Source organism: Setaria viridis, chromosome 3 (genome assembly GCF_005286985.2).
Source record: "Setaria viridis chromosome 3, Setaria_viridis_v4.0, whole genome shotgun sequence".
Classification (NCBI taxonomy): domain Eukaryota; kingdom Viridiplantae; phylum Streptophyta; class Magnoliopsida; order Poales; family Poaceae; genus Setaria; species Setaria viridis.
Genome location: NC_048265.2, coordinates 48,372,481 through 48,433,428, shown reverse-complemented (window position 1 = coordinate 48,433,428; position 60,948 = coordinate 48,372,481). Strand labels below are relative to the sequence as shown.

General features: G+C 45.7%; 6 protein-coding genes and 1 long non-coding RNA gene across 14 annotated transcripts in view; 4 read left to right on the top strand and 3 right to left on the bottom strand.

Moving 5' to 3' along the window:
• Nucleotides 1-11,978: 11,978 nt before the first annotated feature.
• Nucleotides 11,979-17,839, top strand: LOC117850714 (protein YABBY 6). 2 transcript variants are annotated; one of them, XM_034732575.2, is made up of 6 exons: nt 11,979-12,491; nt 15,725-15,850; nt 16,487-16,619; nt 16,774-16,822; nt 16,988-17,063; nt 17,467-17,839. In XM_034732575.2, exons 1-6 carry the CDS (start codon nt 12,420-12,422, stop codon nt 17,584-17,586), a joined length of 576 nt encoding a protein of 191 aa, XP_034588466.1. In that variant the 5' UTR covers nt 11,979-12,419; the 3' UTR covers nt 17,587-17,839. The 2 variants fall into 2 exon arrangements, with proteins under 2 accessions (XP_034588466.1, XP_034588464.1); XM_034732573.2 differs by having other exon boundaries at nt 11,992-12,491; nt 16,472-16,619.
• A 5,040-nt stretch (nt 17,840-22,879) lies between these two features.
• LOC117849385 (uncharacterized) lies at nt 22,880-24,073 on the bottom strand. Its single transcript, XM_072292907.1, has one exon. It carries the CDS (start codon nt 24,067-24,069, stop codon nt 23,260-23,262), a length of 810 nt encoding a protein of 269 aa, XP_072149008.1. The 5' UTR covers nt 24,070-24,073; the 3' UTR covers nt 22,880-23,259.
• On the top strand, nt 24,019-30,022 carry LOC117847296 (probable serine/threonine protein kinase IRE). 4 transcript variants are annotated; one of them, XM_034728481.2, is made up of 14 exons: nt 24,022-24,393; nt 24,662-24,725; nt 24,811-26,522; nt 26,609-27,107; nt 27,253-27,345; nt 27,433-27,637; nt 27,757-27,842; nt 28,298-28,386; nt 28,490-28,541; nt 28,632-28,688; nt 28,794-28,970; nt 29,100-29,177; nt 29,401-29,525; nt 29,603-30,022. In XM_034728481.2, exons 2-13 carry the CDS (start codon nt 24,720-24,722, stop codon nt 29,479-29,481), a joined length of 3,135 nt encoding a protein of 1,044 aa, XP_034584372.1. In that variant the 5' UTR covers nt 24,022-24,393; nt 24,662-24,719; the 3' UTR covers nt 29,482-29,525; nt 29,603-30,022. The 4 variants fall into 4 exon arrangements, with proteins under 4 accessions (XP_034584373.1, XP_034584372.1, XP_034584369.1 ...); XM_034728478.2 differs by having other exon boundaries at nt 24,662-26,522; XM_034728480.2 differs by having other exon boundaries at nt 24,022-24,725.
• A 2,647-nt stretch (nt 30,023-32,669) lies between these two features.
• On the bottom strand, nt 32,670-33,808 carry LOC117850912 (uncharacterized). Its single transcript, XM_034732799.2, has one exon. It carries the CDS (start codon nt 33,417-33,419, stop codon nt 32,958-32,960), a length of 462 nt encoding a protein of 153 aa, XP_034588690.1. The 5' UTR covers nt 33,420-33,808; the 3' UTR covers nt 32,670-32,957.
• Nucleotides 33,809-36,520: 2,712 nt separating this feature from the next.
• LOC117846836 (uncharacterized) lies at nt 36,521-40,577 on the bottom strand. Of its 4 annotated transcripts, XR_011897924.1 has the most exons (5): nt 40,335-40,571; nt 40,225-40,274; nt 39,385-39,831; nt 37,401-37,501; nt 36,521-36,930 (listed from the first exon to the last, which is right to left on the bottom strand). It is a non-coding gene; the product is annotated as an uncharacterized lncRNA (long non-coding RNA). The 4 variants fall into 4 exon arrangements; XR_011897923.1 differs by having other exon boundaries at nt 37,401-39,831; nt 40,335-40,577; XR_011897922.1 differs by having other exon boundaries at nt 36,521-37,501; nt 40,335-40,570.
• A 10,062-nt stretch (nt 40,578-50,639) lies between these two features.
• LOC117850014 (uncharacterized) lies at nt 50,640-56,461 on the top strand. Its single transcript, XM_034731785.2, has 15 exons — nt 50,640-50,796; nt 51,359-51,541; nt 52,247-52,320; nt 52,395-52,512; nt 52,623-52,705; nt 52,792-52,957; nt 53,031-53,230; nt 53,458-53,669; nt 53,750-53,845; nt 54,222-54,340; nt 54,833-54,934; nt 55,025-55,134; nt 55,220-55,307; nt 55,625-55,824; nt 55,908-56,461. Exons 2-15 carry the CDS (start codon nt 51,440-51,442, stop codon nt 56,113-56,115), a joined length of 1,878 nt encoding a protein of 625 aa, XP_034587676.1. The 5' UTR covers nt 50,640-50,796; nt 51,359-51,439; the 3' UTR covers nt 56,116-56,461.
• Nucleotides 56,462-57,213: 752 nt separating this feature from the next.
• The window catches only part of LOC117849384 (protein AMEIOTIC 1 homolog), a 4,904-nt gene continuing 1,169 nt past the window's right edge, over nt 57,214-60,948 (top strand). The window contains exons 1-6 of the mRNA XM_034730919.2: nt 57,214-59,029; nt 59,194-59,257; nt 60,194-60,253; nt 60,383-60,445; nt 60,626-60,709; nt 60,879-60,948. The exon at nt 60,879-60,948 is cut by the window's right edge and continues 518 nt beyond it. Of these exons, the coding sequence (XP_034586810.1) occupies nt 57,546-59,029; nt 59,194-59,257; nt 60,194-60,253; nt 60,383-60,445; nt 60,626-60,709; nt 60,879-60,948 (1,825 nt within the window). The 5' untranslated portion in view covers nt 57,214-57,545. The remainder of the gene's footprint in view (nt 59,030-59,193; nt 59,258-60,193; nt 60,254-60,382; nt 60,446-60,625; nt 60,710-60,878) is intronic.

The window sequence follows — 60,948 nt, the reverse complement described above, 5'->3', positions numbered from 1 at the left end:
CTAGTAGATGATACTTCGTACCCTTGTACGGGGCAAGATACCCAGTACGGTTTGCGTATCCAGAGTCGACAAGATAAAACTTCCCTGCACATCAAAAGTACTCGTGTTACATATATGCAGAAACATTCGTACTACGTGAAGAATTGTAGCATAGAAGAAGTAAGTACCTTCAGGGGGGTGTGGAAATTTATCGCCATACTTGTTCAATGCATCTTTGAAGACTCTCATGGAGGTGGTCCGGGTCCCGGCGACAGAGGAGGAGACGGAGACGGCGGGGATGGCGGAGAAGGCGACGGAGGAGGAGATGGAGACGGCAGAGACGGTGGCGGCGGCAACGGAGACGGTGGTGGCGGCAACGGTGGCGGTGGCGGACAGGAGGCTGCATTCTTCCCTCGGCCACTGCCGCTGGTACGATGCGTCATGTGCCACCACCCTACTGCAATTTACACCGGTTGTTGCAGTAAGGTGTTCTGCTTCGAATGCGTCTGCGGCTGCCTACAACCCGCTCGCCAGAATCTACCTATGTCAGCGCTCTATGGAACTAGCTTAGCCGCCCTTCAAATTCACCAGCATTTCTTCGTGCCTGCCTTGCCATGGATGCTCATTAGAGGAGTCCGCTTGGGATTTAGGATCATCTACTACTACGCTAGAACCTATCAGCTGTTCGGCAACTATCAGATTCTGAAAGTGCGGATCGACAACTTCAAGGTTCAGAATATTGAGGGGTCGACCAGAATTCAGGAGGTGACGAGTCAGACAGTGCTGTTGCCACGGGCTAACATCTTAGCGCCTTAGCTGTGAGATGAGAGCAAATTCTTCTATTTCGCTTGTGTCGTGATGTTTGTTGAGCAGTTTGTGTTTCCTGTGTGTGAACTCTGATGCCTTTGTGCTGGAGGTGGTGTGTCGTTGCCCATGTCATGCGTGTACACCGTTGTTCACCTATTATGACTTGTGACAGTTTGCTGTGATGTTAAATTGATCTCGCTGTTGAAACATCATTATTATTTTTTTCACCTGTGTGGCTGTGGTAAACCGTGCATATCAAGCCAGTTATACTGTAATGGTTTAGCTGGGTTTTTACTGTTACAAGTTACTGAGAAAAATCAATGATGTGTGCTGATGTGCTTACTTGTATTGCACTGCAATGGGCATGGCCGCATGGGAAGCTTGCTTGAGTCCAAAATAAAACTTGAATCATGTTTGGATCCTATAAAACTTGAATCAACAAAGATCTAAGCAAATAGAGTGGAATGGAGTTTGCTAAACAGTAAAAATATCAACAAACGTTGGCTAAAAATTCTGAAATACCAAGGATCTAGGTTCAGTTTTTGTATTTATTCTGGCCTAAGTTGTATGAATGTCAAATGTTTTCTGAAGTGAAATACGTGTTTTCGATCCAATTATTGCTGCACTTGGAAGTTGTTATGTTTTCCTTTTGTTATGGTAAAAATCACAACAATAAAAAGTGTTTACCTTGCTGTTGCAGTGCAAAGGGACATACAGCTTGCAAGGCGTATCGGGGGAAGGTTTTGGTGAATGGTGATAGACTAATCATATGTTTTTGTGGACCCTACTGCCTGATGTAGGACATGAAATATGTGTGGTTGGCCTTAGTATCTTGGAGTGTAATGTAGATGTATCTTAAGTGCCTGTTTTCTTCCACCTTGCTAAACTTTAGATGCTAAAGTTTAGCAACTTTGAGCTGCTAAACTGCAAAACACTCTTGCTAAAACTTGCTAAAGTTGCAAACCTGTTTTCTTCCCTTTGCTAAAAGGAATTCAATGAGAAGAATAAAGACATGTTTGCCCCTAATGAATGATACCCTTATTTTCTCTCTCATCCCACTTTTCTCCCTCCTCCCTGGATCCCTCCCTCCTTCCTGGTTGAACTCCAGCTCCTTGGCACCAGGTCCTTGGCGCCATTTCTCCCTGGCGCCATGCACCATTCCTTCCTGGCCCATTCCTTCCTGGTACTCATTGCGCCATTTCTACGTTGCGCCAAGCAATAAAATGGAATGCCACGGTGCTGGCAGCCATTTTTTTTATTGAAGCCAAAAATTGTTGTGCAGCCCAAAAATTACATTATTACAAAAAAAAAAGGATCCTATGTCCTATTGAACAATCCATCGGCTATCCAATCCCGAAACTGGTTCATGCTTTGATCTTCATCTCCATGTTGGGTAGCGCCTTCATTTGCTTCAGATGATGCTCCTTCCGAAGGTGTAGCATAGTTTTCCTCACGATCCGCACTCTCAAAATCAACATCACCAATAGCACTCTCTCTAATGAAATTATGAATTGCCATGCAAGCAATAATTATTTGACTTTGCTTTGCCATTGGATAAGCTGGTAAATCGCGCAAAATACGCCATTTGTTCTTCAAAACTCCAAATGACCTCTCGATGACATTTCTTAATGATGAATGTGCATAATTGAAATGCTCCTTTTTACCTCTTGGAATTTGTCCGGCTCGAAATTCTAGTAGATGATACTTCGTACCCTTGTACGGGGCAAGATACCCAGTACGGTTTGCGTATCCAGAGTCGACAAGATAAAACTTCCCTGCACATCAAAAGTACTCGTGTTACATATATGCAGAAACATTCGTACTACGTGAAGAATTGTAGCATAGAAGAAGTAAGTACCTTCAGGGGGGTGTGGAAATTTATCGCCATACTTGTTCAATGCATCTTTGAAGACTCTCATGTCATGAACCGATCCAGGTCATCCCGCAACGACGAAAGTAAATGTCATGTCGAAGTCACATATGGCTAACACATTCTGGCTAGTGTACCCATGTCGTCCCGTATGTTGGACATCCTTATCTGCTGGCACAACAACAGGCACGTGTGTCCCATCTATAGCTCCAATGAAATTGTCAAAGTATGGAGAGAACCGTGGTGATCTCAACTTCGGATGCACAGTACTAAATGTTGTGTCAACTGGTCTAATGATATCCCCTGCTAGCTTGCAAATACTGTGCAATACTTTATCGAACTTCCTACTACATGTGCAAGTTGACCTAACAAAACGGTCTTCGGCTTGCCTCATGCTTTGGGGGGCACCACACATCCATAGGAATAAAGCTAAAGACTCTACTGATGTCATTCTCCTTGTAGACTTTAATCCATAAGACTGTACAAGGAGATTATGAAGCCTATCAAATACATCCCTATTCATCCTGAACATGTTGTAACAAGATGATCTATTTCCTAAAGTTTTGATAACCCATTCATATCCTGATTCTGTAGGAACCCTATATTGTGATCTGTTCAAGTGCGTGTGATAATAGTACATACCGAGGAAAGCACCAACGACAACAAGTTCTCTTCTTATCCTTTTCCTCTTCAGAAACCAGTCATCAACATAATCAAATAAGTCAACCTGTACAGAGAATCAAATAGTCCACACATCAGCCATGAAATAGTTCTCAACAAGGCAGGAAATCACATCTCACATGACAATCAAATAGTCCACACAACATCTAAATTTTCCACACATGACAGAAACATAGTTCACACAAATTTATTAAAAGTTCTAACATGACTAGCAACACAACATGACAGCTACTTGTTGTTGCCTACAATTCATGACCGGCCAAAGGTCTTCCCACACTTAGTTTGCAACCATTTCAACCTTGCTTCCTTTGTCTTAAATGTGCCAAAAGCTACTCTGTTAAGTCTAATGGTAAACAACTCCATAGCAACAAAGTACTCTTCTGACTCTTCTGATGCTCCACACTCCTGTGCCAAAAGAAGGCTTGCTTTGAACTCATCTTCTTCTTTGTCCTGAGAATGCCTTCTAAATTCCAACTCCAGCTCCTTTTGCTTCAGTTGTTGTTGCAGTTCCATTTCCCTCTGCTTCAACTGCAACTCCATCTTTACCCTCATGGTATTGTTATCTTCAGAGCTGCTAGCTTGCATAGTGTCTATGAGGCCCTTGAACATGCGGAAAAAAGGACTTTTACTCTTCTTTGGAGGGCTTGTTGCTGTATCATTTGTACTGGTACTCCTTTTTCGGCTGCCATTACTCAAAGGGCTCTCTTCAGGGTACTCCTCCTCATCCACCTACAAGTCATCTTCTTTAGGGAACTCCTCCTTATCTTCATCCACATCTCCTGGTATGGTCGATGTTGATCCATCAACAACATTTTTGTGGTACATCTCATACAGCAGCTCAAGATAGTGAGGTAGGTACTTGCTAAATTTACGGCATTCTGGGGACTGCAATCCAATGACACAGGAATTCAGAAACTATATGTACTCTAGGCACAAAACAAAAAGAAAACAGCACAAACAAAAAAACAATCTACCTTGCTATTTTCTTTCCACCAGTCTTTATCAGCTGAAATTGCTCCATTATTTTTCCTATCTAAATCTGATTGTTTCATCGCCAAAGAGTAAAATTCATATAATTTCTTGCATTGATCCCACCTATTTCTAAATTGCTTGGGTTCATGCCTGAGGTTAGTCCTCTCCGTGAATTTGGCAGCTATTTCCTTGAAACCTCTAGAATTGACCACCCCACCTGTTGCATTGCCTATACGGATTTGTTCCACAACTAATTCACAAAAAATTCCTATATTTACTTCGCTCCAGTTTGCTTTGTCAAAATTGTTCTACCAGAAAATGGAAAACATAAATAGACAAACAAAACAGAGAAATGCACACTACACAGTGAGGACAGGACGCTTACATAACGATCGTCCCCAGTTTCCTCATCCAATTCTTCAACATCCTCTGTGTTCATGGATGAAGAAAAGGCGGCAGGGGCTGGGCCTTGTCTCAACCTCCCCCGAAGATGTTGCCGAATAGGAGGACTTGCATCTGAAATGTAAGATGAGCAACAATCAGAACCAGCAAGCTTGCAAATCATCAACAACAACCACCAATTCAGTAGCTTGTACCTGAAGGTGGTGAAAGTGAAGCAGTACCTCGCCTTCCCCGGCCACGGGGGCCACCACGTGCGGTGGCACCCCTTCCCCGGCCGATTGGCACACCACCATCGGTCTGACGGGGAGGTTGAAACGAGCCGAGACGACCACCATTGCCGTGTCCTCTTCCAGACTCTAGAATGTCGGTGTACTCATCGAGGTAGGGGAATGCCTCATCCTGGGAGTTCAGGTCAAGATCCTGCATGTTAACCCTCCCAACCGAGAGAGATGGAGCCGCCCGAGCGCGCGACGGGCCTTGGGACAGGAACTCCAACTCGTCTGGATCGGGTATGGCAGCAGGATTAGGGAACGAAGGGGCCGCCGAGGATGAAGCACCCTGCGATAACCAATCACGGTATCCGGCCATTGCTCGGAGCGGTTGCGGTGGGGATGGGGTAAGGGGAGTTGGCGGTGGCGATAGGGATTTACCAAGGGGATGTTGGCGGCTACGGTGGGGATGGGGATGGAGCAGGGGGATGTTGGCGGCTGCGGTGGGAGGGGGGCAAGGGGAGGTGGCGAATGCGGTGGGTAGGGGCGGCGAGTATGGCGGATCCGGGAGTTGCGGCGGCGAGGATGGCGGATCCGGGGTGGGAATGGGGGGAGGGGGACGATGGGATGGCGGATCCGGGGTGGGAGTGGGGGGAGGGGAAAGATGGGGCGGCCTCCAGGAGGGGGCGGCGGCGGCGGGGCTGGACTCCAAGAGCCGGTGGCGGCGGGGCTACACTCCAGGAGCCGGCGGCGGTCGATGCTGTGGGCGGCGGCGGTGGATGCGTCGCGGCTAGGGCGGCGGCGGGGCTGGACCCCAGGAGCCGGCGGCGGTCGATGCGTGGCGGCGGCGGCGGATGCGTGGCGGCGGCGGGGGTAGATGCATCGCGGCGGAGGCGGTCGGTGCGCGGCAGGGACGGGGAGTGGATGCGAAGAGCAGAGGAGAGGAGGGCGTGCGCTGGCGAGTGCGGGAGGGGTATGCGGGTGGGGTGCGTGCGGGAGTGCGGGAGTGCCAGACAATAATGAGGGGTATAAGGTGTCCAGCCCACCTTTTAGCAAGTTTTAGCAACCCAAAACTTGCTAAAGTTCTAAACTTTAGCAACTCAACTTTAGCAAGTTTTAGCAAGAGTGTTTTGCAGTTTAGCAGCTCAAAGTTGCTAAACTTTAGCATCTAAAGTTTAGCAAGGTGGAAGAAAACAGGTACTAAGATGATTTTTTTTGCCATATATGTCTCTTTGTAATAGTATATTGTTATTAGTTACAAAGTCATAATAATAGGAACTTACATTCAAATATATATGAATCTAGTGGTACCATTTGTGGATCACTAAATTCATGCATAGTTATTAGGCCAAACAACATTGAAAGTTTGGATTTCAATATGCATGTCCCAATAACCGGCCGATATTTATTTGTTGTTCTATCCTTTCTTGATCTTTTCTTTTTTTTAATATAATCGGCAACTCTTCCGTCCGGTTTGTTTTAAAAAAATTCAATACCCATGCAAGTCTTACATTTATGTAATGTACTAAGCTGGGAGGGTTATGTACATATGCTCTCGGCTTAAATCTATTGCAAATGTGGGCACAAATGACTACAAAAGCCACTATGCTATAGTGGTAGCTAGTTGCAGGTGCATGTATAATAAATAGTCCTGATCTTATCATATTATGCTAGGGAAATCCATGCAGCAGTTGCATACAAATGAAATGAGTTAGGGTGAGTTCCCACAGTGCAAGAACTGAGCCTTGCTCATCATTTGGTGTTCCCTTTTGGTGGCTTTGCTAGTGTTGAAAATGAAAAGAACAGGTATAATACTGGCCACTACCAAATACTGGCCACTACCATGAGCCCGCCAAATTATAGAGGCAATATGATGTTCACCTTTTTCTAGGAAACATGAGGTATTGATCAATGATTTTAACTTAAGCATGCAGGAGAACTCTCAACTTGAGTTTTTTTTCAACCTTTTAATTTTTGAACTTGAAAACCAGACTATGAGCTTCAAAAATGAAACCCCTGTGATGGGTTTAGTGTTAGTGTGGTCAGGAGAGGATGGGGTTGTGGTGGGAGTGGTGGTGGGGGATAGAAATGTGGCCCCCGGAGCTGGTAATTAATAAGGTGTGTAGCTCATGATTAGGGATTCATGATCTACTTCCTCCGTCCCGCAAAAAGTGTCCCTTTAGTTCTGTTCTAAGTCAAACCATCTTATGTTTGACCAAGTTTATATAAAAATGTATCGGTGGTTTTGATGTCTAGCAAGTTTCATTAGATTCGATATGAAATATATTTTCATAGCATACCTATTTATTATTATAAATATTGATACTTTTTATTGTAAACTTGGTCAAATTTAAAACAGTTTGTCAAATTTAAAGGGACAATCTTTGTGAGATAGAGGGAGTTGATAAAAAGGAGGACAGCAGTGGGCGTGGACCACATTAGACCCTGCCCGAGGAGTTCGACAAAATCTCCATCTAACATGGAGATGAGAGCTGGGCATCCAGAGAAAATGTGTGGGACCCATGTGACAGAGAGATCATTTACGCTCTCTCCTTTCCCACGCACACCCCCTCTATCTCTCTCTCTCCAACCGCACCAAGCGGCGTGCTCGTAGAGAGCCGAGACCCAGCAGTACTAGTGTGGGGAGAGCACGAAAACCCTGACTGCGAGCAGCACTATCGCGCCCTTCCGCCGCGAAATCCACATCACCGCCATCTAATAAACTCGGCAGCGGCCGCGCCGCTTTCGCTCACGCGCCCAACAGGCCGCCTCATCCTGCCACCGCTACGCTCACTGGAGCTAGCAGCCAAGCTCACTGAAAACCATCTCAACGAGCACGTTCGACTTGCTGGTGAGCCCAGCGGCGGACGAGCATGATGGCAGGGTGTGGCGGTGGCCATACCTTAACCATTTTTGCTGCGATCGAGTATCAGGTCTTGTCATTTTTCCTATGCTGTGCACCAGCCATCGTGGTTCAGAACTTGGACTTAGCTTGGAACACGGGAGGTGCAGGGGGTGCGTGGGGTCAGGAGTCACGGCATCGAGCGAGTTCGTGAGAGGTGAGACAAGTAGCGTTGGTCGGAGGACGCATCCGCCGAGCAACGCATGTGCCCCGCAGGGTGCACGGTCGCCCGGCGATTGGATTTAAATCGTACAATATTCATATATAATTTTGCCATACCTTAATTCTATTTCGTCCTCCGCCACTGGGTGAGCCCACTCATTTAGGGGAACACGCTAGTAACTGATCGATTATTACTCACTAGCGCGGATCTTTTCATCGATTCTCTCTCCTTCACCTCAGCAAAAATCCGAGTCAGCTGGCGATATTGTCCCTGTTGAGGGTGACCTTAGGAGCATATGTTCTAAGTGCTGATAAATAAAATTTCAAAAAAATTTAACATTAATTTTTTTTGTGCGTTGAGTGTAACGAAACATGTGTATCCATATTGTAATTTCTCTATTTAACAAATGTTTATATTTATATACGTGGATTTTCCGTGTGTGAAATAAGCACACAGATTATAGAACTTTGTCCTTGTCGTAGTTGAGATGATGTTCAAGGGAACTAGGGACAATATATCTTTCTTTCACACTGATCTCTTGTGAGCTTGGAAACTGAATGACGCAAAAAGCTGAAGAGATCAAAGTTAATTCATAAGTAACCAATCAAGTAATCAACTGAAATGTAATAGATGCATCAATTTGAGTGACCTTGTAGCCTCTCGTGGCGTCAAGATCACTTAACTGCATTGCAAATAGACATGACCTTATTAGTGAGCATGCAGACAAGGAAGTCCCATTGGTGTGAAACTAACCACTTCTATCTGTTTGTACGATGAGAGCAATTAATGTTAGCCTTAGCTTGCACGATTAAATTTAGAGAGACGGCTCATGTAAAAGTAATTTAGAGTAGTGGACTTCAATTCATTTACCAACTTTTTTAGCTAACTAACAAACTGCGTGTGCGTGTGCGTGTCTGCAATATGTTACAAAGTTACCAACGCAATCGTGTAGGATATATGACTAGTTTGCGGTGAATATCGATGCCGTCTTGGAGCAGAAGAACAGATCGATGATCTAACAACAAGTGCACCACTCATCACATTAAAGTACATGATAATTTCTAACATCAAAGGAATGTAGCACACTACAGTTGTAGAAAAATTTTGTCAAGAAAATGGCAGCTGTAGGATATGTAGGCTAGTTATCAATCTAGCAGCTTAATGCTTCTGATTTGTCAAATCCAAGGTCTGGACTGGACAGGAGCCGTGGTCCATAGGTCTTGCACATGACAAGAGGTTCGATAGGGTTGCATGAACGTCTTGTGAAGATCACTTGCCATATTTGGGGACGGGAGGCATCAAAGTCTTCCTTGGGTGTTCCTTCTTGCCAACAAACTTTCCTATTCCAGCTCCAGAGGACAAGAGATTCGTTACGACTGTGACATTGCATCTGCGTAACTCTCAGGGAGTCTTGATCAAGATTGTCATCCACAACATCGCGCTTAAACCGCAACCACACAAGTCTTGCATTGACAAAGGCAAGACAGAGGTGCACCCATTCTCTTTGTACGATATACCGAAGCATTTATTTTCGCCGGCTCAACCTCCCCCCACATAGGTTCAGCAAGAAGTTATTTTTACTAGCTAGTCTGTGAAACAATTATCAGCTACATTCGATTTCCCTACCAACAGCTATATATGGCACTGATACATTTTTTGAATTATAATAACATTTTTGTGGCAGTTATAGAATAATTCATCAACAAAATAATTGCCTATAAATTCGCCGATAATCGTACTGACAAGATGATGCATGGCACAACATGAAAAAAGAACTCTGAGAAGGTACTTACATATACTACAACCGTTGTCACTATGAATATAGCTGGCAGGAAATATTTAAAATAATATAGTAGTTCAACATTCTTATTAACTTATTTCTCTTACATAATATAATTATTAATTAAAGGAAAAAGTCCAATTTACTGCCTTAAAGTATGGACTAGGTACTAAACCGCACATAATTAAAATCGGTTTTGCTGACTTGGCCGGTTTTCCTTCTAGGTTTGCTGACGAGGGATGACATGTCGGTTTTTGCCCACGCACTATCATGTAACTGGGGATGTACCGAAGGTGCTTATTCTTGCCTTTGTCCAGTCAATTTGGTCCACCATGTATCTGGGAACTTGCGGAGGGTGCCTTTTCTTGTCTTTGCCTAAATTTTGTAGCATCCCTAGCATCAGGTTGTAGCGTTCTGGTGTGTCTACAAAGACACAGCATGCGGCGGCAGGGCACGGCCGGGTGCCGCACAGGGCACAGCTTGGTGTCGCTCAGGGACACGGATGCCGGGAGCTCATCGCAGCAGGGCCAGGTGCCGCTCAGTGGGCGGGAGCTGCTGGGAACAAGGCATGCCGCCACCGCCGGTGAATCTTGACCGAGCGACGGCGAGGGTATACGAACGAACTGTTGGAAGTATATCCCAATTCAGATTTGAAGGGAAGGGGCATTCTAGACCTGAACTTTATTATGCCACGTGGGGCAGCTGACATGTCATGCCCACTCAGCAAAATTCGGAGGAAAACCGGCCAAGTCAGCAAAACCGATTTTAATTATGTGTTAAAAGTGTGTTTTGATCCGGTTTAACAAAAGTAGGGGTCATTTGGACATAGCTCATACTTCAGGGTAGTAAATTGGATTTTTTTTCCTTAATTAAAAATGAATTGCTGCTGTGCATATTATTCATCAACTTGCAGTACCGGATCCATGAAGTTATGGCATCGACCAAGTGCAGCAGGGGAGCGAGGGCCCACCTGGGAGAGGCAGAAAGGGACTTCAATCTACACCATGTGGTGGTGCCTGCAGTCGTCAACGTACCACCGGCATGGGCAGTGATCCAATGGATGGATACGGATCATGTGCACATCTTAGCCTACCCTAGCTGATCGACCATCAGTTGGGCACAGACACTACACAAAAAGCCATGTAGAGAGGCCAAGAAAAGAGGAGCACAAAAGATAATGTAGCTAGGAATGATAAATGTTTGCCACGTTTGTGGAATGTTGTACGCGCACGAGATATACTATTTATGTGGAACGGTAACTTAAGAAATCCCATGAATTACACGGGAAATGGTAGCGCAGAGCGTACCTGAGGTGTAATATAAATCCATTCGTCTCTCGAAACGTATCATAATTAGACAAGCAACTAAAGGGGATACAAATAATTAATTCTTTCATGCAGTTCCAAGTCTTATAAAACAGAAAAGTTGCTTGCCTCCATAATTAATTTAAGACCAGCAGCAGTTAGTTATATAGCCAAACAAGCTAATGTCACGTTACATTGATAGGTCACCCACTTGTCCTCCCCTTTTACCCCAAACAGTCTTATCTGTCCTTACATTTGACACGTATGTATCCAACCCTTCAGCCATTCAGTACCATATGTACCCGGCCTACTATTTCCCATTCTATTTTGTTAATTTTTATTTTTATAAAACATCCCAAAAAGCTATCACTGGCAACATAATAAGAGTGGGACAAAAACCAATAGGCATAAAAAGCTATCTTACATATTTTTTTATTATGCATGATTCCTTGATCTAACTAATACATAAGCAATAAGCATAAAAAGCTATCTTACATATTTTTTTATTATGCATGATTCCTTGATCTAACTAATACATAAGCAAGAGAAATCAATATTATGCAAGGCTGCCGAGAATTCTGCATATGACTGGTTGATTTTGTTTCTTTTTAATATAAGTTTTATTGTAAATCAAACTATATGTGAGGTCCTATTTTTTATATCTATCTTTATTTGTTAATGCAGCCTGCGAGAAACCGGTACTGCAGACTGTAGCAGTGAAAATTTAGCGAATGCATGCATGAACAATTTAGTGACTGCATGCGTGCAGATCTTTTTGCAGATGGACAATTTATGAGGGCGTGCAGGATACTGATGATGTATACATGTTTGTAGGATAGGCATTGCATGATAGGAGGGTATCTCCCACCCACTCATTGTGGCAATCATGACATTTCTCAGCTCAGCTCAGCTCATCCCCTCTCCTCCCTCCTCTCTCTCTCTCTACTCCTGCATATTGCTGCTTCCACACACATGAGCCACCACAACAAATAAAACCACTGCTGCCTACTCTGTTGCTTTGCTTGCCCCCACACGCCCTCTCTTTCTCTCCTCTCTCTTGAGTCTTTCTCTCCTCTCACTTTCTCAACGCGAAAAGAAAAGAGGAAAGCAGCGGGATAGCTCAATCTCTCCTTCCTCACCCTCTCTCTCTCTCTCTAAGCACACATACATACTCGAGATATATATATCGGTAGGATGTGCAAACCTAGCCTGCTGCCTCTTCCTAGCTGAAAACTTTACCTGTTCGTCTTCCTCCTCCTCTTCTTCCTCGTTGCTGCTTGCTGGGAGAGTACTGTTCTTCACAAGGCGAAGCGAGGCGGCGGCGGCGGCGGCGGCAACCGATCAGAAGGAATGTCGGCCCATATCGCGCCGGCGGATCATGTGTGCTATGTGCACTGCAACTTCTGCAACACAGTTCTCGCGGTAAGATCTATGTATACATGCTGCCTGCATATGATCTCTCTCGTAGTTAACTCTTTCCCTCTTTAGCTCTCTCTTTCCCTTTCTCTGTCTATGTAAATCTGCTTTCAAGACAGAGATTAATTGGTGAAGTGACTGCACTGGGAGAGTACCACACAATTAATTATTGACTGGTTCTTCTTGATTTGCGACACTTTTTGGTTTGATTTTCCGTGATTCTTTTTGGTCAATTGGTTGGAGAAGAGTCTCAACAAGAACAAAAGGAGAGAGAATCATACCTCAGATGGCTCGATCTCCTGCTGCATGCCGCATGCCTGCTTCTTCAATTCCTTCAAATTTCGTTCCTAATTTTCTCTTTGAAACTCCCAATTTTGTGGTTTCTTTGTTTGACGCCAGGTGAACGCATACGCATCGATTAAAATCCTCCAAAAGTTTTCTAGATTTATTTTGGGTGCTCTGTACATGATATTTTGTGGGATACAGCAAAAATTATGCATTTCCCATGTGTTGCACCCTCTTGAATGTTGATATTAATAGCCTGAAACTAGTGGAGAACAGTGTTCCACTATACAGAAATCAAAGCAACTGTAGTACTGTGTATACATGCATGTACAAGATTGAATTTTACTTGCATATGCAAAATCTTCCAAAAATAATTATACACTGCTACTTGTGCATAACTGCACACATCATGTAGCTAGACAGGTTATAAATAAGAATCAAACTGTTTAGTTTCTTGTTGGTTAATTCATTCCTTTCTTTTCAAGTTCTTAAATTTTAATGAAATTTTTTCAAATTTATTTCTGATATCCCTTTTGTTACGTATACAATTCCTTTGTCTAGTTGTACACGTATACAATTTGAATTGCCCACAATTAGTAACATGGAATGATAAAAATCATTAGTATTATGTAGCTACTTCTGAAGTTAATCAAGTATCCCTGCAACTCCAGCGATGCTTTTGATTTATTTCCTGCACAAACTTAAACGGAGAAATAATACTTGAATCGACCTAACCTTGCTGCCAATTCATCTTCCATGCATATATCTGTTGAATCAGCTAGCCAATTTTCAAGAACTATGATTAAGGTGCTGTACATGCATATATGCCGTCTCTCTACCCCCTCCACCCCCGCCCGCAGCTCTCCTTTTGCAGTGAAACTAATATCCCTTTTGGTTGATTATTTTTTTCTTGATCTCTAGTTTATCAAAGTTTAGGTAGACACAAAGCAAGACTACACTGTGCCCTATACATGATATTTGAGCGAAATAAGAAAGATAGCCTCAGAGTTTTGATTATTAAGCATACAATGAGGAATTGTGCATATAGTACTACCACTGTACAAATTAAAAGAACGAAAGGAAATTAAATAGAGTAATATAGAGAGGATTTTTTTTCTAGATCATGCTGCTTCACGCGTCCATGTATATAAATGTATCTTGAGGTGCAATTATACTGGTACGTATGGATCAATGTTACTCCACTTGATTTGTTGCTAATAATGTATTGCCATTTGTATCGACCTAGCTAACTTTCCACAGAGGCCAAGGTTTGAGTTGATCAAATAATCATTTATACCTTCAGTAACCTATTTGTGCTTAAGATCATGCATGCATCAAGTTACGAAAGTTGATAATATGCCATGAACGTACCATATATATAACTCATTTTTTGCCTTCATGATTCATCGATTTATGCTGAATTGGCATGAACAAAGTAATATGGTGACACTTCAGCAGTATGTGCAGTGGTTCCCTGAACAATCAGAGCTTAGTCTATAATCAGATATGATCGCTAGCTAGTTTGTACATGAGGTACTAGGAATACACCTTTGCATGCTTCATTAGCTTCATAATAATGTGCAGTGAAGTACTCGGGGGTTTCAAAAAAAAGAAATACACCAAGTTTAATTTGGCAATATCTCTTGGGAGCAATGAGAGATGATGGGTGCCCGGTAATCGTCAGAGCTAGCCCTTGAGGATGTCTAATATGTCTAGCTTGGGTTTAAATTGGACTTGCCATCTTGTCACTAATTAATAAGATGAACTGAATTCAACTAAAAGCTAATTAATGTTCAGCTTATAAACTGAATTCAACCGACGCTAAGTGTGCTAGGGCGTGGCTTGCTGGAAGATCGATTTATCGTCAGAAAATTCTGCGAAAAGATATCCTAATCAAAAGTTAACTAGTAAGCTAACTATTCCCCGGAAAATAAAACAGCTGTCAGCTAATTAGCTATCGTACTGAAATTATTACAAGCTTATATTAATATAAAGTTGCTTTTGACAAGATAAAAGTAAATAAGTTTCTAAACCAGATCAAGCAGCACCTTGTACTGTATGTGTAGCTGATCCAACTAGCAACTGCATGTGAGTTTGCGTGAAGTGGTTTTGCATGAAGTGTCACTATCTTTGCTTCTTTCCTCCATTGCCTTCACTATTTTGTTATCATTTCTGTGGCCAATGAGCATGCTTAATGTGTTTCCTTGCATTATTCAGTGCTATCTAGTACATCATATCACTCACCCTCTCACTCTCTTAGCTTGTGTCTCTGATCAGGCGCACACACAGCAGCATGGCAGCAATCCATCCATCTTGGCCTTTTGTGTGTGTACATGTGCATGGGCTAACACACCTACATACACAATCATTGGTACGGGTCGTCCATGGCCATTTGTTTATTCATTCTTTTGGGAGTGAGTGCCCAGAAAGATGGTGAATAGATAATATCAAACTGAGCCATGATTTCAACCTGGACTACAAGATTGTGTTTGAGATACTACCAAGAGAGAAAAGCATTGCAAACAAGAGAACAAAAGTGATCAGCATGCTGGGTGTTAGAAAAGTGAGAACCCATCAGCAGGCAGCAGCAATAGCAACAAGCTCTGATAAAAGTCATGTATTGGACCAGCAGCATGCAGCTTGATGCTGCTGCAGCTGGTTAAAGTGACAACAACAAAAGTAGGGATAGAAAAGCTACCTGCTGGTGTGAATCTCACTTCAGTCCTTTTCGATCTACCTTGATATTTGATTTTTCTCATCTGTTTCCCTTTGGTGGTCATGCACACGCTCTTTCTTCTCTGGATGCTGGGACTTGCATTGTTACTGTTCAATAGAATACTCTCTCTCTCTCTCTCTCTCTCTCTCTCTCTCTCTCTCTCTCTCTCTCTCTCTCTCTCTCTCTCTCTCTCTCTCTCTCTCTCTCTCTCATGCTGATATATGTACCGTGATTGCAGGTGAGTGTCCCGGGGAATAGCATGCTCAACATCGTGACAGTCCGGTGTGGACACTGCACAAATCTATTGTCAGTGAACCTGAGAGCACTGATGCACTCACTCCCAGAACAAGACCATCAGCTCCAGGTAATACATTTGCACGAATTTGTCAGGACAGTTTGGACACCCACACACATATACTGAAAACATTACTTAATTGTTTTTATTTTCCTGCATTTACACCCAGTGGCATTGAGTGAAAACTTTGCGGTGAAGTACAGCAACAGTTGCAATGTCTCTGTACAGAACAGTGTCTGAAAGATCAGCTTGATATAGAGGGGTCCTATGCGTGTGGGACGGTTGTCCACGGGCGATTGAGAGAAACAGGGATTAACCCTGCATTAATCCATGTTGCCGTCCGCGCTCACAGCGTGGCAATACTGGCCAAACAAAACTCTCTAATTGGCCTGCCATAGCTGTTGGCTGCTAGCAGAACGAAACGCTACGCATGCACAGGTCACTTCGATGTCTTTTCTGAACAGAGAGCTACACGTACGTACAAATGAAAATGTACGAACACTGCTACGTTTAGTACATTTTGTCTAGCTTAGAGAAGAGAATTTTACAGCTAGCATCAGGCTCTTTCCAATTTTACGGTAAGTTGGCCTCATTATTGTGGCAACATAAGAACCTAATTAGCTAGAATTTCTTAAACTTTGCCCCAAGTACTATTTATACTATTTTGAGATTAACTTGTGTTAAATTCAGTTGTTCGATTCCCAGGAGAACATCAAGCATGGCATCAACGGCAATCATTTGGAGTTCGGTTCTTCATCCTCAAAGTTCCGTCTGCCTATGATGTACTCGCCACAAAACGAACACCACCTGCTGCAGGAACAGACGCTAAATGCTCGTCGTAAGTTGCATTTCTTGATTTGGACTGAGCATGTAAAACGTTAGCAAGTACTTATAAATATATATGGACATACTTGTTAGTTTACAGCTGCATGCAATCATGATGGGTCAATCATTTTTGATTTTTTTTTTCAAATCGTTTCTTGAAACAACAGCTCCAGAGAAGAGGCAACGGGTTCCATCGGCGTACAACAGATTCATCAAGTGAGTTGAACTTTAGTTTCATTCAATTCATCGATCTTGCAAGTTATATAAATAAGAAACTTGCATTATTGTATATTTTTAAATTTGTCTATGGAGAGACGACCACATGCTACATAGCTTTAAGTTCGATTGTATTAAGCATTGTACGCATTAATAATCACGCAGGGAAGAGATCCGTAGGATCAAAGCGAACAACCCCGACATTAGCCACAGGGAAGCCTTCAGCACAGCAGCCAAGAACGTAAGTGCATTTTGTGTAATGTATCCATTCGTAAATACTCCTCTCATCTCATTCTAGCTCTAAAATTTTCTTTTCTAAGCATATCTCACACTAGTCACAGAAGAACTTGTTATTATGTTAAGTATTGTAATGGAATCTAGGCTTACGCAAGTTTGGAACGTCCTGTCCTATGGCATGCATGGTTCTGACTTTTGAGAAAAAAATTTACTTGTCTCACCTTATATGTCCGCATAAACCCTCTTTAGTTGAGCACCTCAATTTCATCCTTTCTTTTTTATATAAGCATGCATATTTACGTGTGTACCATCGGTCAAGTACTGAATTTATAAGTGTCACTTGAGAAAATTCAATAAAAGTATGAAAGTAAATTAACTAACATTAATCCTTTTACATGTTTTTGCAGTGGGCACATTATCCAAATATCCATTTTGGGCTCAGCTCCGGCCGAGAGGGTGGCAAGAAGCTTGTAGATGAGGCTGTCTCAGTCACTCCGCCGCCTAAGAAGATCCAAGGTCTCTACTGATAGATGTGTGTGCTCATCAACTGGAAGCAAGAATCAACACCACAGATTAAAATATATTGTGAGTAAAGAATTAAGAGGAAAAAGGGGAAATTAAGTTACTGCTTATTAAAGGGTGAAAAACTTGTGAAGAGGTGTAAGTATATAGTAGCGACGAGTGATAAATGGTGGGAAGTGAAACATACAATCACATGAATTGCTATTAGGCACTCGGTTGAACTGAGACGACTTAATAAATCATTTGACCATATTATTATTTTGTGCGACCTTCGTTTCAAACTCTCTCTTTCTCTCTCTTGATATAGAGAGATTCTCATAAAAAATGAACTGATTGTTCAATGTAGCCCATATTTTAGGTTTTAGCTCATGTTTATGGAACTATGTACTGAAAATTCAGTCATTTTCTGTGTATTGACAGCACTCACACATTATTAAGTACTATATGCAGGCAAAAATTCTATAGTACTTTACTATTTTTTTCGTAGCACTTAGTGCTATTTGTCGCCTTCTTTTTCAAGCACATAAGTGCTGTGTCAGATTTTTTATAGAACAAAAGCCAATATGCATGAAAAAGTTTTACATGATACTTCTAAAAAAGGTTTTAAACAATACACACCCGCGCGCACCAATTTGTGGCTGGTTGATTAGAAGGGACTAGACACGCACTAGCAAGCTATCACGTCTAGCTGCATTCCTTTCTTCTGCCAGCTGATGGTTAATAAACATGGCAGGAATGCTGTTCATGTACGTCCATCAGCTAGCTGTTGTGTTAGCCAATACTGAAATCAAAATTGTGTTTATTTGTTCATCAAAGACCAAGACATTTTTTTTTTGGCAAAAAGAATGAGAGAAGGTACTATACATATACCAAACCTTTCGCAAACGAGGAGATCTGGTGATTTTGGTAGGCTTAAAAATTATGTACGCTCTCGCATATGGCTGTCCATCGATGACCAAGATGCGTCGTTAACTAGGATGAAGAAGCAAGCAGTAATCCTCCTACGGCCTATCATTTCATCTGCTACAAATTTTAGTGGATGACTGGACCACGTACAGATAGCACGCGTGCCTTCGTGCGTCCATCTGACGTGTGGGCTAGCTGCTAGCTTCTGAAGTCTGAATGGGCAGAGCGCACCATCCTGAAGCAGCTAGTGTGCGTGGCAAGTTGGTCCCAGCTAGACCTACTGCAGCGCAGTGTTCAAATTATTCCCGGAGTGATTAAGAGATTCAATCCCACATTTTCAGTGCATGTGGATTATCGATCAGTAAAGCATGCATGCATCCTGCTTTTTTGTTCATACAGAAATAGAAAGAGGAGGTGACACCAGTCGTAGTGAGTGTCCAAGTGGCGATCGATCAAAATGTTCAGTATCCAGCTAGTCACTATCTCACTGACTCCATTATATTGCCAAGGTTGCTCTCGGTTCTCCATGCAAGAACCAGACTGTCAGAAGTGTAGTACCTGCAATAACAAATAAGGGCAGGCTTTGGTTCATCAGGTATTCAGGTTCAGTGCTGCTCCTGATAAGGTTAATTCCGGCCAGGGCCGGGCAGCACATGGCATTAACGCCGGGGCATCTCCGGCCAGCCGGACGGCCGGCCGGGGCCCCTGCAGGAAAACTTCGTGGGCTTCCGCGCGCGGCCCCCGGGCGGCGATCGACGACACATGCTGGCGGCCGGAATTCTGAAGAAGATGCCATGTCTCAGAGGCTGCGAGCAGGTCTCGAATTAAAATGCCCGGGCTGTTGCAGAACGCAGACTTGCATGCAGCAGCTGCAGGAGATAGGTAGCCAGCGCAGTGAATTTGCACCGGTATAGTTGTCGAATTCGGAGCATGCAGGAGAGATGGGTCGTCGGTAACTCGGTACTAGTGATATCACGTGCATGCATTCAAGAACGTTGCAATGCATGGACTTGGTTTGTACGGCATGTTACTAATAGGATTTTACTACCATGTACTCACTCATCCATCCCAAGCTACAAGTTGTTTCAATTTTTATCCAAAGTGAAACGGATTTAACTTTAATTATAAGAGATCAGGAGGCTCTAATCGATGGCATGCCGCGCATGGAGATGATGACTGCCTTCAGGGTCATCTCTATTGCAGCAATGGGATTATTACTAATGATGAACAGTATTTTCCATTGTATTAGCAAGATTTTATAGGGGTCGGCTGACCCCGATGAAACCACCTAGCTCCGCCTCTGACTGCCTTGCGTTTCACATGAAATGGATGCAAGGTTTATGGATTGGTGTTTAATTTTTTTTTATTTGCAGACTTGATCGTGCGAGTATAGCTTTTGTGCTATTACTCGTAATAATTAAGGTCTGGTTCCTCTTCTATAGAAGAGGGTGAAGCCAGATGCTTTTTTCATTATCTAAAAAATATAACTTTAATTAAACTTTTAGAAAAATAGAGTAACATCCATAATATCAAACAAATGCATAATAAAAAAAGGCGTACTAGTTTGATGTTGTGTATTTTCCTATAAATTTGATGGAGACTAAAAAAATTTAACCTTGAACAAAGGTAAGATTTATAATTTGAAACGAGGAGAATACTACTATGTAATGTATTAAGAGAGTAGCTAGCTACACCCCAGAACTAAAACTAACAATACGGCCTGCCGCGCTGCAGAGTGTTGGAAAGCTTTACGTCGAATCCGAAGAATGATGAGCGACGTGACGCTTCGTGCGATCGAGACGCCCGACTTTTTTGTTTTTTAGCCCTTTTTGCGAAAGATTCTCACAAATAGGCCCCTGGCAGAACCAATTCCAAAAATGGACCCTTAGCTTGGCGCCATCCACGCTGGCGCCAAGCTATAACGTCTTGGCGCCAGCCATCCTGACGCCAAGGTCTATACATAGCTGCTGACGCGGAATCCGACGTGGCGGGGGCTTGGCGCCATGGATCTTGGCGCCAAGCTTGGCGCCGTAGGTCTTGGCGCCGAGCTATCTACACCGCCCTTCCACGCATTTCGAACTAAATAAGTATAATTATTCCGAGAAGTATGCAACAAACCAAGCTGTGGTTCAACTGGTTAGGAGGAGGGCTTCTTATCTTGGAGACTAGAGTTCAAATCCCACTATTGCACCATTTTTTCTACATTTTATTTTTTTCTCTGTTCTACAGGTAAACATGCACCAGTTCAACACTGGGGTCAAGCTCGGCGCCAGCATCCTTCCACATTTTTTTTTTTGAGAGACGAGATAAAATGGGGCTTTTTTAGCTTTTGACCGCCATGCGAAACGTGTACAACAGAGAAAAAAATAAAACAGAGAAAAAAAAGTACAATAGTAGGATTCGAACTCAGGTCTCCAGGATAAGAAGCCCACCTCTTAACCAATTGAACCACAACTTAGTTTGTTGCAAACTTCTCGGAATAATTATACTTGTTCAGTTCGAAACGCGCGGAGGTACGGGGTAGATAGCTCGGCGCCAAGATCTACGGCGCCAAGCTTGGCGCCAAGATCCATGGCGTCAAGCCCCCACCACGTCGGATTCCGCGTCAGCAGCTATGTATAGACCTTGGCGCCAGGATGGCTGGCGCCGAGACGTTATAGCTTGGCGCCAGCGTGGATGGCGCCAAGCGTGGATGGCGCCAAGCTAAGGGTCTATTTTTGGAATTGGTTCTGCCAGGGACCTATTTGTGAGAATCTTTCAAAAAAGGGCTAAAAAAATAAAAAAGTCGGTCGAGACGCGATCGATCGATCGATGGGCATGCATGATGGCCGGAGGTGACGGCCACGGACGTAGTACGTGCATGCAGGCCGGTGGCCGGACGCATGCTGCTGCAGCAGCCACGTCTGTCGCGCGTGAAGAAGGCCGGCGGCACGCATGATGAGATGACGCGGCCGGCCGGCGCGCTCAGACCATGGCAGAGCGTCTTGTCAGTGTGTGCGCGGCGGCTCTGGGCTCTGCTGGCTGCACTGACATGAAAATCAGATCAGTGCAAAATGGCCTCTCCTGTACGTGTAATTGTTCATCATAAAAAAAGAGGTTTGAATGTAATAAAAAAAAAGGTGTGGCCCGAACAACCCTAGGGCCCAAGTTCACGGAACCACACACAACGGGGCCTAACGACAAGGCGCGCGCACTCCTTTTTCTCCACCAGGAGGGGCCGGCCGACCCGCCTCAGAAACGGGCCAGCTTGCTATTTTAGCCCATCATCGGCCCAAAATTGGCTTCAGGAAACGTACTACTACTCATCAACTGCACCTTGATACAGAGCATCATCAAGCCCAACACGACAAAGTGACCCGATCCGTTTTTTTTTAGAGGGAAGTGGCCCGATCCTACTTTGTATCCATCTTCGTCAGGTTGTATCGATACTATCAATATCAACCGACGTTTCAGACAGGGCGGATCCAGCGCCTACTGCCGCTCGAATAATGGAGCCCCCTTAAGCCCCTTCATAATTTTAGAAAGAAGGAAGAACAGAAGGGAGGGAATGAAGATGAAGGAGAGGAAACCCCTACTAAGCTCACGGGCCGCATCCGCCACTGGTTTCAGACAGCCAAATTGAGCTCTAACAAAGATTAACCTTTTGCATTTGGCCATTTTTTACCCAACCGATCGAATTGGTGGTTGTTGGCGATCGATTTAAGTCGCTTCCATATATAAAACATCTCTAGCCGTGGTAGGTTTGTGCAATAACCAAACGTACGCCTCTTTGAGTTGACCACAGATTTCGTATTCTCCAAAGGATCAGATCCGCACACGTTTAATTCCTGCGTGTATATACTTGGCATTCAAATTCACAGGTTCGTTCTTGCGCAGCCGCACGTCCAGAGGCTAGGTCAACGCATGCCATGGGGCCACTGCAAGTGTGGGACGTCGCAGTCGATGATGCATGCATGGCGGGTACTAATTCTTGGAAGATCTTATTTTTAACGCAACCGGTTGAATTTTGGATCGACAAGCATGAATTCAATCAGGGTGAATTTGGATCGGCAATCTTTGTTTCAAACCTGTATACTGCTGCCTGCGCCAAAAAATCCACAATGATCTCTCCAGTTCCCAACAATTTTAACCCACAACACATGTGCAGTTGGCAATCAGCCATGGATGAATGCATTCATGACTGACTTTGTATGTAGCATATATCCGTAACCTCAACCAGGATGAACTGAATGTCTGAATCAAATCAAATGAATCAAAGTACCAGAAATTTCCTCTTTTTGTTGTCACTCTGGATGTCTGAATCGAAGAAACAGAAATTTCCTCATCGTGTTGTCACTCATCCTGTCTATCCTTTTTACAGTTTTGTTTTTGTTTGTGCTGATGGATCGTGTGTAATATATATTGTACATATGTACACACTAAACGTCAGAAATTTTTTCCAATAATCGTTCAGCCCTGAAATCAGAAAGACGAGCACGCAGCAAGCACAGATCAAGATGAAGCAGAAATTCTGTGTCCTCCTCCTCCTTTCTCTAAGCATGCACGGTTTCTTTCTCCTCCCATTGAACAAAAATTTGGAAAAAAGAAAACACGAGCAATAAATCTGGTAATAACAGCGGTCGTTGTTGCTGCAATAATCTGCAGCAGTCGATTAATCGCAGGAGTTCATCTTTTTCCTATGGGGAAATTTGGTCGGGTTGGTGATGGTGACGGATCGAATGCAAGAAACCGGACGATAGATAGGCTGCAGGGAGAGACGGTGGCGGCGGCGATCACCTCCTTTCCTCGCGCTGCGACGGGCTCCGCCAGAAACCGGCGCCCTGGAAGCTGGCCCAGACCTCCTCCTCGGCGTCGGCGAGGTCGTCGTGCTTGGGCAGCCCCGCCGGCGGCCAGTAGCAGAAGTCCATGGCGTCCCCGTTCCTGTCCTTGGCCGCCGCGGCGATCGCCTTGGGGGCGGCGTCCGAGGCGACGAGGTCCTCCAGCTCCTTCTTCTTGGCCTGCGCGGCGCGGGCCGCGCGGCGACGCCGCCTCCGGGCGCGGAGGGCGCGGCGGCAGAGCGCGGCGGGCACGCGCACCGCGGCGAGGACGACGAGCTCGACGACGGCGCAGGGGAAGCAGCAGCACACGGCGGCGCACTCGGCCGCCGTCCCGCCCGCAACCTCCCCGCACCGGGGCTGCTCCCGCGCGCGCCGCCGCTCCCGCTCCCGACGCGCCTCCACGGGCGGGGACCGACGCAGCCGCCGCTCCTCCTCCCGCGCCGCGGCGGGCGACGACGACGGCACCCCCGCCGACGCCGCCGACGCCGACGCGCACCGCCGGTGCAGGCGCCGCTGCTGCTGCTGGCCGTCGTGCGCCCTGGGCTCCGACATCGTCTGCGGCGATCGCGCTCTGCTGCCCGTCTCCATCGTCGTCGTCGTCGTGGTCACCGCCGCCGCCGCCGCCGACGCCGCCGTCAGAGACCGCGGCGCGGCGCCATCGCTGGCCTCTAGATTCGTGCGGGGGAGGGGGAACGGACGGCCGCCGGGGAGGGGAGTCGCATCCACGCAGGGCGGCGAGAGACGGCGGAGAGGCGGTTGCGGCATGCGCGTGGCGGTCGGGGCGTATATAAGCGGGTTCCGGGTCCCGTTTTGGTGGGGCCCACAAGATCCATCCGGGTTTCGCGGCTGGGAACCCGTTAGGCCGAAGGGGCGCCCGTCTCTAGTGGGGAGGGGGAGCTGACATGTGGGGCCACCCCTTCTTTTTAGTTCCTGCCTTGACAACACTAGGCACCTGATGTTAAAATTAGCTCCTGTGTCATTTTCTTTGCATGAAAAGCTTAGCATCAATCTCCATTACTTCTTCCTAACCCTAGTTACATAGAGGTTAGCAGAGCACCGTGTTTCGATCGACGGCGACTTCTTCATCAGGTATGTCACGTGCTATTTGTAAGCTCTGTTTGGATACAAAGGATTGTGATGCAGGAGAAAGTAGTCGATAGAGCAACCTCTCATCTCCGAATAGTATTTTGTGCATCTTGTTTATAAATTCTCCAGTCCCGAAATAACAATTTACATGTCTTGTTTATAAGTTCTCCGGTCCCTCTCCTTTGCTCCATGAATTTTGGATTTGCTCTTCTTCTACCTGATATATGAATGGATTTACAAATTTGATCGGATTTTATGGATTTGTTTGAAGCATGTAAAAAAGATGCTGGCTGGGGAGGGATTTGTTGACCTGCGCGCACGTTGCGATCATGGAGGTAAATAATTCGGGGGATCGATCGGACGTGGCGGCCACATACGTGATGGATTGACGTTGATCGATGCGCTATGTCTGGCCCGCAGAAGGACGACGGCGTCGGCGGCGCGCGCGGGCGGCCGGCGATGGTGGATGCCGGCGGGGCGCGGGAGATGGACTCGCCGCGGTTCCGCGCGATCCTGCGCGCCACGAGCGGTCGCCGGAAGCGCGCGCCCGACGTGAAGAGCTTCTCGCACGAGCTCAGCGCCGGCGCCGGCGTCCCGGCGATGCGCAAGATGGTGCGCGGCGGCGGGCTCGGCGGCGGCGGCGGCACTGGCACCGCCCCCGAGGAGTTCATCGGCGCCATCCGCACCAAGTTCATCCGCCTCAAGCAGGAGGTGGACAGCGAGCTGGGCGTCTTCGCCGGGGACCTCGTCGGCGTGCTGGAGCGCGGCGACCTGCCGGAGGACCGCCGCCTCGCGCTCGAGGACCTCCTCGTGGCGGCGCAGCGGTGCGCCGAGATGAGCCCCGAGGAGTTCTGGACCCGCTGCGAGGGCATCGTGCAGGGCCTCGACGACCGCCGCCAGGAGCTCCCCGCCGGGTTCCCCAAGCAGGACCACACGCGGATCCTCTTCATCCTCACGCGCTGCACCCGGCTGCTGCAGTTCCGGAAGGAGGCCGCCGCCGCCGGCTGCCGCTACGCCGGCGACGATGGCAGCTGCAGGCAGCACGTGCTCGGCCTGCATCAGCTCAGCGACCTGGGGCTCTTCCCGTCCCGCGCCGATGGCGGGGACCTCGGCCGGAACAGCACGTCCAGCCTCACCGAGCTCAAGGAGCGGCTCATCCGGAGGCGGATGCTCGAGCACAAGAACCTCACCGTCGACTTCTCCCCGGCGAGGATCTTCTCGTCCGGGGACGGAGCCGCCGGCGCTGCTGAGCAATCCCCCTCCGGAAAGATGGCGTCGTGGAAGAAGCTCCCTTCCCCCGCCGAGAAGAACAGGAGTGCCGGCGCAGGCGGCGGCGACGACGCCGCTCCTTCCGCCGACGAGAAGAAGAAGCCGGTCATCACCCGGCCGCAGGGCAAGCCGAGCGTGGACGAGATCGTGGAGCGCGTGGACGCGGCGAGCATCCACCCCGACGGGCTGTCGTGCCTGGCCGGCGGCGGTGGTGCGGCGGCGGTGAGCCTGGAGGTCCCGTCCCAGTTCCCGGCGGCGCAGCAGATCATCGTCGACGGCAAGCCGCGGATGATCTGCCGCATCTGCGACTTCGAGATCCCCATGGCGTGCGCCGAGGGCCACCTCGTGGTGTGCACGCTCGCCGACCGCTGCGACGCCAAGGGCCACACCGCCGACCAGCGCCTGCTAAGGATCGCCGACGTGATCGGCCGCGTGCTCGCCTGCTTCACCGGCGGCGGCGGCCGAGCGAGCACGTCGTCGTCCGAGTCCTCCAACCCCGACCACGACGCGCTGTCCCACCTGCTGGCCGTGCCGTCCGCCGAGCTCTTCTCGGAGGGCGCGTTGTCGCCGGCGCCGGCGCCGACGCCGGGGAGCCTGCCGCACTCGCCGCTGCTGACGCCACGCACGAGCCACGCCGAGTCGCAGCTGGCCCGGCACTTCCACGCCGGCGTCGGCGAGAACTTCCAGCAGATCGAGAGCCTCCTCGCCATTGCCCGCAGCATCGAGTGCATCAAGAGCTCCGACTACAACTCCCTCGAGGACCTCAGCTCCTTCCTCGAGGACCTCAACGCCGTCATCGACACCCGCAAGGTGGACGCCCTCGTCGTCGAGACGTTCGGCCGGAGGATCGCCAAGCTCTTGCAGTAACAACCTAGCTTTCCTCCATTGGAGTACCATCATTCCATGAATTCAGAAGGAAAATCGAGATCCTCCCATGAATGTTTTGCAGGGAGAAGTTCATGCAGCTGTGCGGGCAGATCGACGACATGAACGCCGGCGAGCAGCTGCACGCGATCGACGAGGAGGGGCCGACGGAGAACAGCAGCGTGAGCTCGAGGACGAGCCAGGCGCTGAACGGGAACGCCGCCGCCACCAAGTTCAAGGACCGGACGTCGATCGAGGACTTCGAGATCATCAAGCCCATCAGCCGCGGCGCCTTCGGCCGCGTCTTCCTGGCCAGGAAGCGCGTCACCGGCGACCTCTTTGCCATCAAGGTGCTCAAGAAGGCGGACATGATCCGGAAGAACGCCGTGGAGAGCATCCTTGCCGAGCGCGACATCCTCATCTCCGCGAGGAACCCCTTCGTCGTCAGGTTCTTCTACTCCTTCACCTGCAGGGAGAACCTGTACCTCGTCATGGAGTACCTCAATGGCGGGGACCTCTACTCCCTCCTCAGGAACCTCGGATGCCTCGACGAGGACATGGCCAGGACGTACATCGCCGAGCTTGTATGAGTTTGTTTGATGCCACCACCAATGGCATTTAACTTTTTTATCCTGTTGTTGATCCTGATGTCGTTTTGCTGCAATGTCTGAAAATTTACATCGATGATCGATGGCTTCGTTTCTGAAACAACACTGAATGTCCGAATAGGTTCTTGCATTGGAGTACCTGCATTCCATGAATGTGATCCACCGTGACCTGAAGCCTGACAACCTGTTGATCGGTCGTGATGGCCACATAAAGGTAATTGCTTTTTGAGGGTGTTCTCTCATTATCAGCCAACGAATGAATAATGTGCAGATTCAAACTGTTGGTTTGGATGATATGCAGCTGACCGATTTCGGGCTATCAAAAGTTGGCCTGATCAACAGCACGGACGACCTGTCAGGACCAGACGTGAGCAGCGTCCTCGTCGGCGACCATCAGCCGGCGGACGCGGAGCAGCGCGCGCAGCAGAGGCAGCAGCGGCAGAGGCAGACAGCCGTGGGCACGCCGGACTACCTGGCGCCGGAGATCCTGCTGGGCATGGCCCACGGTTCGTCATCGTCTGCTGAATCTTCTACTCGTAGCTTCAGTGCTTCTGCTTCATAGAGGGAAATGTGAAGTAAAATTCAGTGACATGGTCTGTTTGTTCTTTTTTCTCCCCAAATGCAGGTCCGACTGCAGATTGGTGGTCAGTTGGTATCATCCTCTTTGAGCTGCTTGTTGGGATTCCGCCTTTCAATGCCGAGCACCCTCAGGTAGTATGCATCATCTGTCGGAAATTTCCTGTTTCTGTTACACTCACTGTGGAGTGAATTTGAATTTGGAAGTCTGTTTATGACTGTGTGAGTAGAGTAGTTTCAGAAATACACGTATAATTTTCCCAAGATTTTTTCAAATACTGATATGATGTATTGGCACCAAATCTTCCTTTCCTCCCTAAATTTAATTGTAGTATACTACTCCTAAGTACCAGTTGTTTGTTGGGTCCACAATTTGTGGAGTTAATAATAAACTAATAGATTTAGTTCACATAGATGGTGGATCTAAAGTTGATAAGTTTCTGAAAAGAAAAAAGAGGAAGGGTTGTTTTTGTTTGGCAAACACAGATCATCAGGTTTTTCTTGAATTACATGAACAGACAATGCTTCTCTTATGTTTTTTCTGTCAACAATTATGTTGATTAACCAATAACAATATCGGTTGGCTGCAGATAATATTCGACAACATAATGAATCGAGAAATACCTTGGCCTCATGTACCGGAGGAACTGAGTTTTGAAGCGTATGATTTGATTGACAAGTAAGCCTAAAACAACATACAAGGTTTTACAAATTAATAATCATATGCGCATATTAGGTCTTCAGGCTGCAAATGTCATTTTGACTCATTCTCACTATATTAGGTTGCTTATGGAAAATCCAGTACAAAGATTAGGCGCCACCGGTGCTGGAGAGGTACACCCTTTTCTTGTTCTTCTTACTGTAACTTTTGCAAAGGACAAGTCTTGTGCATATGGTACTAACTGAAATATGCTATTAGAGCAGGTAAAGGCTCATCCGTTCTTCAAAGACATCAACTGGGACATGCTTGCCAGGCAAAAGGTTACTACTATGCTAAACGACAGTCACTACTTGCATGAAGATTCAGAAAGCTCAAGAAACTGCCTCCATCAGTCCCTTAATTTCTTACCTTCATCTTCTTTGTAGGTTGCATTCATCCCTTCTACAGATGATGAGTACGACACGAGCTACTTCGCCTGCCGCCACGCCTGGGGCACCGCCGACGAGCATGTCAATGCTCCCTGTAATGAGTATGACGACAGGAGCGAGACCAGCAGCATGAGCTGCTGCAGCAGCCCACACAGCTGTGACTACGAGGAAGATGTATGTGTGCCGGATCATAAGATGATCCCTCTTTTAATCAGTTTCCCCCTTTTCGATTGAGATGTCCAGGCCATTTTGTAGCTCTCAGCCTCATGAATTTACTTTGATTTCCTCGTGGAACATTCTCAGGGTGATGAATGTGGCAGTATGGAAGAATTTGGCGCGCCATTGTCGGTGAAGTATTCTTTCAGCAATTTCTCATTCAAGGTAACCAATTATCTGAAAATTTTCTTGTTGTGAATGAGTTCTTCAGCTTTATCTGGATTTTATAACCAACATTACATGATCTTTTCTTGATGACTGAATTTTCTTCCTTGTGTGACCTTGTTGCTAATGAGTTCTTCAGCTTTATCTGAATTTTACAACCAACATTACATGATCTTTTTCTTGATGACTGAATTTTCTTTTCCTTCCTTTTTGTGACCTGCAGAACATCTCACAGTTAGCGTCAATGAACTACGATCTGATAACAAAGCACAATGAGGACCCTTTACAGTCTTCGAAATCATGAGAGCACGGATTCACTAGAGCAGCATATCCCCCAGAAGCCACAAGGTAGGCAATGTCCCATTGCTGAATGATGTCAGCCACTGAACATTGAGTAGAACTAACACTAGACATGCTCTCTTCAGTTCTGTTAGTCAGGTACTGTACCTCTTCGCTAAGGTTCCGATCGATGATGTTGTGTAGCAATGAACCTGCACATTTCATCTGGAGCTTGCTCAGCCCAGTTAGTGAGCAGACTAGCATACATTTACATGGTGAAATGCATGCTTTGTTTCAAGAAAGAAAATACAAATGCATGCTGAATGACCAAGAAGAAGTAGTGGTGAGATGAAGCACAGTGCTAGTCACTGAGGCCAAGAAGATAGGATGGTATCATTCACTGTTCCAATCTCTGGCAAATGGTTGTAGATTGATATCCTTTTATTTGTAGAGAGATACCACACTAGATAGAACTTGTGATAGTCAGTGTTGAAGTGAAAACTTCATGTACAAAAGTAACCTGACATGTGATAGCAATTGAGAGGTTCTATCAGGTTGCAGCTTCAGTTCTCCTTTTTCAGAAATCAGAAGCCAGCCAGCTCAACCCAAACTTTTATCGCAAGAAGAATCTATCAGGAGACCTGAGACCCCAAGAATCCAGTCTCCCCTGCTTTTGGCACTTGTGCTCTGTCAATCTGTCTCTCTCGCAGTTCCCACACGTACGTGCCAAACAAAATGCGTATCAACTCTGAACACCAGAGAAACCACACCATTCGACCATCCTAATTAACTCTGCGTCGAGTTAGTTAAACTATTCAAATTTTGATCAAATATCAATCAAATCAGTAGATTTGCCGCCTCCAATTTTCTAAATATATTGCAGTAGAAATTAGCAGTCAAAATTGTGGACTAGAAAGGAAAGGAAAACAACCACGAAAAATGTAACACCCTAAATTTCCAATTTTGCAACTGAATAAAATTTATTAGAATTTTCCAGAATTTATTTGAACTTGTTTAAGGACTTAAGGATTTTCTGAGGTTTATTTGATTTCCTAGGCATTTAAATGCTTTTCTGAAATTTAATTAATGAATCATAGGTTTGCATTGATGCATTTATGCCGGTGCATTAATTTCTGTTGCTGAGTTCAAATTTCAGATTTGAATTCATTGCTTGAATCTCTTTTGAAAATGGGCAAAATTCCTCTTTTTCATCTTTTCTTCTTCTTGCAGCTTGGGCTTCTTCTTCTAGTCCGTCCAGCCTTCTTCTTCCAGCCCGCCGGCAGTAGCCAGCCTGCCAGCAACAGCAAGCCCAACACAGCGGTAGGTCGGCAGCCTAGTGCAGCTCGGCCCAGCTGCTGCTCCGCGCGCGATGTCGATGGCGCCCCACCTGAGTACGCTACCGCCGAGCCGCCGACGGATGGACCCTGCTTGTCATCACCATCCTCCCCTCGCGCTGCGTCCGACTTGGACCCAAGTCCTTGCCACACCTTGGTGCGCCTTCGATTCATGGCACGCAAGTCGAGGTTCATCGCCCCCTTTTAAACCCCGAGCCAACCCTCCGCGGTCACCTTTTGCTAAAAACCCTAGCGCACGCCAAGCCCTGTAGTGCTGCTGCTAGCTAAACCTAGCCGCTCACTCGCTGTCGTCGATCTGCGCCTCCGCCACCTTCACGTCACCGTGAGCCCCACCCAGAGCTTTGCATCGTGGTAAGGAAGCCCCATGTGCTACTCCTGATTGTTTCCGTGGCCTCCTTGGGGGTTGTAGCTCGCCGGAGCCGCCCCTTCGCTAGCTTCCGTTGCCAATCGCCGCCGCAACCTCAGCCACCCCTAGGATCACCCTAGCTTGCTTCACGTTGCTTCCAGCTCGCTCCCGAGCCGGTTCCTGAAGTTTTTGGTGGCCGGAAGCTCAAGTTCGAGCAACCTCCGACGAACTCCGCCGCTGAGCGTCGCCGCCCGCAGGCGTCTGCCGTCGCCTAGCGTCGCCAGTCGTCCGGTCTGGCTGAGACAGCTCAGATTGGGTCTGACTGGAGTCAACCGGTCAAGCGTACCGGTCAACCGCCGGTCAGCCGTGCCGCTTTTGCTTAAGAGCCCCTGTAGTTTCTTGTTTTTGCACCCGAGGTCTTGCCACTAGTCAACTGTACGTGAAGTCGTCGTCACTTTTGGAGTTCCGCTGCTATAATAAAGACTCATTTTGCTATTCGATTTAAAGACTTTCGGTCATGTAATAAATTTAATACTCTCTTTACGCTTTGGTACTGTTTATGGTATTTACTGAAGTCGTTGCATGTGCGAAACTTGATCCTAACGCACATAACTGATTTTACCTTTTAAAACCGGATCTCGTGACGGCAAATCAACATGATCGCAGAAGAGTGCCGAGTGAGTGCTCGGGTTTTGGACACAACTGAATCTTTCGATGGTCCCTCAATCTGATTTGAATTGTGCTATGACCACCCCAAACGGAGCCCTAATTCAAAAACACAACTGAGATAGCGATTGCATGGAACTTCTGACTTGCAAGGAAACAGATAGGCTTTTGATGGAACTACCATTCCTGTAGAGGTTGCAGGGCAGAATTGCCTATTGCGTTGACTCTGGAGCAATAGAAACATAGACGAAGATCTCCGAAAAGAAGAGACATTTTGCTGCACTGGAACCGGAACTGATCCCAGAATTCATTAGGACCTTAGTCTTCTTTCTTTCTTCTTTTCTTTTCTTCTCGACACTCCTTTTTTCATTTTTTTTCACATGTGTACGACATTTCTGCATGATGATCAGTATAAATTAGGTAGAACGGTAGAAGTCCGCCCTCCTGACTTTCTAAAAAGAGAGAGAAAAGAGTTCTCGGGTGTTCAGAAGAGCCAGCGTGCACGCAGCCGACGCAAGATCACACTTGCATCACCTCGGGGCTTGCGTCGAAAGTAAATTCATTGTCTCTTGTGCGTGGCGCCACATTGGGCTTTGTGACTTGGAGCCTACTAGGTTCCATCAATCCCTCAAGGGACACGCATACTAAAGCTGTGGTGTGCCACGTTATTCATCTTTTTTCTTGGTTCACATGTGTACCACATTTTGCATGATTAATAAAAGTTAAGTAGAATTTCCTTTAAAAAAAGAGAATAAAAGAAAATAGTGCTCGAGTGGAGCCAGAAGGATACGCATCAATCTCTCCGAGGATACGCATGTTAAAGTTAATATGTCGTGTATGTCTTGATATGTATTTGTGTTGTATGTTGGACGGTGTGCGGTGGCGGTTCATATAGCCTTACAGGCTTACACACTACATGTGTGTCTATACGTAGTTGAGGATCCCCAGAAGCAACTGCATTCCAGATGGCAGGCACATTGCGATATCGGTATGACCGTTTTATTACATCCCCCACTGGAGGAAAGCTTGCTGACAACGGAAAATCTCTGAGCATGGCATGACGACATGTCACATGTCTCTTAATTTGCTCTAGGCGTCCAGGCTACCACCAGCCAGGCGAGACGCGACGGCGGCTCACGCTTGCCGGCATGCGTCGGGCTCCGGCAACCGGACGGTGCGCCGCCGCATCGCGTGGGTAGGAGCCGGCAGCGCGAGGAGGGCGTCGCCGGTGCGCGGCGGCGGGCCGCGGCTGAGGCTGAGAAGCTCTTCGTCCACGCTGCCGCCGGCCGCGGCCACGGCGCCGCCGCTGATCGTCGTCGACGACGACGACCAGACCCGTCGCCGGTACTCCTCGTTGTTCGACGACGGCTCCACCACGTCGTCCGCGAACCGCACCTTCTTCATGGCCTTCTTCGTTCCGCGGGGGCGGCGCCGGCGCCGGTCCTTGTCTGCTCCTCCCTCGCCGACGATCTTGTCCTTCATGTTGGCCACCAGCCGGCGGTGGAGGTGGTAGGAGATGAGGATGATGCTCGTCGACACCGCGGCCACCGCTGCCAACCCCAGGCAGCTCCCCGCGCCGCTGCCGCTCCGCCCCATCGCCGTCAAGCCGCCGCCTTTCTGCTCTTCCACCACGCCACCACCAAAGCTTCAACGAAAGCTACTGCTACTCCGACCTGTTGGTTAGTTTATATAGGTCGGCCATGGAGGAAAGCATTCGAGAGGAGGGGTTTGAGACAGTCGATAAGGGCTGTGACGGAGGGAAGGCTGTTTTTAGAAGAAACAAAACGCATGGGGAAAGCTGTGTGAACCTGGTCCACGAGCCAAAAGCAGGGCTTACAAACTGCGGAACACGTGTCTCTTTAACCTCGTGACTTTGTGTCTAACCCGCGTGCTCCTTATTTACACATGGCAAGTCTAGAAAAGTAATCCAATCTGATGTGTTGATGAATATCGCAACGTATTTGAAGCTTATCTACAATGTTTGTTTCGACTCTCTTTTATTGTATATGGTAACATGTGAGAATATAAAAAAGCCATGCATCATTTTCTGGAAAAGTGTGACATAAAGATTGACAAAGTAGCTTTCAAAGGTATTGTCATGTAAATATGCTCCTAGTTGAATTATAAAAAGGATTAGTTATTTCTTTGGATAAAATGTGAATTTATGTAAAAAACACATGACTTACATATAAAATATGATTTTGGATAAAATATGAATTTGTCCTCTTTTACGTATAAAACCACATGTGCAAAAGAATATGCATGGCGATTTACATATAAAGCCATCATTTACTGAAAAAAGGTATCACAAAAAGATTAATAAAGTACCTTTGAAACTTGAGGCATATACATTGTTGTGTAAATAAGCTCTATATGAGATCTAAAAAGAACTAGCAGGACTTATTTTATGGAAAACCTAGAATAACGTGGATATACTGACTCATTTAATAACTCGTGGTTTATGTATATATTTGCGATAATTTTCTGCCGAACTATCTATTGATCCAATTTTAGTTATGTTTTGAGCAATGCACATGAACCATTTCTGAACTTCCAAACTTACTATCCTCGAAAGAAAAAGAAAATGTTCAGGCGAAGAAAGGTGGCACACAAACTTCTAGTCCATGGTTTCGGTCCACATGGACCAAGCCCACCAGTTCTCTGGAATCATTAGCAGTTTAGCACACGTATTCTCTTGAGGTGTGAGACAGAATGTGAAGCCCTTGGATAGCGTTGACCATGTTATTCCCGTGCAACAACTGACCATGTCGTTTTATTATGCTGGGCATCTTTTATTTGCTTGCGGACATCGTGCTCAATTACCTGTGTACTAATAATGCTGTTTATCGGTCGTTGCAAAAAAAAAAAAACTGGCTACGTTGCACTCTAATTAGCTGTTCACGATAATGTATCAATGAGTATCCTACTAAACACTAACAAATGCATCTCAAGTAAACAATGAAGGTGCTCTTAATTTTTTTTGTACAAATTTGTTTACGTGAGGATAATGAGGCGTGGCACATTCAAAACTCTAAGACACGCACACACATTCAAAACGTGGCTACAAGTGGACTTGTGACAAGTGAGAAGGGCTCATCATTCGTCTCTGTTCTTACGATTAATCTAGAAAATAAAAAGGATGTTGAAAGGAAATGAAGACCAAGGGGGAAGAAATGGTGTAGTCAATATTCTTGCCTTTATTTTTATGCACGATTGATTGAAGTTTTCTCGAGAGGGTGCATTAATGACGTATATACGCGTTTGATTAAAGTCATTCTTTTAAAAAATTTGCCGCACAACACTTACGCCAATCTCGGTAGAAGTTTCATGGGTATTAAATTTTATACCACATCAGTAATTTTGTTGACTTGGCAAGGTCTTTATGAGGAGAGAAAAGGAGAGTTTCATCATATATGAGAGGAATTTCATCCCCGTGACACTCAACAGGCACAATTACCTAGTTCCTAAACTTGGTAACAATGCAATAAAACTATGCATTGAGACTAGCCTTACCAATCTCAGTGCTTAGTTTTATCACACTATTACCAAGACTGCCATGTCCGCTTTTCAATGAAATGAAATTGTCACTCTCAGTATAAAGTTTCATTGCACAATTTCATAAACAGACTGCAGCATTTAATTCTTCAATAATGTTATGATCAAATGTGTCATGGGTTGAAATGAAAATGATCTCAGTGGGTGTTTCATCCAGTTTCATGATCTTGGTAACTGTGCCGGAGGAGTGCCATGATCATAAAACTCTATTATTCTCTCTCCTCATAAAAATACTGCATGAAACCCCTCATGACATCTCTATTGAGACTGACCTTACACCACCCAACATGCACGTACACACGTGCGTGTGTTTGGAATGTATTGGAAGAACGTAGACCCTTATTAATTTATCAAAAAAAAACATATGCATGCATATGTATTTTTAGTCATTGAACAGGAACACTGACCTTAAGATTAATTCGAGCCAGTATATAAAACGAATCAAAGTGACGGTATGGTGCCCCATTACAAAATTCATAAGCGCCTTTCAAAAAAATATATTCATAAGCAAGGCCTGTAATAAGAAGATGAACAAAACAATCAAGTCGTTGCTATATTACCAAGGACACCACCAAGTCCCAAGAACTATCTGCGGTTACTTTTCTTAAAATGGAAATTTACGTCTTGTTGTTTATTAAGTGCTCAGTCCTTGCTCCATGCTATGAAACTCTCGATCACGATCAGCAATGTTTGTGTCATCTTTTCCTATTCAGACTAAGTTCGTGCCTGTACGTTGCTACGGACAATACAAATTATAGATAAATGGCATTCTAATCTTATTGGCAAGCAATCAAATTAGTAGGCAATGTAAACATATATGCATTACATCTATATTTATGTCCATGCGCTTGCCACGAGAGAGAAAAAAGATTTCAATGTAATACTACGAACGTGAAAAACATGGTGTTTTGAACAATAGGTTCTACCTGATCTTAGCAACATAATGTTTTGAGCTACAAAGAGTATTAATTTTAATGGCATTACCAAACAAGAATGAACAATGAACACTAAACACACAGTTGAGACAATGCCATAAATATAATTTCTTCATTATGCATAATAGAACATACAGCGCCTAATGCACACATAATTTGTACACAATGAAGCTTAATGGAAACACCTGATCATACAATTGTCCTGCATATGAGAACATATAAACTTTATATATAGAATAGGAACTCACTGCAGCATATGCCACAATACATGATCGGAAGGTTTCTTGAGTTCTTAAGTGCCATACAGTGAATCAGTGAGACAACGGCTGGCATCCCAAAATAGATGCAGAGGATAATTTTCCGCATGTTCAGTCCTCCCTGAGCATGTGTAATGTCATCACGGTTTGCATCATTGACCATTACAAGAGAGCCTTGTGGCATGGTACCAAGACATTGGAGTGCTTAGAAATATTTAGAGAAACATTAGGTCACCAGCACTTGAGCTTTTCACCGTAGTTGGAAACCATTAAATCCTAATTCTCAACAACCCTTGCAAAAATAGCTTTACATAGTTTTTTTTTCTAGAAAAAAATAGCCAATATATTCAGACAGCACATCTGCAATGGCAAGTAAAAGGACATGGCCATTTGAGTATAAGGTTAAAAACAACATCAGAATTGGGCATAATATCGCACATGTACTATAACTTAAATAGCTAATTTCATGTTTTGACTACATTGTATGGCCCAAGAACAATCCTTCCCTACGAGGCGAAGCAAACAACATGACAGGTAGCATATAACTAAGCTCAAATCATGGCCTATTGCACTTTTCCCCAGCTCAATTTCTATGTGGATTCTCACAATTTAACTAACCACACAGATGTAACAGCAAAACTATAACAAGTCATGAGGCAACTAATCTCACATTATGGTTAACTATTCAACAATTCAAGGCCACCATTCTTTGCACTAACTTAGCAAAAAGAGACCAAATAACCATTATGCGTTCCACAAGAACCGATTTAATCAAATAATCAACATATTGACATTCCAAATAGATGAACTTTGTACAAAAGAAAACTTACTTGATTAGTTAATTAATTTTAGGCTACAGTTTTTTTGGCCAACTGGTCTTCTTTTTATGCTTCAGATTTGCACCAAAAACTCAGTTTATAAGCCTTAACTCCTGCAAAGAAAACCAACAAATTGCTGGTTATTCAGAACACTTTTTCAGAACTAAGTGGCTAATATAATTTCCATCCATGGGTGCTTCCTGAACTAACTCACACTTGAACAGTGGCTATACAATTTTACTTGGTAAGCATAAGTACTAAGCCGGCAGTACCTAACTATTTTTTCCCATGTAAATAACATTTGCGAAGGTGGAGGAAGCACACATCAACAGGGGCTAATTGAACTAATATATCTATACTATTTCGAAAGATATCATTACGTCTACTATTGCACCACACATGAGTGTGATACATAAAAAATACAGCATGCTCAATGTTGCCCAGCTGACTGAAAACCAAATAATCAGAGAGTTATGAAGCACATGTTCAGAGTGTAAAAGACAACAATTCACCAAAAAATCATCGGTACTTCATAATAGGATCTATCTGAGATATAAGCATTTAGACGTGAACGCTCAGTATAGGATAGCCTTTTGGTATAGCAAAATTAAAAAACCCTCAAGAGAGTATAAGAATTTTTTCTGTCATTGTCCAAGAGATAATTAATTCAGAATTTTTTGGATTCTGGTTCAAACATTCAGATATTTGAGAGGAAACTTTCCAGGTTTCAGTTCTTTACAAATCCATAAGCAATTCAGAACTGAAAAAACAATAGTCATTCCACTAAAAAAGAACAAAAAAAAACACAGTACACATTCCCTTGCCCTGTCTTTTTTCACTGCTATATTCCTATCCAGATGTTTGCACATGCCAAAGCTGCTCATCTTGATGCCCCATAAGAGCAAAATCAGAAAAACAAAAATCAGGTCTGTATATATAAGCTACATCGAACTAAAGACTCGATCCAAGAAACCCAAATTGATCCCTGTGTAAGAACTACAAGAGTTACTCGACCTTGAACTGAAAAACTCCATAATATTAAGAACTGTGAAGGATGTTGAATACCCCCTACATTGGGAGAGCATGATAGTTTAGCCACAGCAATCTGCATATATTTAATTATCATCCATATCAAACGTATTTGCAACCTATGCTACAGCGCACAACAGTATGACATGCTCAAAGATCCTTGAACATGCATGCCATCATATAATATCTCTGCTATGGTTTTACGCCAACAAGAGGAGCATGAAACAAACATGGTGTTTTGAGATGATGAGGCACTATGGCGACATTCCGTAATGTAAATCAAACAATCAAAATGCAGGTCTATATAAAACAAAGCTATGTTTCATATTTGCACAATAATATATAACACAGGGCATTGTTTTCTTAAAGCTATATAGCTCTATATGAGCAGTTTTGTTAGTGAAGCAGTCCGGAAGAAGTATTTCAGTTGGTGAAGAGCATGTGCATATGCTGAAGTAGTATTTTAGTTAGTGAACTGTACGTGAATATAGTGAAGTAGTATTTCAGTTGGTGAAGCAGTCTGGAATATGAAGTGTTTCACCTCAGACCATGCCATTCCTCTTCCCCAAAAAAGTCCTGGGCACCTTTCCAGTATAATACATGAACAATTTTAGGGCTCTCTGATTTTATATTTTTAACACATGCCCTGAATAAAAGCCTGAGCATTTATCTACAGTGAATTTTAGCCTTCCTAAGCATGCAAAATAGTCTGTTGCACAATAGAATCACTATTTCATCAATCAGGTGTCTTGCCAAAATAACAGTATATCACTTTGGTATATAACTATTGATTAGGCATATACTTCCAAAAATCTACTTTGGTTTTGATATGACAGGGAAATCAATGCAATTATTTACAAAAAGAAACATTTTAAAATGATGGAGACATGGAGTGGTAGGGGAAATGGCTCCATCTGAAGATTTCAAAGATAAATAAAATGATAATGCAGGCAAGGGAGAGCCTCACCATTCTGCTGGTCCGTTCCAATCCAGAGCAAATGGAAATGCCATGTGATGAGGAAAATACACCACTACCACAGGCAACAAATACATGGGGGCAGGGCACATGCCACAACTCAGAATTTAGGCCTTTGTGCTCTTGCGCTTCTGAAAAGCCAAAAGCATGTGGAGCTATCAATCAGACTCAAAGCCTCCCAGCTCTAGTCAAAGTAGCTAGGACCTCTGCCATTTGTACTCTAAATATCTATATTTATCTTAATACTACATTAGCATGACAAGGGGAAAGAAAAAGTGCAGATCGATGGTCACTCCTTGAGCTCAGTGGTTGCAGCAATCTCTCACTCTCCTGCTAATTTATTTCTCAGCCCAGTTAGGGAGTAGCTCATGAACAAATGCGATGTACTCCAGCACAACTTCTTGTGTAGGCATAGCACCAAGCTTATGCCAAGCATTCCTGGCATATTGAGATCACAAATATGCATTATAAACTAAACTGACTTTTCAAAATTAATAACAGCAAAACAAGAGTAGTATGATGCCAATATAAGAGTAGATATATCAGTTCAAGTGCTTGCTGTTATTCCGAAACACAGCGCCAAGGGATATCTTTCACACTAAAATATTTAAGCATTGCAGAAGAGCTATGCAGTGTGATGATCAGGAGTTCAGGACATGCTTTGGATGCAGAGCAAAGACACTGAATCAAAGTAAATCCATGCTCAGGTGATATTTCATACATATTTCATCTTCTGACAACACAAGAGATAAAAAGACATTATGCAGCCCAAAAAACATATCTGCAAGCCTCCCAACTGAACCAAGAGCAAGAGCAATGTCAAGCATTCACCTGTGCAAATCCCGTCGGCGCACTTGGAGCAATCACGGCCAGGGGTAAAGCTGCAAGCGCCGCCAAATTAAACACTATCAAATAAAATTAAACAGTGTAGGGGCACTCACGATTGGAAAGGGATGGGAGGCAGGAGGTGGAGCCCCAGCGCGTGATTGACGAGAGATCAGGAAAGGGCGGATGGACCTTGCCGGCATGTCCGTGGATCAGATGACGCCGAGCGCTGCAGCGGGGACGAGGGGAACGAGGATGCAGCGGGTGGAGCTCTAGAGATGGCGGCGCATCGAAAGTAAACTAGAAAAAAAAATTAAGAAAAAAGGAGTAACAAAAAAAGAGGACATCGAAAGAGTTCTGATGTGCCTCCCAATATAATGGGCCTCACAGCAAGGACAGCGAGCGAGCGAGCGAGCGAACGGCCCAGTTCCATAATGCTGGCCCGCTTTTACTTGGACGGTCCCGCATCTCAGCCGAAAAATCTCGCTGGGCCAGGCAGGAAGTCATGGACTCCGTTGACTAGTACTAGTAGCTGCAAGCAATGGGCCCACCCATGGCTACGTGGGTGGACACGTCGGCGCCCACGTGTCGGGCGGCGCTTGCATGCATGCGCCGCGTCCATCACGCTGCGGCTCTCTGCTCGCTCGCCCATCGTGGCTCCAGTCACCAGTCTTATCGGCATTAACCACCTCGCCCCGCCGGCCGCCGTCGCCGCGCCCGCGTTCCCATCCAGCTCACAGCTGGTAGCTATGCCGCCGGCGGCTACCACCTTTACAAATAGCAGCGGCCTAGGCCGACGTACCGCCAGTCGTCGTCGCCGGCCGGTCAATTGATATCGTCTAGCTGCTTCAGCTTCACCGATCTGGGTGCCCTATTCTAAAGAGAGATGGGTTTGGGGCAGCTGGTGTACGGGCTGGTGTTCGTGGCCGTCGCCGGCGCCTTCTTCCTCGCACTCTATCTCTACCTGGCGCCGCTGCTCTACCTCACCTCCAACCAAGGTAATAAATAGCGAATAGCGGATTGGTAGCGGATTGCGGATAGCGAGCGATATTGCGGATGATAAGTTCCAATAGCGACACCTAATAATCTCACATAATTTTAATTATATATATCAGGAATGATAAGTATAAATAGATATTTAATTGCATACAAACCACTGATGTCTCACATGCTTAAATTAAGAGTGTAAGATGGTGAAGGTTCACGAGGATCAGGAGGAGCGCGAGTACCTGACTACCGGCGGCAGCGGGCAACCAACACGAGTGGCGGTAGCGTGTTCTGGATGGCGAGGTCGAATGGCCGATGGGGATGCATTGGTGGAGTCTGTGTGGGTGGGCTGGGCTATTAGGATTTTTTTTCCATACTATTGCGGTCTGCTACCACCACTATTGCGACTCGCTATAGCGCAATTGCGGTCGTAAACTTCTAAACCGCAACCGCCCGTGGTAGCAATAGCGGTAATAGGACGTTACCACTATTGTGGTCGCTACCGCCGCTATTTAGTACCTTACCTCCAACAGCTATCTACATATGTGCGATCGACGGCCTCATCAGCTCGATCGATCGTTCGCGGAATGCAGATTGACGACTGCAATCGGCTGTTTCTCTTCGATCGCAAAAGCTGCTGGAAGCCTGGAACTGGAACACAGGAAGTTCCGTTTCAGAGAATTCGAGAGCAGCACAGTGGTGATGGTGAGTTCCCAATTTTTAACGGATCACATTTCACATACAGTATATATTTACGTCCCTTTGTTTTCACTTTTGAGCATGGATAATTAATCTTAATTTGCAGTCCATTAGTTCCAATCATGATTCTTAAGATATGTATAGCCTAGCCCTATTATTACAATTCAGTAAATGAACTATCTTGTTCCCTAGCTAACAAGTGAGCCGGTAAAATACAGGAGAAGCACATCGACTCCGGCGACCGTACGTTCTCCGCGATTCCGCCACACGTGGTACGAGCGACGGAAACCGAGCTACCATCGGCAACAGCAAAGACAGTTCCTGATGCCTCCTCCTCCCAGCCAGCAATGTAAGTTAAGAGAAGACCGGCCAGCTATGTACACCGGCCGATCGATCGTCTGGGGGACAGATTGTTGTGTAATGGAAGTGCTGGCACGATGCTTGTGCCTTTTCTAAATAAGGAGCCAGGCCATCCATGCTTTTTCTAAGCTCATGTTAATTACCTTGGATGATCACTTTATCACTTTGCTGGCATGAATATGTTCTTGACATGTCTTACTCTTATAGACTTCAGCACATTGCACTCTAGCAATCAAGAGAATTACGTACGTTTCCCTCAACACATTAAGGTTCTTCCTGCCTAGACATGTGCTGTAGGAGAATGCACAAGGTAGCTAACTTCAATGCATGACCATGCATAAATAACAAGTTACTCTCAGAAAGGCGGTAAATGACAATACTTGACTACTATAAAAGCAATCGAACGAAAGGAGCATCACACTCCCACTAAAGCCAAGCTAAGCCATTAGTATCGATGCTGTGTGGGTCAGAACTTCTAGCTCTCACATGTTGTCACCTAGGATTGAGAGACATTGGCAAGTTTGGGGAACCGAGAAAACAAGAATCTGGTAAGAGAATCGTAGCCCCTAGTTAGTTCATCATCCTAAACTTTTCATTTCAGCTAGGTTAGGTAGCGAAAAAATAAACACAACACGGGGATGATACTACGATAGATGCATGAGAAAATTGCAAGAAGTCTGATCGTATTTGCTGCTTTGCGTTATTTTCAGCTGGAGTTGCTCGTGGAGCGGTCTGTGATCCCTACTCTGATCGGCGTCCCAGCAAACTCGATCGTATACACTATTGCTTTTTTGTCACTCTAACAGGGCCTTCATCAGCAAATCGATGGTGCATGGCTTGAGTGTTCGCATGACCCACCCCCATTGCTTAATAACAACCCCCATTGTTATGACTTGATTTACCCTATGAAAACGGAGAGATGTAAAACAAATCAAAGTCTACTTATACCTAATTAAACAATGTTTCAAAATGGTACATGGCAAACCGCCTTCCCTATAAATACAATTGCATACAAGACAACAATGTTATTAAGCCTATATTTATGTTTAAGTCTAAACAAGACAATAACTTCTTATCAAAAAAATTATCCATTTGTTATTGCAAGAGAGGTGCCATTTCTAGTTGACTCCGCTAATTGCGGAGTAGGAGAGACCGTGAGAGTGCTACAGTTATGTACTCGTGCAAAAAAAAGATAATGTTGACTCCCATTCCCTTGTATTAATTCCCTCAAACCAACACATCAAGGTTCTTCGCCCCAAGAAATATATGTGCTGTAGGAGAATGCACCAGATAGCTAGCTAGCTTCAATGACCATGAATAAACCAATCATTTTCAGAAACGTGTGCGGTACATGGCAACGAATGACGTCTATAAAACCAATCGCATGAAAGGAGCATCACAATCCTTTTAAAGCCAAGCTCACTAGCTTAGCTAATCCTTTTGAGTTTTCATGGAAAATGGAACCCAGGAAGTTCCGTTTCCACGAATTTGGGGGTACGGTGTCAACAGGAGATGAGGAGAGCGCCGCAGTGGTGATGGAATGATGGTGAGTTTTCAACTTTTGATAGATCATTTCAAACCATTTCGATTAATCACAACAATCTAATCCAAACCACCAAGCCGATCCGAACATAACATTAGATCAAGCCAACCCAAACCAATCACTTCCTATCACCACAGGTTCTGTTAGACACAGAGTTGCTGTCTTCAGCCATAGCAAAGTTGTGTGCTATGACTACGATTCTGGCGCACGTCTGATGTTGGTACAGCAAAGACAGTTCCTGATGCCTCCTCCTCCCAGCACCCCTGGTATATGTGATGACTCCATTTCATTGCAATGATGCTATGGTAAGAGAAGGCCGGCCAGCTACATAGTTTGGGGCAGATAATTGTGGGAGCAATATATATAATGCAATTGCTGGCACGATGCATGTGCCTTTTTTAATAAAGAGCCAGCCACATGCTTATTAGTTTCACTCGGTGGCACCACCGCCAGTGGCGTAGTACTGGTGCATCATATTTTGCTGCATCCCAATTATAGTACAGTACTGCTCGATGCATTACATCTTTCTGCACAAAATTAAGGGAACGGCGCTCATGGAGTCATGCATAGTCTAGTAATATATACAGTAGTAATCTAGCAAAGAGCAGTGTCCTCAGTAGACAATATCTTAAGTGTGCTCTACTTTTGTATGGAATTAGTGAACAGCATAACATTGATTTTGTAATGTATTAATTCAGTGTCACAGAAGCTGGTAGATAATTCACTAGCTTACCAAGTATCATCAATGCAAATAGCAGCTACAAGCGGACTTTATATAACGAAACATGGTATACACCCATTAGGATTCAGTTTATTGGCCGTTCTAAATGTCTGACCCATCACAATAGAAAACTGAACATAGAGAAAGCTCTGATAAAATGTTATTATGTGCATGGGGACAGCAGTACTCCCGCAGGAACAAGAAGGGCAATCTCCCAACAGGACCATGATCACGCCAAGCGGAGCAAGATCAGGCCCTTTAGCCACCTCAATAAGGATAGCATTTAAACGACGTCGTTACATTCGCATTCCATGAAATGAATCTATTATATATCTCGGACAATATATGCAACCGGTACCAGCTGTGACGCGTCGACTTGCACGTACCTCGACGCGGGTTCGTACGTGCAAGCTAGAGGCCCGGACCTCCTGGTTGCTTTCGTCTCCAGCACAGGCGTACAGCCCCCCGCACCAGCCATCGCGATGTCTTCTCGGCGAGGTGGATGAGGCCATGAGCCCATGACTGTGCGCCTCGGCTCCGTGAGCTGTTGGACGGAGGACATCTCGCTCATGTCCATTCGACGTCACATGCAGCGCACAAGGTAATCTGCATGGATCAGCGGTTGTCAAGACGAATTGGATCTTGTACATGCTGGAAAAATAGTTCATGGACTTAAATGTAGGAGACTCTTATTTCTCTGAATGTGTAACTGAAAGAGAGAACGGAGCTTGAGTTACACAATGTACGTACACGCGTATTCGCGTTCCTTTTCACGTAACCAACCACGTGATTTGTGACTTTTGACGTCTGCATGCATGTAACATGTGACAAGGGTCATTAGAGGTGATAAGCACACACAGTCAATGCCTTAATCCTGAATTAATTAGGGAGTTACTACTATCAATTAGTAGGACAATTTTATAGTGGAAATGGTTAGTAGAGGGCAGCCTTCCCTATACGAGAAGTCCTCCAGGAAAAGGACACACGGAAAACCCACGAACTATTTCTTCTTTCCTTTTCCATCTTGTGATCTGTGTGTGTGGTGAGCTGTTGAATCTCGTCGGCTCTTCTCCTTGGCATGCACCGAGGAGAAAGGTGAGAGCGGTATCTCCGAGCCCTTGTCGTCAGGAAGGCTACATGAGAGGCGGCAATAAGATTTCTGGGCAGCGTAACTGCGTGACCACTTGAATCGATCAATTACGTTTAGCGCTGCCTCACTACGATCTGCATGCGTCTAGTAGCCCTGCATCTAATTCTGCACGAGGACGGAGCGCTGACTTTTAAGTTCACAGATTTAATCTATTACAATTATAGGTTACATCATGTGCAGGAAGGTTACATAGTTGCTGGTCATGGTTATATGTGCCCTAAAAGGGGAATTTAGGAAAAGGAACCCATTATATCTGCTGCTTTTACACACTGTTGACTTTGTTATGGATATGCCTGTCTGTTTGAAACTATAATTAAGTTACATAGTAGTAGCAATAGTTTACGTAATATACCTCATATTTAAATCCGGTAGATTTAAACCCATATTTCCAAAAATCCAAGTGGCGGGAGGTAGCAAATGCAGGCGAGAACAGGAGGGCCATTTCCCTCGACCCCTGACTCCGTTGCATGCAGTTGGTGTTCACTATATGAAGAGAAGAAGCTGTACATACATACCACTACTTACAGTAAATGCATCGAGAAGAAGAGCGCCTTTCCCCACGATGGACAAACAGATACAGTTCCTGATGCCTTCTCCTCCCAGCACCCCCTGACTCTGTCCCATCATACCGTTGGTGTTAACCAGAGGGAAAAAGAAGAAACTATACACGGTAAGAGAAAACCACTCGACCAGCTACAACGATTTTTTATTTGGGTACTATCGCCATGGGCAGGTTGTGGGAGCAATGCAAGTATGCTGCATGTTTCACTCAGTCTCTCAGTGGGTGTACTTCAGTACTTGTGCATTTGCTGAATGTCAATGACACTACTCGATGATGATCATAGTGTATCTTTATGCACAAAAAGGATCAGCGCATTCATGTACTGCAATCAATGTAATGGTGTATGCTGCCATCTCTAAGATAATCGGATGGAGACATTATTTGCTTCTTTATTTGTTTTCCTGTGGCTCGGCATAACTCCAACTGTAACCAATGACCAACAATTCATGGCGTCCAAGCAGTCGAGCACCCAGCGTGCAAAGGACATGTTGTCATTCCTCTTCCACACCAACACAACTGGATTAGGTGTGGCATTGCTAACAAGACTTTTAGAATTTGGAAAACGATGCACCAACTGCAGGTTCACAAAACAACTACGAGCGGTACGGTACTCCTCCTTGAGGTCTGTACACTGCAGGTTTTCTTCTTCTGAATAATAATAATGTAACGAGAGGAAAAAAACGATTTTGAAACCCTTCAATAATCGACACCAAAATGCAAGCATGAAGCATTTTCTTTTTCAAAACGAACTACCAGAAGAGCTATCTGTTATGTATTAAAAGAAGTGTGCAGACGAACCATCGACATCGTGGCCCTCATGGCCCTGTGCAACAAGCGCAAGAAAACTCGAAAATGATGGACCGAAGCTCCCAGGTGCGTTTTGGACCTGCCGCCACCCACGAGACGCCACAGGTCCTTTAATTTTCTCTATAATAACCTGTAGCTTGTGTTTTTATTTCTTCTCGAAGATTCTCGCATTTTGTTCCGTCCCGTTGGAGTATAAACTTTTAGGTTGAACTGGTTCGTGCATGCGGTTAAACACCTCAAGCCTTCCGTCTCTGGGAGACACGGGATTCCCGCGGAGCTCGCCCACCATCAATCGCTCGCTGGCCAACGGGCACGAAGCATGTATCTGCTCCGGTGACCGTTCTCAACGAGGTGCACGAGACTACGATTCCGTTGCACTTGTGCACTTGGTACGAACAGTTGGGGTGTAGCTAGGTATCTACCATCTGCTAGAGCAAAGGAAGTTCCTGATGCCTCCTCCTCCCAGCCCAGCACGTACCCCTCGTCAACTCCATTAGCCCATTGCATTGCATGCCGTTAGTACACGTCTATATATATAATCTCTTGCTTTCACTCGATGAACCGCCAGTGGGTGTGTAGTACTGTTGCATTATATTTGTTGGGTCCCAATTATTATTACATTACTCGACGATGATCGTACATATCGTATCTTTTCTGCACAAAATTAAGGGATCGATCAGTGCATTTGCCGGATCTGAATTACACACTAATAGGTGATGATTGTATCGTATCTTTCTTCACAAAGAGAGATTGGGGTTCTGGTTCATGTGCTGCAAACCAATGTAATGGTCTATGTACCAGAGGGACAGCCGATGGCCATGTGTGCTGCCGTTCGTCCTGAGATAACCGGACGAAGACACATAATGCTTTTCTGTCTTCGATCCGTATGGTTGCAGTTCCTCTGTCTCTGCATAACTACAGCCGATCCCTATGGTGCTTTCAAGTTGTAGTCTCGCTCCTCGTCGTCTGTAACCGATGAGCAACAATTCATGGCGCCCACGCATGCAGTCGAGAAGCCAGCGTGCGAAGGACATTTCGTCATTCTTCCGCACAAATTTAAGCGATAATGTGTCAGAACAAAATTTTCAGAATTTGGAAAACAATGCACCAAAGTTTTCTTTCAATATTTTTGAAGCTTGTTATCTGAGAATACAATCAATAATTAATCCTTTGAATCTTACGTTTATGATAGAAGCTCATCCTATGAAAAAAAGCATATCATAATAGCAGAAAAAAATTTTAATTAGCTACAGGAGAGATGCCCAAATGTATATCCTGATGTCCAAATAGCAGGAATAAACAGCAGCAGCAGTTTGTGTAATTCAACATTCCATATGTGGCAACTTGAGGTCCTTTTTAGCAAGAAATACAGCACTACCAGTCACAAATTATGTACCACAAAGATTCAGAATTAGAGGCTATCTCACCACTACCGATGCTGTAGCAGGGCTGATGTGTTTCGGAGGAGAGACCATGGCGCTTGGAGTCGGTTTGTCTGGTGCGTCTCATTAAAACTACTATACCGTGAATGCCTTAGAAACAATTTTTAGTTACTAATAATCAGATTATATTCTTTTAACGCTATCTTTAATTTGGTAATTAGTACTTGGATCGATCGCTACGCCATCCTCATCTTCCGGTCGCGTCCCTGATGGTGGTGAGCATCTGATCATGTAGGTCGTGGTGGTCGCTCATCTCCGATTTGTAAACAGCCACTAGAATGCGGTGACGGTACAAGATCCGCGCGAGAAGGTAGCAGTATGCAGCCGCTTCCTTAGCAACATCAGCTGCTTCCTTCCCAATGTCTCCTATTCCCACCACGTAATGTTCACTCGCTCACTCCCTCCGTTTTCCTTTACGTTAACATCTTCTGTAAGAAGAGTGAGTGTATATAGGCAGTTTGGAATGACGAAGGATGAAAAATAACAATTTTTTTATGTATGTTCAGGTGAAGTGCAGAGCAGTGCATAGTACATATATAGGCAGTGAAGTATCATTAACATACGTGAATCAAGGTTGTTGGCGGCCACTATTAATTTGTTTTGGCTTCATTTTATATTGTGGTACAACACGCACCATTACGTACATATTTGGGTGACGACTCGCACCATCTCTTCTCACCGTATGCACGTGGTAGTGAAGAATATTATGGCCCCTATGGTCAAATTCTGTGTACTCGTAAATGTTGTTAGTCCTATGAGTTAGTATATATATTGTCACACAATCGCCAAAATCGCTAATGGTCCATGTTAGATCCATTTTCCATACAAGTATAGTTCCAATGTAGCCGGTACTATACATCATTTATCCATGGGAAAAGGTGATAACAGCACGAGTTCTTCTTGCTATCACAGACCGCAATTTCCTTGAATCTATATTTTTATTTGAAGGTAGGGGAGTAATTCAGTTCAAGAGTGATTTGGGAGAAAAAAAGGAGAACTTTTCAACCTTACAGCACGCTTTGATTCATTGGTAACGATGTCTACTGCGTTAGTCTCCGTTGGCCATTGCAGTGCTGTGAGATCATTGCACTCCATTAATGATGTTGATCGCCAATAAGTGGATTGACTTGCCATGGCAAATCTGCTTGAAATTGTCGTTCGGCCAAGCATTGGCAACGTTCAAACTGAGGCAAAGAGCACCCTCTCGTTCTACAGGAAGACACGCGATGCTAGTCTGCGTGCATTGCCGCTGGTGCCGGCTGCGGCTGCTGCTGCGAAAGGGTAAGGAGAAAACGGATGCAAGCTCCACATAGCAATACTAGTTTTATTTCCCCATATCTCATGTTCCCGCGGCTTTATGCACTATCTTCACGTGCTTGGAACCGCCTTTCCCATCAGCGTCTCCTTTTTCTTTGTAATTTGTACCATACCAATACTAACATTGTGGGTAGAAAAAGAGAACGATATATTCAAGTGAATATGCCTCAAGAATTATATATACATGCACGAAGCATTGTTCATATAGGCATGGTTGGTGAGCTATTTATTTGTATATATTGTGCTTGTTGTCGAGTATATACAGCAAAGATCCCAAGTAAACCTGAGCAAAACTTGAGTTAGGCCTGAAAAAAAAGCCTAGTTCCATTCGGACCTAAAATTCGTGCCCACAAACTGTCCATGAGCATCAGTCGGGCTTAGTTTTTCAGACTGGATTTGCTCTTTTCGTTCTTTTTTCTTAAAAAAGAAAGAGAAGATAATAAAAAATAAATGATTTGGGCCGGGCTCATTTCTGTAGCCCTCTGCCAACAAAGTGCCGTAGGCCAAGCCTAACAGGAAAAAAAATTGTTCAGGTCAAGGATCCAGTTTTTTTATATTAGATTCTACATTACCAGTTTTTTTATATTGGATTTACATTACATCGAGTTATTTATATGGAGACTCGTGGGTTGTTTATATACGGTATAGTACATGCCCGCGGCCCATCATCCGCTCACGGGCGGGGGTCGTCGTCGTCACCGGCTGGCTGCGCCAGCGCGCGGGCGGGTCAGCCAAAAATCGAAACGCCCCCCCGTCCCAAAAATTTCGGCTCGGTTCCCACACGATCCCTCTGTTCGGTCCCGCGGGGAATTACCCCCCCCAAGCGGTCAAGCAGGCAGGCTTTTCAAATCCCTCCTCCCCCCAACCCCCACCCCTCTTCTCTCTCCCTCCCCTCTCTCGCTGCCACCACCACCTAATCCCCGCCGCTCGCCCCCGCTTCCGGAACCTCCCAGAAGGTCGCCGGGGGCATCCGGAAGCTTCCGCCGTCAGGTCAGTCAGTCAGCGCCGTCCCAGGGCCTCGTCGCCACTCGCTCCCCATCGCCGGGGCCTCCCGACCGCGTCGCCACCGGTGGCCCCCGATCCGCCACCGCCCCAGTGCCCCCACCCTTCGCCGCCGCTCCGCCTCCGCCTCGCACCCAGGCCGCCGCCGCCGCCGCCGCTTCCTCCTGCCACTGTAGCACCCCAAAACCCTAGCTTCACTCCCGCCGCCGCCGCAGCGGGCCGCTGCTCCACCGTCGCAGCCCCGCCCCGCACCAGGGCCGTTGTGCCGGTGCTGTCCCCACTATCGCCGGTGGATGCGGCAGGGAATGCGCCTCCATCCCTTCCCACGCCGCATAGCATTACTTTGAGCCTCCCTTTGGGGCTCAGGCGTATTCGCGTTATTTAGGGGGCCAGATCCAACGCGCGTGCCGTTCTATACCACGCTTTCAAAAAAAAAACTATATCGGTGTGCGGTTCATGATCCGAATGCCTCGTTTTGTGACAAGTTAATTAGTACAACATCAAGCAAATCATACCCAAGTTTATGTTTCCGATATGTATGTGTGTGTAGGTTGAGGAGCGGGCAGTAGGCGCAGGGAAGGAGGGAACAGTGGGGGAGGGGGGGTGGATGTAGAGATTGTATGCTACTACAATGGCGCAAGCTGCTGTTGAGTCCGCTCTGAATGGTGACTCGCTGATTGGGAGGCAGCCGGTGGTTCCGAGGATGAAGAGGAAGACGCCCTCCGAACTGAGAGTAACGCCTTGCTTTCCTCGATGTTCTTATGTCCATTCAACTATGTGCACTTTATTCTCCCGAGGAATGCACAGTAGAATGAAATGTTTAACGGAACATTAATGCTATTTCAAGAGATCTCCAAGCAGATTGCTATAACACAAAACATGAAGTAGTTCCTGACATCTCAAACCTGCCTTAGTACATGGGAGTTCAGATGTGATAAAATGCACTGTTTAATCTGAACGGATTTATCATTGTTAATTGATTGTAGCTTTGTCATTTCTCATGGGCTTAGTTCAAAGAACTAGTGCACCAGTACATAACAACAAATGCAGTTCATATTTTCTTTTTTGAAGAATTGAAGAGACACATTATTCATCCACTTTGCATCTTTGTTACATAGCTAATCTGATAAACTTCTGATCGGGTCATCACTATTTGAACAACCATGATGTATATAGGATATATGGGGAAATTCATGGCTGAGCTTTTTGAGGACAATCTGCTTGAAACCTGACTAAAACCTGCTACTTGAACACATCCTGATGTAGCATTGTATGCCAAAGATTTATTTATGAATAGTGAAACTATCCACATCCTGTTGTAAGCATCATGTAAACATAGCTGGACAGTAACACTGAGAGGTCTCACATTGTATTTTAGAATATCATTTTACAAAGTGCAGATAAACACTGAAAGTGTGTCAAAAATTATTTGTTGCAGGGTGAGCAACTGAAGCGGCGTACGTCCGAAAAGCCTGCAAATGACCAGTTACCTTCTTCTGCTGCATTTGATAGGTAGCTTTCCTACCTTGTCTGAGTTTCTCTTATGCTCCTTTTCTTTTGTCTGACAAAGTTGACTATTATCTTAGGTCAAGCAATGGACTTCGGAATACAGAACAACAGAAGATATCCAAATACATCAGCACACGTGTTACAGAGGTCTTCCCTGTGAGAAAAGCAAGAAACCATGGGAAGGAAAACTGTAAGGTTAGAATTCGATTTCATTTATATGGACTAATTAACTCTTAATCGGTCTTCTAGCACCATGTAAGTTAGTTGGTTCATTGGTTAGGTCCTAAATGTGAAATATCCTGCAGGATGCCTTGCAGAGCAATGAGAAGATTTGTAAGTCTATTGATGCTACAACGGCTTCAAATTTCGCATCATCTTCTCTTCCATGGTAATAATCGGACTGTATAACTTTGGGTGCATGTTTTTTTTACTATAACGTTCTAGCTCTTATTTGGCTTCTCTACCATGATTCAGTGGTAATGGGGACTCTGCTAAGTCGGATTCTTCTATGCCATCAACGACGGAGGGAGCAAAGCCAGGTTTCAAGAAAGTTGAGAAATGCAGTGAAAATGCTCTGCGGAGTGTATCTGAGCTTCATGTTGGTGATGAGAAGCAGACTGGTTCTAACAAATTTGATATGGTAATAATCATTCATCTATTGCAATTTAGTGTATCTTATCATTTCAGCTAATATTTGTACCACATAATGTTAGGAAAAAGTACTTAAAGGGTTTGGAACTCGTGATGCTTTTGTGGCTTCTGGGCTCAGCTCCTCTACTGTACAAGTTGGTGATGCTGTGTTGAAGTCTTCAGACTTGTGCCCTTCTAAGATCACCATTCCAGGGAAAAGAGCTCCTTTGGATTTTACCTTAAAGACTAGTTTGCAGTTTGTTTCGTCGTCGTCTGTGAAATGGTGGGTGTGCACTACCTTGACTTGCATCTCTTTTGTATTCAGATTTCATCAATTAGAAATCACACTCCTTATAAATCTCACGTGTCTGTTTTGTTTTAACCTATAACATATCTTTAGTAGGCATTCTGAAAAAATGTATTTGACAAATGATTACACGGTGATTATATACTCTTCAGGTGCTGTACTTGCTAATACTGACAATCAATAACTCCTATTACTTGTAACAGGTGTCACAAGCTCAATACAAGTTTTGGCAGGAGCAGCATCACTGGAGCTATAGGTCAGACTTGTCCTCGTGGGTGTCAAAATTTAGAGTGCCCAAAGCCTGAGAGCAAAAAAGAATTCTTGTTCTCGAAGGCACTACAATCATGGGTATATCCGCAATCTTTGCTGCCTTCCTCCATCATATCTGCTATGCTCTCATCAACTGCACGAGGAGGTAACAATAATACCCGAATACTCCTTTTTATTTTTTGTGAACACAATTCCATAAGAGTGATTTACTCTTTGGCCTTGTAGAAAGCGACTTTCTTCTCAAAAGGCATCAGGACTGGGAAGATTCATTTCAAAATCTTTACTACATGTTCCGGAAGAATATGCTGAATATATTCTATGGTACCTTCTTACTCCACAGAACTCATATTGTTTTATATCCAACCATGTATGTACGCCTATATGCACACAAAAAATAGCGACATGCTCTTCTTTTTAACAAAAAGCAGTAGCTCATTATAATTCATGCAAATACCTATAACCTACCTGCCTTGAGTTTTCTTTGCTGAAAACTGGTTACCTACTTGTAATTCTGTAAACAATATGATTTTATTTGTGCATTACACTTTGTTTGAAATATGAAAAGAGCACGCACTGATACATTTTGCTCAAGGCCACCTCCATCTGCAGTTCCATTTTGTGTGCATTGGCTGTTTTGAATTTTATTATTCTATTAGACTACTGTTCTCTGTCTAACTGAGCATCACTTTCTTGTCAGTTTATACGACACAATTTGTTGCTCTCTTCATTGGTGGAAGCCATTTGGAGAAAAAACAGTCCTGTAATGCTTACTTGTCACAATCTACACGTGGCCTACGCGCATTACTGCGGAAACATGTGAGTTCATTCTGATTTCAGTACCACTTCCACAGGATTGATTCCATATATTCTGCTTTTGGGCACATAACAAACACTGACAAAAGTGACTTCGTAGTTGCTGACCAGCAATGCCACTGTATGTTTTTACTAGAATACATCCGGCTGTTTTTATCAATGGATACCTAAGTTTGTTAGTTGAAGTCATTTGTCTACTGTTGCTCGGTATCGAAAATGTGCTTGAATTAAGAAGATACCTCCAGCTGTTTTATCAATAGATACCTATGTTTGTTAGTTGAAGTCATTTGTCTACCGTTGCTTGGTATCATGATGGGATCAGGATCGTGGGACTGCCACATTTACTCCAGATATTGGTCTCTGTATGCATAAAAGGATTTGAGATACAACAACAACAACATAGCCTTCGTAGAAGGATTTGAGATAATCCAAGCTAAACTAGTTTTTGAGATACCAGGTTCATCACTGTAACAATGTGACCTTGCATTGTTGTAGGGTGTTTGCTTTTCCATGCCTCTTTGCAATACTGAAGTAGAGCAGGCTACTGAAGATGACCTGATTGAACTTTCAGAAATCCAAAGGCGCAATCTTGGCCAGGTTTAATTTGCTTCCAATTTCCCTGGTATGCTTTAATTAATATGCAGCAAAACTGACTAGCTGTAAAAATGAATGCCATTTAATTTGCAGGCACTCCATTTAGATGCTCTATCTGATGTGGACAACACCACACAGTCACTCCTTATGTTTAGTGGCAATGAGAGTGTTCATGGCTTATACGACATTCTGTTGAACTACAAGTAGGGCGATTCTCATTATTCCCTTATCTCATTCTTGTTTTGATACAAACATTTTCTTCCATAATCTGATCTTGTGATTCTTCAGGTCCTTGCTGAATTCTTTATCTGCTGCAGACGTCCCAGTTTTATATTCACCGCAGCCATTTCAAAATGGCTGTCTACATATTCCAGAGGTCATCTCATTTCTGTTATCTTGTTTAATTTTACTTATTTTCCTTTGAGGTCCTTTTGGTACAACACTACTTAGTAAAATTCTTGAGTGTTTTACGATAAAAAGAACCCTGTTAATGCGCTTCACTATTGTACTGTAAATGCAAACTTGTTCGTTCAAAAGCCTTATTGCTTTGACATGTACATGCACCTGAATAAGAATTTTCCACATAGTGTATTTTACTGTTTTGATTCCTGAACAATCAGGTTTGTTATGACTGTCTTAAGTTGCTTTGCATAATTGTGAAATCTTATCATCTGCATCCTATGTATTTGGCAGGTGAAATGTAGGGAGATGAGGCGAGCAGACATGGGGCTGCTCTCTTCGGGTGGGTTTGACACAGAACCGGGATCAGCATTTGCCTCCACGGCTGGCAATATCTGCTACAGCATGGAAATAAAGGACCCGGTCCTCCCGCCCTGGGTCGTCTCAGGAGTCTGCGCCGTGATGAGCTCAGACGCAAGGAGCTTCGATTTAACGTGAGCACAAACCATCCCGCCTGATGTGTCCAATTTGCCTCATGTCATGTGCTTAGCCTTACCATTTTCCCCTTCCCCTGCAGGATCGCTACCGAGCCGTCATCCATGGGGTTGAACGCTGCCCTCAAGTCCATGACCACAGCTCCTCAACCTGAGACGGTGCCCTCCACGGATGGTGGCGCACCAGCCGGTGGCATCCCTGACGCCATCCTGGTCCCCTCCTTGCACTCTGGCTCGCTCCGGCGGCTCAGCTACACTGACGGCGAGTATGTGGCCTACACAACTGTGTGAGCCCGAGCTCCAAAGAACTGCAGCGCCCCGGAGCATCTGGGTGGCAGGGGAAGGGATGGCAAGTGCAACTACTTTTGTTGTCCGGCGGGAGAAGGCTGCCCGGCTGGGATCCACGTCAAAGAAGCCTCCTGCATTCTTCAGAGCTGGGTGTGTATTATGAGGGTCTATGTGTAATTTTGGAGGCTGTAACGTTCGCTTGGATGGTACAGTAACTTATGAGCTCTGGTTCTGGGGCAGAAAAAGGACAGTTGCTGCGTTCATCAGCGTTCACCCATGCGTGCTTGGTGCTGTAGCTCTTTCGATGACCTGGTTGCCTCTTGTTTATATGTTGATTTTTACATGATTACCCATGGCCTAAAATTTGATGATGAGAGTCCCTTTGTTGCTGTAGATTTCTTTTTTCCTATAAAGGATTGTTGGTGCAATTTGGATGGATTGGAAGTCAAGGGTTAAAGGTCGTGTTTGTTTCAGCTCTCCAGCTTCAGGAAAGTTGAAATAAATAGTTCAGTTATTGGGTTGGTTTTCGGAAAATTGGAAAACTAGTTTATGAGAAAATGAACTGAAAGCTGGAAAGTTAACTCAGATGAGCTTTTCCTAACTTTTAGTGGGTTGAAAAGATAAAAATTTATTGAAAAACCAATAGCGAAATGTCAGCAATTAAAAAATTAGCTTTCAGAAAGTTAGTTTTCCACCATTCAAAATCAGAAACTCAAATAGGACTACATTTTTTACGCGAGGCGCCTTGTCTGCAGCCTTCAGGGGAGGGAGGGAAGCGCAGGGGTTTGTTTTGGCTTTGGACGCAACTTTTACTTGCTGGATCAACACGTTCAAACAAGAAGGGTGATGGTCCAAAGGCAATGTGCTGTCAGAAATGGAGACAGTTTGATGCTGACATTAGAACATGAGATGAGATAATTTCCTGCCTCAACAGATCCGCCTTTTCTCTGCCAGTTTCAGCATCACCAGAAAATGCAACGCGCGGGAATATAAAAATACAAAATCGACAAGGGAGTATGCTTTTTTGAAAAATCAAGTCAAGTCAATGGAGTCGGTTGCGCCTCTTGTCCTCATTCCAGGGATCAGGGATCAACGAGGAGGGGAGCGGCAGCGGCTGCTGCGTGATCATAGCACGGTCATCGAGGCACCCTCCTCCTCCCTCTCTGCAGTGAGAGTCTGCCGCAACGCGACGAGCGGCCGGAACCGCAAAAGCAACTGCCACCTCCACAGTGGCAGCCTTTGGCTTCTCCAGCTCTCCTCTCCTCCTCCCTTTCCTTTTTGATTTTCTTCTTCCCCTCCAGACTCCAGGCGCCGCCTCGCGCAAAAGCTTTGTCCTTTCTTCATCTCTCTTCTCCCCGTCCCGTCGTCCCCTCATCGGCTCCTCCTCCTCCTCCCCCTCGTGAGTGCTCTGCTCAGCCTCGCGTCGCGGCGCCATGAGCACCTGCGGCGGCGGCGGGGGCATCATCCCCGCGTCGCGCTTCCTGCGCCGCCGCGCCGCCGTCCGGGACCTGGGACGCGACGCCGCCGCCGCCGACCTCGACGCCTTCTGGGCCGCCGCGCCCCGCCTCTACGACTTCTCCCAGCAGCAGCAGCTCACGCGCCCGCCGTCGCCACCTGCGGCCGCGCGGCGCTCGCCTCCGCCGGAGCCCGAGCCGTGCAGCCCCGGCCCCATCACCCTGCTGCAGCGCCGGTCCCCGCGCCCGCCGTCGTCCCCCGCCGCGCGGCGCTCGGCTTCGCCTGAGCCGTGCACCCCGTGCCTCCTCACCATGCGGCAGGACCACGAGCGGTCCCCGCGTTCGATGTCGCCCCGGGCCGCGCGGCGTTCGCCTTCACCGGGCCCGGGCACCACCTGCCTGCTCCTCGCCGTGCAGCGCACCTGCGTGGCCTGGGGCGCGACGCGGCGCGTCGAGTACCCCAGCCGGCACCGCCCGGCCTCGCATGGCGTTCCCGGCCAGGCAACCCGGGCGGCGGCGGCGGCTCGGTGCGGGGGCGAGGACCAGGAGAGCGCCAGCGGCGGCGCGAAGAAGAGGAAGTGGCTGGAGGAGGTGGAGAAGGAAGAGGAGGCCACGGCGGAGGCGATGCAGGAGAGCGGCCGCGAGGACAAGCCCGTGGTGCCCAACGCGGGGAAGTCGAGGTCGAGGAACAGGAGGAAGGCGAGGTGGAGTAGCCTGCACCGCCGCCGCGGCGCCGCCAGGCGCGCCAAGAAGGTCCCGCGGGTCGTGAAGGAGGAGCAGAGAGACGAGGAAGCGGAAGCGGAAGCGGAAGCAGAGAGCAGCCAAGGCGTCAAGCCCGCGGTGGTGGAGGCGGAGAAGACGACGAGGGGGAGCAGGAAGAGGGCGGGGTCGAGTGGCCGTGGCCGTCGCCCCGGCGCCGCCAAGCGCGTCAAGAAGACCCCACTCAAGGAGGAGAAGGTGGTGGAGGAGGAGTTGGCGGAAGAGGAGGAAGAGGCGGAGAGCAAGCCCGCCGCTCCCGCTCCCGGCCCTGCCTCGCGGCGCGGCAAGGTTGACCGGTGGACGGCGTGGCGGTACGCGGCGGGCGAGGCGGCGCTGCTGGGCATCCTGCGCGCGCGCGGCGCCTGCGCCGGCAAGCCCGCGCCGCGCGCCGAGCTGCGGGCGCAGGCGCGCCGCCACATCGGGGACACCGGCCTCCTCGACCACCTCCTCCGCCACGTCGCTGACAAGGTCCCAGCCGGCAGCGGCGAGCGGGTGCGCCGCCGGTACAACCCAGCCGGCGGCCTGGAGTACTGGCTGGAGCCGGCCGAGCTGGCGGCCACGCGGCGGGAGGCCGGCGTGGATGACCCGTACTGGGTGCCGCCGTCCGGATGGAAGCTCGGTGACCCCGTGACGCCGGAGGCCCGCGCGCTCGAGGTGCAGAAGCAGGTGGAGGAGCTCGCCGGGGAGCTTGACGTCGTAAAAAGGTCTCCTTTCTCTTCTTCTTCTTCTTCCCCTCTCCTATCTTCGATTGCAGTTTCTTCTTGCAGTACTCATGAATGATTATGCTACTTTGATTAGTTTCTTGAATTCAACAAGCGGCAATACTACTTTTGTGCTGAAATTGACTTGTGATTTCTGTGTACTGAAGGCAAATGAAGCAGCTCGATTCCAATATGGTGCAAGTGAGCAAGGAAGCCTACATCTCATGGAAGGTGATCATACACATACCTTGATTTGAATCTCATACCAGTCTCACATTGTCCAGCATTTTAGTAAACTTCTAGTGCAAAACTAAATGGGATATCCATGTGTCACGTGTGACACTCCCTCACATAGTTATGCTGTGCTCTGCATTTGTAATGCTGTGCATATGTCTAGTTCTGGCCGAACGTTGGTGTTTGGTTTGGATTTTATTAGCTACATTTGTACTCTGCAGAAAAGAATATTAAAGCAACAGTATTTTTTGCTTGGCATTGGTCCACTTATAACTCTGTCACCTCTATGAAGTTCTCAAAGGCACTACAATTATGCATGAAATTGCATACAATACATATATGTTATTTACTTCTCACATTGCTTCATTCATCCATTGTGCTTAAAGTGGATGGATGTACAAATGACCTTTTAGTCTAAATTCTGCACATACATCAGAACAACACTTAGTGTTAAGCTGCATATCCGTTTCCATTGTTCTTGGATGAACTTGAAGAATTCACACCAACCTGGAAATTTGTTTCCATTGTTTTTGGAAGAACTTGAATTTCTGTTGCAATTTGTAGTGTAGCACTTAAAATGAGATATGCATGTGTGAAGCTCTCTCCCTTGTAGTTATGGTTTGCAGATGTTGTAGTTCTCATGAGTAGCAAGTTTTGATTTGAATTTTGTGAGGTACATTGTGTTGTGCATAGACAAATTGGCGTAGCAGCAGGATCAGATTGTGCTTTGCAGTAGTCCATTTTGTAACTCTTTCTGCCTGAATTCGCTGCACTTAACACTGGATGATCACTTGCACAGAGATAGTCTTGATATACAATTCTGTTTCCATCAGTAGTGAAAGAACTTGGATGATGAAAAGTTCATATTTTTTTTTGTTCAGTGTAGCATTTTAATTTAGATATGTTCAGGAATCATGATGATCTTGTTTGCAGGGGTATGACTGTATGGTGAAGGCCAATGGCAAGCTGGAAAAGGAGGTGCTGTCCTTGGAGGTATGCTTCACCCTTACCGCTTCCTGAGTTTAATCTGATTTGATGCAAGGTTTATCTTTCTGATCCTAGCCTACCCCAACTTGCTAGCTTAATTTGGTCATGCCATAACTTGTGGTTTTTTTTTTTCAGGAGAAGTACGAGAATGCGACACAGGTGAATGGCGAGCTGAAAGAGCTGCTGCTGTTACTGAAGGTACAACACTACATTCAATCAATCTTCACAATTTGCGCCTCATCAAACTAATAAGTTATACTATGTGTTTAATAGTGTTACCTTCTTGTATATATAAATCTTCTGATAACATTTGGTAGCTGTGTTAATTATGAAGTATTGTTCTGAATTCTGGACTGAAGTTCTGGATCTGTTTTCCAGGAAAAGTATGATACTGTGCTTGAGAAGAATGACAGACTGGAGGAGCAGATGGTTGCCTTGTCCACTTCTTTCCAATCCATGAAGGTACAGTCACTATTCACTGCAATTCAGCTGTAGGATTTAGGAGACCCCTGCTCTGTAAATTCTGTTTTTTTGCCACACTTTGTGATGTCCCTGATTGCATATTTAGCAGTTATAGTCTGCAATCTACTACTGATGAAACATTGCTTGATGCATTGGACTGTATGTGCAGGAAGACTTGCTCCTTCAGAGAATTGGAGAACAACCCATGCTGATGTTAGAGCAAGAGCCTTGGGAAGACA

Bases quoted from the DNA above. Each gene is read 5' to 3' on its own strand.
- LOC117850014 (XM_034731785.2), top strand. From the start codon at position 51,440: ATGGCGCAAGCTGCTGTTGAGTCCGCTCTGAATGGTGACTCGCTGATT. The intron at 52,958-53,030 runs GTAATAATCATT...ACATAATGTTAG, and splicing joins GTTCTAACAAATTTGATATG to GAAAAAGTACTTAAAGGGTT. The intron at 55,308-55,624 runs GTCATCTCATTT...TGTATTTGGCAG, and splicing joins GCTGTCTACATATTCCAGAG to GTGAAATGTAGGGAGATGAG.
- LOC117847296 (XM_034728478.2), top strand. From the start codon at position 24,796: ATGTCTGGCCCGCAGAAGGACGACGGCGTCGGCGGCGCGCGCGGGCGG. The intron at 27,108-27,252 runs GTATGAGTTTGT...ATGTCCGAATAG, and splicing joins GGACGTACATCGCCGAGCTT to GTTCTTGCATTGGAGTACCT. The intron at 27,843-28,297 runs GTAGTATGCATC...GGTTGGCTGCAG, and splicing joins TCAATGCCGAGCACCCTCAG to ATAATATTCGACAACATAAT.
- LOC117850714 (XM_034732573.2), top strand. From the start codon at position 12,420: ATGTCGGCCCATATCGCGCCGGCGGATCATGTGTGCTATGTGCACTGC. The intron at 12,492-15,724 runs GTAAGATCTATG...CCGTGATTGCAG, and splicing joins TCTGCAACACAGTTCTCGCG to GTGAGTGTCCCGGGGAATAG. The intron at 17,064-17,466 runs GTAAGTGCATTT...ATGTTTTTGCAG, and splicing joins TCAGCACAGCAGCCAAGAAC to TGGGCACATTATCCAAATAT.
- LOC117850912 (XM_034732799.2), bottom strand. From the start codon at position 33,419: ATGGGGCGGAGCGGCAGCGGCGCGGGGAGCTGCCTGGGGTTGGCAGCG.
- LOC117849385 (XM_072292907.1), bottom strand. From the start codon at position 24,069: ATGCCGCAACCGCCTCTCCGCCGTCTCTCGCCGCCCTGCGTGGATGCG.